The 72,089-nt window shown below is 42.9% G+C and overlaps 1 protein-coding gene across 1 annotated transcript; it reads left to right on the top strand.

Moving 5' to 3' along the window:
- Window positions 1-23,302: 23,302 nt before the first annotated feature.
- On the top strand, window positions 23,303-63,298 carry RFLNB (refilin B). The gene is made up of 3 exons (XM_077296356.1): window positions 23,303-23,709; window positions 38,226-38,332; window positions 62,269-63,298. Exons 1-3 carry the CDS (start codon window positions 23,524-23,526, stop codon window positions 62,597-62,599), a joined length of 624 nt encoding a protein of 207 aa, XP_077152471.1. The 5' UTR covers window positions 23,303-23,523; the 3' UTR covers window positions 62,600-63,298.
- The last annotated feature ends 8,791 nt before the right edge of the window (window positions 63,299-72,089 follow it).

Raw genomic sequence — 72,089 nt, 5'->3', positions numbered from 1 at the left:
CCCTCCCCACATGCTACATCTGTACCATAAGACGCACCCACACTTTCCTCCCAAATTTGGAGGAAAAAAAGTGCGTCTTATGGTCGGAAAAATACGATATATATATATATATATATATATATATATATATATATATATACAACTCTGGCAAAAATTAAGAGACCACTGCAAAATGTTCAGTTTGTCAGATTTTTCTCTTTATAGGTATATTTTTGAGTAAAATGTAAATTGTTCATTTATTCTATAAACTTCTGACAACATGTCTCTGAATTTCCAAGCAATTAGTTTTGTATTTTTTTTCTGAAAAGGAGAAAGGGTCAATATTTAAAAACAAAACAAAACAGTGCTTTCAGACACAAAATAATGCAAAGAAAACAAGTTCATAATCATGTTTTAACTCAAGAAAAGTTCAGAAATCAATATTTTGTGGAATAACCATTATTTTTAATCACAGCTTTCATATGTCTTGGCATGCTTCCCACCAGTCTTTCACACTGCTTTTGGCGCAAAAATGTAAGCAGTTATTCCTTGTTTGATGGCTTGTGAGTGACTATCCATCATCCTCTTGATTACATTCCAGAGGTTTTCAATGGGGTTCAGGTCTGGAGATTGGGCTGCCCATGACAGGGTTTTGATGTGGTGCCAGAGCTGTATATATATATATATATATATATATATATATATATATATATATATATATATATATATTATATATATTTATTTTCTCTTTTTCTTTTTCAACTTTTACATTTTAAAAATTGCAAAAAGGAAAATGGGCTGATGCAAAAGTTTGGGCACTCTTGGAGATTTGTGTGCTAAGATAACTTTGACCAAGGTTTCAGACCTTAGTTAGCCTGTTAGGGTTATGACTAGTTCACTATCATCATTAGGAAAGGACAGGTGATGCAAATTTACCAGCTTATAAAAACCCAGCCTCCTCTAACATTGTGCCAAATAACAGCAGCTAATGGTTCTTCTAAGCAGCTTCCTAGCACTCTGAAAATGATGGAGGCACACAAAATAGGAGAAGGCTATAAGAAGATAGCAAAGCGTTTTCAAGCTGCCGTTTCCTCAATTCGAAAAGTAATTAAGAAATGGCAGTTAACAGGAATAGTGGAGGACAAGATAAGGTCTGAAAGACCAACCAAAATTTCAGTGAGAGCTGCTTGTAGGATTGCTAGAGAGGCAGATCAGAGCCCCACGTGACTGCAAAAGACCTTCAAAAATATTTAGCAGACTCTTGAGTTGTGGTATATTGTTCTACTGTTCAAAGACACATGCACAAATATGGCCTTCATCGAAGAGTCGTCAGAAGAAAACCTCTCCTGCATCATCACTATAAAATTCAGCTTCAGAAGTATTAATAACAAAACATCTAAACAAGGCTGATGTATTTAGGAAATTAGTCCTGTTGATCAATGTGGTTAAAATAGAACTCTTTGGCCACAATGATCAAAGGTATGTGTGGAGAAAAAAGGGCACAGAATTTCAGGAAAAGAACATCTTGCCAACCATTAAGCATGAGGGTGTATCAATCATCCATGGCATTGTGCTGCAGTCAATGGCACAAGAAACATTTAAAGGGTAGAAGGAAGAATGGATTCAATGAAATTTCAACAAATTCTTGGGGCAAACTGTTGTGAATTCCGTTCTTGGGCTCCATCCTGTGGTCATGAATGGTATTTTTGGGAGTTCTGCTCTTGGGCTCCCTCTGGTGGTTTCAAGTGGAACTTAGCAGCTGCTTTCACTAATCGGTGCCCTGGCCTTGTTATTTAACTGGGCTTTAGGCTGTAGTTGATGCCAGCTGTCAATGTTTCTTCCTGTGGATTCAGTCCTTTCCTGGAAGTTCTCTGTTGGCCAGTCCATTTCAGCTTAAGATAAGTTCCGCTAGTTTTTGGGTGTTTCCCTGCTTATGACCTTCTGTTCAGTTTAAGTTATGTCTCTTTTGTCCAGCTTGTCATTATGAATTATTCCGGCTAGTTGGAAGCTCTGGGGTCGCAGATTTGCTCCTCCACACCGTGAGTCGGTGTGGAGGTTATTTTTTGTAAACTCTGCGTGGACTTTTAGTTTTATTACTGACCGCACAGTAGCCTTTTCTATCTCTGTCTATTTAGATAGTTTTGGCCTCCTTTGCTAAATCTAGTTTCATTTCTGAGTTTGTCATTTTCCTCTCCACTCACCGTCAATATTTGTGGGGGGCTATCTTTCCTTTGGGGGTTTCTCTGAGGCGAGATAGTTTTCCGTTTCCATCTTCAGGGGTAGCTAGTTCTTAGGCTGTGAAGAGGCGTCTAGGCAGAGATAGGCACGCTCCACGGCTATTTCTAGTGTTGGTGTTAGGAGTAGGGATTGCGGTCAGTAAAGCTACCACCTCCCCAGAGCTAGTACTTTATTTGTTTTACCCACCAGGTCATTTCAGTTCTGCTCCATAATCACTAGGTCATAACAGTGATTACTGTTGGTGGAGCTGCCACCTCCGCTGAGCTTGTCCATGATTGGTCTTACCCACCAGGTCATCTCGGTACTGCTCCGTAACCACCAGGCCATAACAGTACAGCTGGCCCACAATGTGTTAAATGCAACTCAAAAGAGGGAAAAGAAAGTCTGAGGCATTGTTTTTTTTTGTTGTTGCCTGTTTTGTCTTTTTTTTTCCCTTGATTTTTGGATGGTGCAGGAGCTTGGTGCTGATATGGAGGTTCAGGGTCTGTCTGCGTGTGTTGATCATCTCGCTGCAAGGGTACAGAGTATCCAAGACTATGTTGTTCAAACTCCTGTTTCTGAGCCTAGAATTCCTATCCCTGATTTGTTTTCTGGGGATAGATCTAAGTTTTTGAGCTTTAAAAATAATTGCAGATTGTTTTTTGCTCTGAGACCCCGTTCCTCTGGTGACCCCATTCAGCAGGTGAAGATTGTTATTTCTCTGCTGCGTGGCGACCCGCAGGACTGGGCATTCTCCCTTGAGCCAGGGAATCCTGCATTGCTCAATGTAGATTCATTTTTTCAAGCATTTGGACTGCTTTATGACGAACCTAATTCTGTGGATCAGGCAGAAAAAAATTTACTGGCTCTGTGTCAGGATCAGGAAGCAGCAGAGATATATTGTCAGAAATTTAGAAAGTGGTCTGTGCTTACAAAATGGAATGAGGATGCCCTGGCAGCTATTTTCAGAAAGGGTCTTTCTGAAGCCCTTAAAGATGTTATGGTGGGGTTTCCCACGCCTGCTGGTTTGAATGAATCAATGTCTCTGGCCATTCAGATTGATCAGCGCCTACGTGAACGTAAGATGGTGCACCATATGGCGGTGTCCTCTGGGCAGAGTTCTGAGCCTATGCAATGTGATAGGATTTTGACGGGAGCAGAACGGCAGGAGTTCAGACGTCAGAATGGGCTGTGTTTTTACTGTGGTCACGCTACTCATGCTATCTCGGACTGCCCGAAGCGAACTAAGAGGGTTGCTAGGCCTATTACCATTAGTACTGTACAGCCTAAATTTCTCTTGTCTATTACCCTGATTTGCTCATTGTCGTCCTTTTCTGTAATGGCATTTGTGGATTCTGGCGCTGCCCTGAACTTAATGGACCTAGAATTTGCCAAGCGCTGTGGTTTTTCCTTGGAGCCTTTGCAGAGCCCTATTCCCTTGAGGGGGAACTGTGATTGCGCTATTAATTTGATTCCTGGCTGTAAGTTCCCTAAGGGTCGACTTTTCAATCTGTCTGTGCCAGAGCATGCCGCTATGCGGAGTTATGTAAAGGAGTCCTTGGAGAAGGGGCATATTCGCCCGTCTTCGTCACCGTTGGGAGCGGGGTTCTTTTTTGTTGCCAAGAAGGATGGCTCCTTGAGGCCCTGTATAGATTATCGCCTTCTCAATAAGATCACGGTCAAATTTCAGTACCCTTTGCCTTTGCTCTCTGATTTGTTTGCTTGGATTAAAGGGGCTAGCTGGTTTACCAAGATTGACCTTCGAGGGGCGTAAAATCTTGTTCGCATCAAACAGGGTGATGAATGGAAAACAGCATTTAATACGCCCGAAGGCCATTTTGAATATCTGGTGATGCCTTTCGGGCTCTCTAATGCTCCATCTGTGTTTCAGTCCTTCATACATGATATTTTCTGGGAGTATCTGGATAAATTCATGATTGTATATTTGGATGATATTTTGTTTTTTTCCGATGATTGGGAGTCTCATGTGAAGCAGGTCAGGATGGTATTTCAGATTCTCCGTGCTAATACACTGTTTGTGAAGGGGTCTAAGTGCCTTTTTTGGAGTTCAGAAGGTTTCTTTTCTAGGGGTTCATTTTTTCTCCCTCGGCTATTGAAATGGACCCTGTTAAGGTCCAGGCCATTCATGATTGGACTCAACCTACATCTGTGAAGAGCCTTCAGAAATTTTTGGGCTTTGCTAATTTTTATCGCCGCTTTATTGCTAATTTTTCTACTGTGGTTAAACCTCTGACCGATTTGACCAAGAAAGGTGCTGATGTGGTGAATTGGTCCTCTGCGGCTGTGGAGGCCTTTCAGGAGCTTAAGCGTCGTTTTACTTCTGCCCGTGTTGCATCAGCCAGATGTTTCTCTCCCTTTTCAGGTTGAGGTTGACGCTTCTGAGATTGGGGCAGGAGCTGTTCTGTCTCAGAGAAGTTCTGATGGCTCTGTGTTGAAACCATGTGCTTTCTTCTCCAGAAAGTTTTCGCCTGCTGAGCGTAATTATGATGTCGGCAATCGGGAGTTGTTGGCTATGAAGTGGGAATTTGAGGAGTGGCGACATTGGCTTGAGGGAGCTAAGCATCGTGTTGTGGTCTTGACCGATCATAAGAATCTGATTTACCTTGAGTCTGCCAAGTGGTTGAATCCTAGACAGGCTCGGTGGTCTTTGTTTTTCTCCCATTTTGATTTTGTGGTCTCGTATCTTCCGGGATCTAAGAATGTGAAGGCTGATGCCCTGTCTAGGAGTTTTTTGCCTGATTCTCCGGGAGTCCATGAGCCGGCTGGTATTCTCAAGGAGGGGGTGATTCTTTCTGCTATCTCCCCTGATTTGCGGCGGGTGCTTCAGGAGTTTCAGGCTGATAGACCCGACCGCTGTCCTGTGGGGAAATTGTTTGTTCCTGATAGATGGACTAGTAAGGTGATTTCTGAGATTCATTGTTCGGTGTTGGCCGGTCATCCTGGGATCTTTGGTACCAGAGATTTGGTTGCCAGGTCCTTTTGGTGGCCTTCTTTGTCACGGGATGTGCGTTCCTTCGTGCAGTCCTGTGGGACCTGTGCCCGGGCTAAGCCCTGCTGTTCTCGTGCTAGTGGGTTGCTTTTGCCTTTGCCTATCCCTGAGAGGCCCTGGACGCATATTTCCATGGATTTTATTTCTGATCTTCCTGTTTCTCAGAAGATGTCTGTCATCTGGGTGGTTTGTGACCGGTTTTCTAAAATGGTCCACTTGGTACCTTTGCCTAAGTTGCCTTCCTCCTCTGATTTGGTTCCTTTGTTTTTCCAGCATGTGGTTCGTTTGCATGGTATTCCGGAGAATATTGTGTCTGACAGAGGTACCCAGTTTGTTTCTAGGTTTTGGCGGTCCTTTTGTGCTAGAATGGGCATTAATTTGTCTTTTTCTTCGGCATTTCACCCTCAGACAAATGGACAGACGGAGCGAACCAATCAGACCTTGGAAACCTATTTGAGATGCTTTGTGTCTGCTGATCAGGATGATTGGGTTACCTTCTTGCCGTTGGCCAAGTTTGCCCTTAATAATCGGGCTAGTTCGGCTACTTTGGTTTCGCCTTTTTTTTGTAACTTTGGTTTTCATCCTCGTTTTTCTTCAGGGCAGGTTGAGCCTTTGGACTGTCCTGGGGTAGATTCTGTGGTGGACAGGTTGCAGCGGATTTGGACTCATGTGGTGGACAATTTAACATTGTCTCAGGAAAAGGCTCAACGTTTTGCTAACCGCCGTCGGTGTGTTGGTCCCCGGCTTCGGGTTGGGGATTTGGTCTGGTTGTCTTCTCGTCATGTTCCTATGAAGGTCTCTTCCCCTAAGTTCAAGCCTCGTTTTATCGGTCCTTATAGGATTTCGGAAATTATCAATCCGGTGTCTTTTCGTTTGGCCCTTCCAGCTTCTTTTTCCATTCATAATGTGTTCCATAGATCTTTGTTGCGGAGATATGTGGTGCCCATGGTTCCCTCTGTTGACCCTACTGCTCCGGTGTTGGTTGAGGGGGAGCTGGAATATGTGGTGGAGAAGATTTTGGATTCTCGTCTTTCAAGGCGGAAACTTCAGTATCTGGTCAAGTGGAAGGGTTATGGCCAGGAGGATAACTCTTGGGTTTTTGCCTCCGATGTCCATGCTGCCGATTTGGTACGTGCTTTTCATTTGGCTCGTCCCGATCGGCCTGGGGGCTCTGGTGAGGGTTCGGTGACCCCTCTTCAAGGGGGGGTTACTGTTGTGAATTCCGTTCTTGGGCTCCATCCTGTGGTCATGTATGGTATTTTTGGGAGTTCTGCTCTTGGGCTCCCTCTGGTGGTTTCAAGTGGAACTTAGCAGCTGCTTTCACTAATCGGTGCCCTGGCCTTGTTATTTAACTGGGCTTTAGGCTGTAGTTGATGCCAGCTGTCAATGTTTCTTCCTGTGGATTCAGTCCTTTCCTGGAAGTTCTCTGTTGGCCAGTCCATTTCAGCTTAAGATAAGTTCTGCTAGTTTTTGGGTGTTTCCCTGCTTATGACCTTCTGTTCAGTTTAAGTTATGTCTCCTTTGTCCAGCTTGTCATTATGAATTATTCCAGCTAGTTGGAAGCTCTGGGGTCACAGATTTGCTCCTCCACACCGTGAGTCGGTGTGGAGGTTATTTTTTGTAAACTCTGCGTGGACTTTTAGTTTTATTACTGACCGCACAGTAGCCTTTTCTATCTCTGTCTATTTAGATAGTTTTGGCCTCCTTTGCTAAATCTAGTTTCATTTCTGAGTTTGTCATTTTCCTCTCCACTCACCGTCAATATTTGTGGGGGCTATCTTTCCTTTGGGGGTTTCTCTGAGGCAAGATAGTTTTCCGTTTCCATCTTCAGGGGTAGCTAGTTCTTAGGCTGTGAAGAGGCGTCTAGGCAGAGATAGGCACGCTCCACGGCTATTTCTAGTGTTGGTGTTAGGAGTAGGGATTGCGGTCAGTAAAGCTACCACCTCCCCAGAGCTAGTACTTTATTTGTTTTACCCACCAGGTCATTTCAGTTCTGCTCCGTAATCACTAGGTCATAACAGTGATTACTGTCGGTGGAGCTGCCACCTCCGCTGAGCTTGTCCATGATTGGTCTTACCCACCAGGTCATCTCGGTACTGCTCCGTAACCACCAGGCCATAACAGCAAACATACCACCATCTGTAAAAAAGCTGAACTTGAAAAGAGGATGGCTTCTATAAATGGATAATGATTCTAAACACACGTCAAAATAGACTATATCAAAAGGCGCAAGTTGAAGGTATTTCAAGGTCCCGCACGGTCACCTGATCTGAACAACATTGGAAATCTGTGGCTAGACCTCAAAATAGCAATGCATACAAGACGACCCAGGACTCTCACAGAACTGGAAGAATTTTCCAAGCAAGAATGGATGAAACAAGAATTGAAGGACTCTTGTCTGGCTACAAAAAGTGTTTACAAGCTGTGATACTTTCAAAAAGGGGTGCAACTAGGTAATAACCATGTAGGGTACCCAAACTTTTGCATCAGCCAATTTTCCTTTTTGTAATTTTTAAAATGTAAAAGTTGAAAGATATATATTTATTTATTTATTTTTTTGCCTAAAAGAGAAAGGAAATGTGTCATCTTTAAGTTTTGGCCTTTTAGAAATCATTTCATCTTCAACTGGTTTAACTGTTCACAATAACAGTAATAGTGACCAAGGGTGCCCAAACGTTCACATGCAATTGAACTTATTGTATTTGTATTTTATTGAAGATTTGCTTGCTGTGATTTATAATAATAATAATAATAATAATTTTTATTTATATAGCGCCAACATATTCCGGAGCGCTTTACAACTTAAAGAGGGGACTTGTACAGACAATAGACATTACAGCATAACAGAAATCACAGTTCAAAACAGATACCAGTAGGAATGAGGGCCCTGCTCGCAAGCTTACAACCTATGAGGAAAAGGGGAGACACGAGAGGTGGATGGTAACAATTGCTTTAGTTATTTGGACCAGCCATAGTGTAAGGCTCGGGTGTTCATGTAAAGCTGCATGAACCAGTTAACAGCCTAAGTATGTAGCAGTACAGACACAGAGTGCTATTAACTGCATAAAGTGTATGAGAACATGATGCGAGGAACCTGATTGTTTGTTTTTGTTTTTTTTAATAGGCCATACAGGGATAGTTAGGTTAATGCGTTGAGGCGGTAGGCCAGTCTGAACAAATGCGTTTTTAGGATACGCTTAAAACTGTGGGGATTGGGGATTAATCGTATTAACCTAGGTAGTGCATTCCAAAGAATCGGCGCAGCACGTGTAAAGTCTTGGAGACGGGAGTGGGAGGTTCTGATTATTGAGGATGCTAACCTGAGGTCATTAGCGGAGCGGAGGGCACGGGTAGGGTGGTAGACTGAGACCAGAGAGGAGCTGTAGGGTGGTGCTGAGCCAGCACAGACATCTGTATAGGGACATACACTGGCCTTCAACATTAGTTTTTTCACTGTGTGTGTGGGTTTTTCTTTGGTGTAGCCACAGGTTGGTGGCATTTTAGTCAATTCTAATAAATATTGGGTTTTTTATGATTCATTTAGTAGATTCACCCTAATTCTCCATTATACTTCATTATTTAGTAGAGAGTTACAATAGTCCAGACGAGAATGAATAAGTGAGACAGTAAGAGTTTTTGCAGAGTCGAAAGTAAGAAAAGGGCGAATTCTAGAAATGTTTTTGAGATGCAGATAAGAAGAGCGAGCCAATGATCGGATGTGGGGGGTGAATGAAAGCTCGGAATCAAGGATGACCCCAAGGCAGCGGGCATGTTGCTTTGGAGTAACGATGGAACCTCACACGGAGATGGCAATGTCAGGCAAAGGTAGGTTAGTAGAGGGAGAGAACACGAGGAGTTCAGTTTTTGACAGGTTCAATTTCAGATAGAGGGAGGACATGATGTTAGAGACAGCGGTAAGACAATCACTGGTGTTTTCTAAGAAGGTCGGCATGAAAGCAGGAGAAGAGGTGTATAATTGGGTGTCGTCAGCATAGAGATGGTACTGGAAACCAAATCTACTGATTGTTTGTCCAATAGGGGCAGTATACAAAGAGAAGAGGAGGGGGCCTAGGACTGATCCTTGAGGAACCCCAACAGTAAGGGGAAGGGGAGAGGAGGAGGAACCAGCAAAACATACAGTGAAGGATCGGTCAGAGAGATAGGAGGAGAATCAAGAGAGAATGGTGTCCTTGAGGCCGATGGAGCCGAGCATAGTGAGGAGGAGCTGATGATCCACAGTGTCGAATGCTGCGGAGAGATCCAAGAGAATTAGCATGGAGTAGTGACCATTAGACTGACTGCTGGTCAGTTTAAGTGAACTAATTTCACCTGGAAAGTGTTCAGCCTCTGGAATCAATGTTTCCATTCAGTGACAGTAAGCCGATGAAGACGTACCCGCTGGATCTTATGTACACATAAGATAAAGGCAAAGATAAAAGCAATCATTCCACTACTCTTGATAGAGTTTCGGAGGCCTCATTTGAGCCATTGTTTCATATGAGACTGTTCGTTGACTCTTATATGATAATTTGTGAATGCATGATGATTAAGTATTGCATCAGCCCACTGCAGTTTACTAACCTACACAATTTAGGATGAATATGCAGATTATTTGAAAAATCGAACAATGAAGGATCATCGCCTGCCACCTTCCTCCAATCCTGTGGAAGAATGTCCTAAATAGGAGCTGTGCATATATAAAGCTCTCGCTGCAAAAAGACCCTCTTCAAGAACAGCCCAAGGAACCATGGCTCCATCAGGTTGAATACAGGTCTGCTCCTCTGGCCATCACTGAACAAACAAAGCCATTTGGAGAACCCTGGTTGGGACTGTATCATATGTGGTTGCCGGCTGGAGCTTGATACATGTGCTGCGGCTGTGATATCCATTGTCTGGATGTGAGGAACTATCTTAATGACTGTTGTTGCAAGGTGGAGTGGGAGACATGTTCTACGATTGTGGTATGGAGCATGGACTGTGAATATTGATTATACTGGCAGGAGATACAAAAGCTGTGGGCCAACCAAAACTTGGAAGACAGTGGGTATCAAAAATACCCTCCCAGTGCAAAACAAGATAATGTAGATCTAGCAATAACCTAACAATTCCCTAATCTTACCTGCTATCCCTTCCTATCAGTGGAGGTTGGCACCCTATAAGATAGGCTTTTTTGGCCCTCCCTCTCTGCGTCGGCTGTCCCCTACTAGCCCTAATAATTTCCTATTGTATTAAAGGTGGGAAAACAATAAGCAAAGAAAAGAAATGAAGGGATAGTGCCAATTAATTTAAGGACAGTAGGTTATTGTAAAAATTGGTACCCTCATGTACCAATAATGAACATGTCTTGTGGGACCCATATATGTTAAATATACATCATGGGTCCTTCACAAATAATTGAGACCTGTACACAAAGATAAAGGGGCCATAACACTAGCTTTTCAGCATGATTTGGACAAAACCAATTAACCACATTGTTTTGCAATAGATACACATAAATGTACAATTTGTGGTTATTGAAAAAAAGATGAAAAAAAAAAAGTCTGTCTTTCCACCATGACACCTCACATCTATTGATTAGCTGGCTCTGCATCGTGTGCCTCCTGATGAACCGTATGGATGGGGAAACACGTCGAGGCGGGAAGCTAAGTTTGGGATAAATCCCATCTTTTTTTTTTTTTCTTCATCTTTTTTTCAATAACCACAAATTGTACATTTACGTGTATCTATTGCAAAACAATGTGGTTTATTGGTTTTGTCCAAATCATGCTACAAAAAGCTGGTCTTATGGCCCCTTTATCTTTATGTACAGGTCTCAATTATTTGTTAAGGACCCATGATGTATATTTAACATATATGGGTCCCACAAGACATGTTCATTAACTGTCTAGGTAGAATAGTACTATGTTTTCGGTACATGAGGGTGCCAATTTTTACAATGACCTACTGTCCTTAAATTAATAGGCACTATCCCTTCATTTCTTTTGTTTGCTTATTGTTTTCCCACCTTTAATACAGTAGGAAATTATCAGGGCTAGTCGCGGACAGCCGCCACGGAGTGGGGGCGCCAAAAAAACTTATCTAATAGGGTGCCAACCTCCACTGATAGGAAGGGATAGCAGGTAAGATTAGGGAATTGTTAGGTTATTGCTACATCTACATTATCTTGTTTTGCACTGGGAGGGTATTTTTAATACTTTTTTCAATAAAGAATATATTGTTTTTAAAGGGATTACACGATACACACTTTTTGATTATTTTCTGTGGCTCTATATTATATATTTCTACTAAGACAGTGGGTATCGCCTGGTACGGGGGCACTGTCACTATCGGACCCAGGATGGGATCTTGTGGGCTGGGGACATTACATTTTGACCATCTACCCTGAATTGCTGTAAGAACTTGGATGTAAGGAATAAAAATCGTTGCACTTTTAACCTGCCTGGTTGACTATTACAAAGCCACTACCTCAGATCTTCACAGAGACATATACACTAGGAAGGGGCCCAGCATGGGGGACATGCATACCACTATGGGAACATATATACCAGGAATGGGCTCACTATGGGGCTGACTGACATACATACCAGGAAGGGGCCCAGGACAGGGGATATTACTACGTAATGAAGGGGAAAGGGGCGAACACATATGTCTTTATAGGATTTAGAAATTTACATCTGACCAACATGCAAGTTGGGGAGGCAGGTCCAAATTTTGCAGAGGAACCAATTGGATTCTAGTTACGTCACTATTTCACTAGTAAAATTCAGGACTCCAAGAGTCTGGCAGCAGCTGTGTCACAGAGAACACAGGTGCATTCGGCCAAGTCAAACATTCTTTGTGTGTGGGGTGGGAGACAGTTGTTTATCGAATGATCATTTGCTCGGCAGCGATATAATATGTTGCTAGCCTTTATACTCTTTTCTCACTCCTTTAGAGGATATCAGCATGCATAGTCTTTATAAAGTATGCTCAGAACATGTGGTTTGCATAGAAATGAACACAAATGCAAATGTGAGTTCTGGTATTTATTGTTTAACCATTAGATATTGTGAAGGGTGTTGAGAAGACAAACATGGATATGTAAGTGCAGCGCCCCAGAGTTCTGGTCGTTGCAGTACTGTGGCTTCGCCGCTAAGGGGAGCCATGGTACGTTCGATGGCACCGAAGGAGTTCCTCCAATCAGGTATCACAGACACCAATATGTTTCACAGCTGGGCCTCCGGGGGGAGCTAAGGGTGCTATTCATTAGGCCACTCCCCACCATAGTGGGTAAACTGGGGGTCAGGCAGGAAGTTAGAAGAGAACGCTGACGGGATTGAACGGAGCAACACCCTGTGGCAGGGGGTGTTGTGAAGGGAGAGACTGTAGGGTCTCTGCCAGGGGTGGGATCCTGGCAGAGGCTTGGCATTGAAAGAACGTAACGGGTCCGCGCAGGCTCCTGGAAGCGGCGGGACTCAAGAAAGGACTAGAAGCGAGATAGATTGTGCTGAGTGAGAAACGAGATCAAGCAGAAGGAGAATACCAGCAGGGGTTTTGTTGAAAGAGGCAGCACCCTGCTGAGGCGCAATACCGGTGGCCGGAACGCCGAGGGAGTGGATTAGAATACAGCTTCAAGCCATACTCCAAACAGCGGCAGGACAGTCGGTCTTAGGCGGGCTGTCTACCACATATCACCTATGAAGTCTTGGGGGGCAATTGCGGGAGAGGGGCGACTCTAGGGTCCCGGAAGAACTCCAGGCCTACCTGACAAACGGGTGCCATTCCAACCTGAATACAGGGAAGGGGTGGATTACAGAGGAACATCAAATCGAGTTGTGAGGGAACTTAAGAAACAGACACAACCGTTGTGGGGTTACTTTCCGTAAGCACAGCAGGGAAGGACTACAACACATAGCGCTAGAAGGAAGGCACAGATTTCCACCTGAGAGGAGAACTCTGGAGGTGCCATTGGACCGGCCGGACTTGCGTAGCCTGGTGAACCGTGTTCCGGACTGAGGACTCAGAGATCTCCAGTAAAGAGGTAAAGAGACTGCAACCTGGTGTCCTCGTTATTTGCTGCGACTTACACCCCACAACCGCTACACTACCCCACCGCTACCATTACTACCACCTATTTCACCGGACGTCCCCCACTGACGGACAGGGCCACGGACCGGGTCTAGCCACCGTGACAACCCCGAGACTGAGACCCAGAGGCCCGGCTCCGGGTATCCCCTCGGCCCTGCGGCGGTGTGGGGGCGCTCCAAAACTTGGCGTCACGAACAGGATCTACTTAAGCCTGAAGAATCAGGTCATGTGTGCCTAGAGACTGTGATTTACTGTGCTTGGACTGTACTTTATTGTAAGACTGTGCTGCGCCATTAGCCGCCAAAAGTTCCCGCCAAAAGGCGCCGCCATTGCTACACCCAAGGGGAAGGAGGGCGTGTTATGGGCGGAGACTCCCAGTGTGGCGCGAGAAATGGCTACCGCCCCCTGCACTTCTGGCTGCAGAGGAATGACCTGCCCCAAAGCAGAAGAGAAACACCCCTTGATATGCAACGGCGGGAAGCGGGTGACGGAGAAGCCCGACCTCGGAGAAATGGCGGGGCTAGGTGCATGCACTGCAACCGACTATCAGGCAGCAATGATGAACGGCGAATGCCTGAGCGAGGAAGAAGCGGTTCAGGCCTGCCTTTCTTCACCGGAGATGGACCGGAGGCCTGCGGATCCGACAGCGGAGTTACGTCCACCAATCCCGACCTCGAAGTTAGAGGAGGAGGAACCACAGCCAGCGGAGCCGAATCCGAGCATCCCATTGGAGGAGCCCCGGTCCGGGCTGCAGCAGACTCCAGCGTCCTCGTTAACGGACCAGAGCGACACCGATGGAACCACATTAGGCGCAGGTATGGCCGACGTCCCTGCTCCCCTCCGCGAGCCCGCTTCCATGACCCACCTCTATCGCAGTAGGGAGCGACTTATCACGGCAGGGCTAATGGTGCTATCCCCCGATGACCTGGGGAGGATGGTGCCACCGCTGTCGACTGGAGTGGGGGAGCCTGTGGATGTGAGCTTAGATGGAGTAGTTCTTCGGTGGGACACCCCCTGGTTTAGAGCAGATGGATCCCGGGAGAACGGGTCCACTCTTGCGGTGCTTACATGGGAACAATATAGACAGTGCTTGATTCTGCAGTGGAAAGGACGGAAAGGAGCTGAGTCGATGGGCTCATCGAAAGTACAACAACCCCCCCCGGCATGGGATGACAGAGACGCGACAAGGCGGGGCACTGTGTTGGCCTACCATGCAAGAAGAGGGTGGGGCCTCATACACGAGCCAGGATTGGATACTGACGTTTTTGTTGCGCACTGTAACGTGAGGGCTCCCTGCTGTGGCCGAAGTGGAGAACCATTGCAAAAGGGGGATTCGGTGACCTACAGCCGCCACCAGAACCCGCTCGGGTGGTATGCACGGAATGTTCGGCGGTGTATGTCTGGAGCCGCGACTCTTACCGCCTCGGACCTGGTCCCAGGAGCACCCGAACTTGTCACCATCGCAACGGTACGCCTAGTAGCAGCCCCGGAATTGGCCAGTCGGGTTCATCTGCCTGTTCGAACCGCGGACGCTGGCACCACGGTGGCTGGGGGGCAGGAGCCCGAGCCGCCTGAAGAAGAATAAACCTCGATACCATGAAAATGTAAATAGTTACTATTTGTTCTTTTGAGTTGCTGCTAAACCCGCCCAGGGTTAATGGATCCCTCTGTTAACCTGGGATCCTCTTTGTTTGTTTTCCTTTTCTGAAGTTGTTGCACAAAAGTTACACAAACTGCAGAAATCATGGACTGTGCATGATTCGAACTTCCTTTGTAAATAGTTTGCACCTTCTTAAAGGTGCACTCTACTGGTTTTAGCCAAAGACACTTTGCGAAGATATTTGCCCTATTGGTTTGAGCCAAAGACACTTTGTGAAGATACCTTTCCTACCGGTTCTAGTTAAAGACACTTTGCGAAGATACCATGCCGGAACCTTTGCATGGGCTGGTAGGCTGAGAAGACGAGCTACCTTAGAAAGACTTGGTCTCCTCTTAAAGGGGATGTGAGAAACTGAGCTTGAGAGAGATACTGTTGTAGAACAGTAATGCCATAATGATGCTTTGAAAAGAAATGTAACTGTTTTACATGCTAAGTTATATGTGTTGAATTTGTTGAAATGTGAAATCTAAATAATGTTTTGCAGAAAGAAAAGATGCAGAGAGCCCGTAGGGGTAGAGTAGAGGTCTGCATAGTTGAAAGTAAGCGAAGTAATAATGAAGGTGAGGATAGAAGGTAAACCCCGCATCCCCATTGAAAGTTACTTTGTTACTAAGGACAGAGAGTGAACCCGTAGGGGTTAGAGAGTGAGTCCTTAAAGGAGCCGAGTAGAGCTGGCTCAGAGTTCTTTAAACGAAAGGAATGTTATGTCTATACCATGTATAGTAGAGAAAGGCAGTAGGCCCTGGCTGAACGGGGCGGTCCTGTAAAAGAAAGGAGAGGCAGTAGGTCTGGTGCCATAGGGACAGGCGGTCCTGCAGGTTCAAAGTAGGAGAATGTGAAGTTACCTTGCCCTGTAATGTGATTATAGGAAGGCCTTTGGTAAACTAAGAGTGTATGTTTCTTAAAGGCAATGTTAATTTATTGTTCCAGAATTTGCACTAAGTAGAATACCCGGTTGGGTAACAGGAGTTATGCATAGCCTGTAATTTATAATGTTGACCATGTTTGTAACGTTAAAAGTGTCCTCACCTCCCATAAAGGGAAGCCTGTTCAAGTATACTTATTGTTTTGCACTCAACAAAATTGTATGTCTGTTTGCTAATCTGTATTGTTGTTTTTCTTCCCAGTCCCGGAGTACTGTGTTTAACCAGGGGGGAGTGCAGCGCCCCAGAGTTCTGGTCGTTGCAGTACTGTGGCTTCGCCGCTAAGGGGAGCCATGGTACGTTCGATGGCACCGAAGGAGTTCCTCCAATCAGGTATCACAGACACCAATATGTTTCACAGCTGGGCCTCCGGGGGGAGCTAAGGGTGCTATTCATTAGGCCACTCCCCACCATAGTGGGTAAACTGGGGGTCAGGCAGGACGTTAGAAGAGAACGCTGACGGGATTGAACGGAGCAACACCCTGTGGCAGGGGGTGTTGTGAAGGGAGAGACTGTAGGGTCTCTGCCAGGGGTGGGATCCTGGCAGAGGCTTGGCATTGAAAGAACGTAACGGGTCCGCGCAGGCTCCTGGAAGCGGCGGGACTCAAGAAAGGACTAGAAGCGAGATAGATTGTGCTGAGTGAGAAACGAGATCAAGCAGAAGGAGAATACCAGCAGGGGTTTTGTTGAAAGAGGCAGCACCCTGCTGAGGCGCAATACCGGTGGCCGGAACGCCGAGGGAGTGGATTAGAATACAGCTTCAAGCCATACTCCAAACAGCGGCAGGACAGTCGGTCTTAGGCGGGCTGTCTACCACATATCACCTATGAAGTCTTGGGGGGCAATTGCGGGAGAGGGGCGACTCTAGGGTCCCGGAAGAACTCCAGGCCTACCTGACAAACGGGTGCCATTCCAACCTGAATACAGGGAAGGGGTGGATTACAGAGGAACATCAAATCGAGTTGTGAGGGAACTTAAGAAACAGACACAACCGTTGTGGGGTTACTTTCCGTAAGCACAGCAGGGAAGGACTACAACACATAGCGCTAGAAGGAAGGCACAGATTTCCACCTGAGAGGAGAACTCTGGAGGTGCCATTGGACCGGCCGGACTTGCGTAGCCTGGTGAACCGTGTTCCGGACTGAGGACTCAGAGATCTCCAGTAAAGAGGTAAAGAGACTGCAACCTGGTGTCCTCGTTATTTGCTGCGACTTACACCCCACAACCGCTACACTACCCCACCGCTACCATTACTACCACCTATTTCACCGGACGTCCCCCACTGACGGACAGGGCCACGGACCGGGTCTAGCCACCGTGACAACCCCGAGACTGAGACCCAGAGGCCCGGCTCCGGGTATCCCCTCGGCCCTGCGGCGGTGTGGGGGCGCTCCATAAGCACCACAGGCAAGCTAGGAAGAGACTTGGTGATAGCACAATTTAAGAAGTATTACAAAAAAAATAAAGTCTTGCTAAAAATCAAGAAGTATTATTATGAAGCTGAGACTTTGGTACCTTTACAGAGCAACTAAGTTCATTGCCAAAATAGCTATTCCAACCCCCTCAATCTTTTTCTAATGAAAACAAAACTGTAAAAAAAAAACAAAACAGAAAAATAGGTAAAAATTCTAATTCTGTATTATGAATTGTTAGATTATGTTGAAATATTTCAGAAAATTTCCACTGCAATAATATCTGTATGTGATATCTACGTACCCAATTACAGATTTCACAGATTTCCTTGCAATGCTTTGTCATATAGGGCAGACTGAAAGGGAATTTGTCAACAGGATTTTGCTACCATATCTGAGAACAGCATGATGTAGGGGCAAATACTCTGATTCCAGTGATGTGTCACTAACTTTGCTGCTTGCTGGCATTTTAATAAAATCACTGCTTTATCTGCAGCAGTCCACACCACTGATTGACAGTTTTCTGCCTATGCACAGTGTACACAGAAAGCTGTCAATCAGTGATGGGGCAGGGTTATACAGAGCACATGAATATGCTTGACTAGCTGGCAGCAGATTTACTAGCCTGTTATGATGACCTGGTGGTTAGGAGCACTAGGAATGACCTGATGAGCAAACTAGTAATACAGGACAAGCTCTGGGAAGTGGGAGCTTTGCTGACCGCAACCCCTAAATCTATCACAACAACTAGAAATAGCCGTGGAGCGTACCTGACTCTGCCTAGACGCCTCTTCACAGCCTAAGCGCTAACTACCCCTAAAGATAGAAAATAAGGCCTAACTTGCCTCAGAGAAATTCCCCAAAGAAATAGGCAGCCCCCCACACATATTGACTGTGAGTTAAGATGGAAGTCACAAACACAGGAATGAAATAGGTTTCAGCAAAGGAGGCCAGACTTAACTAAACAGACTTGAGGATAGAAAAGGTATCTTTGCGGTCAGCATAAAAAACTACCAAAAAAACACGCAGAGTGTGCAAAAGAGACCCCACACCGACTCACGGCGTGGAGGTGCCACTCTGTATCCCAGAGCTTCCAGCTAGCCAGGCAGAATCATGATAGCAAGCTGGACAAAAAAACAGTGGTAAACAAATAAGCTAGCAGGGACTTAGCTTTTGTTGGAGTAGACAGGTCATCTGAAAGATCCAAGAGCAAACGGAACCAGTACTAGGACATTGACAGCTGGCATCAGGTAACGATCTAAGTGGAGTTAAATAGAGCAGCCAGCCTAGGACTAAACGAGGTCAGCTGAGGACAAAAGCTCAGAACCAGCAGCTCCACTCACAGCCACCAGAGGGAGTCCATGGACAGAACTCGCCGAAGTACCATTCATAACCACCGGAGGGAGTTCGAGAACAGAATTCACAACACTAGCCCTCTAGTAATAATCTCCTACTGATAGTGATTTTATCAAAACTATACTATGCAACCCACTAAGTGACACGTCACTGGAATCAGGGTCTCTGTCTCAACATTATTCTGCTCTCAGATTAGGTGGCAAAAACCTTTTTCTATTTCTACTTTTTAACTTGGACTTTCCTCATTTTCTTATATATTGTAAAGCATGTATAAAGACTGGTGTGGGGCATGTTGGCAAATATGCAACAGGTACAGACTTGTGTGCAGGAAGAGTTAACACTTTTCTGACAGTAGATGGCGATGCTAATACTGTTATATGCATAGTTGAATGTAATGCATATACTTGTTGTACTTTGGTTTCAATTTCTCTCTGGTAAAAGGTCCTTCAGACTTCCTGTTGTGCTGTATTAAGAAGCTGATGCATGTACCTCATGTTCTGTGAAGATAGAAATTGAATTACCCAAACATAATCTACTCTCACAGTTTCTTCTGTGACAAAACTATGCAAAAGGTTATGAGCCCAGCATTGAAGACAAAAAGGACTTGGTGAATGCAAAAGAATACTTAAGAGCAATTCTCTCCAAACAAGTAAGACAAATAAGTTAAAGATGAGCAGCAGTTCAGAGCTGAGACTCACAGTAGCTAAGCTGAACAATGAGAACTATCAGTTATGGAAGTTCAAAGTGGAGATGTTATTGTCTAAAGATGATTTATGGGAGGTAATCACTACAGACCCAATGACGGTCGATATGTGTCCCCAGGATGTGCATAGAAGCATATTGAACCCGCTGGAGAGCATTGTAATTGCAGTCACAGCTGTGGTTTCAATGCAAAATAAAGTGTGGATTTTGGCAAACTATATGACCAAGTGGTCAAACTATTTGACGAAGTCAGATTTGTCAGTGGTTAATGAAGTCAGTGAAGTGGTCAAACTATTTGATCAAATCAAGTTTAAGAAAATCTGACATGGGTTTTTATTTTTAGAGAGATTTGTAGGATTGGTAGTGGGATGGATCTCTCCCTCCCATGTCCACAATTCCCATTTAAACTTTCAGTTAAGCTTTGGGTGTGTCAGTTATTTGGTTTGCAAGCAGCAAGGCAAGAGCTCAGTGTAGGACAGATCTGTGTGAGACTGATCACAGGCCAAAGCCAGAGCCAGCAAAGCCATTGATGCAACCACGAGTGATATGGACTGTTAGGCCAGGGTCACACTTGCGAGTGCAATGCGAGAAACTCGCGCGAGACTTTCACATCAATACCCTCGGGACCGGAGCGTGCGGAGAGTGCGGGCGGCAGTGCCGGGTATTGAGGCAAGAGACTCCTGCGAGTTTCTCGCATTGCACTCGTAAGTGTGACCCCAGCCTTACGGACGATCCGGCAGCAGAAAAAAGGATAACATTTGAGTTTCTTTTGTAAGTTGGAAAAAATAAAGACCTTTAAGTGAACTAACGAGGGTCACTGCGTGATTACTGTATTGCCATGGAAGAACAGAACAGCTGGTTAGGCCGGGTTCACATTGGCGTTTGAGTCCGCAGCGTGGTGCTGCGGACTTCTTTCCTTACCTCCGCCTACTTCCCCATGCGTCCTGCATTCCTATCTTTAACATTGGGTATGCAGGGAAATGCGATGCAACATGTTGCATTTTCTTGAGTTCAGCAGGCACGTCAAAACGATGCACGCGGACACATCCGCATACAACGCATGTACCTGCGTACCCAATGTTAAAGATAGGTACGCAGGACACATGCGGAAGTAGTCGGAGGTAAGTAAAGAAGTCTGCAGCACCAAGCTGCGGACTGAAACGCTAATGTCAACTTAGCCTTACTCTGCATCGGGTGCACCCCTGGTGAGGATTCCAGCACAATGTATCTAGAGTTCTTCACTATACACTAGTTCTTAATAAATGTAGAAAATGTTTCATAAGTTCATAACTCATTTGTTTTCCATAAAAAGTATAATGTTTCTGTCAGGACCTTTATACATTGATGATTTTTATGCTGGAGGCCAGTTGACAGCTGACAATGTTGTACTGGATATAAGAATAGGAACGTTGTCTTATTCAGTCAAGAGCTACAGCAGTGTCACATCTAAAGCTGGTTCTAGAATAGAAATGCTAATATTTCAGTCAGTTGAAGTTCTATTGTTGTTATTATCAATACTATTGCAATGTTCAAAACCAAACCCATTTAGGGCTGAAAATCTTTGATGTTGAATATCCTTCTATGGCATTTTAATGATAGCAAAATGTTTGTGACTCTATAATCTTTATAGAGGCACTCCTATTATATATTTTGTTATTCTCTTAGCCTGTGTAAATGTTAGTGGAGTATGGTGTGTGTTAATATAATCACTGATTGATGTTTTACAGTATACAGCTCTGCTGCTGTTCTTAGTTACGTGATCGCAATTCACTCTCCGGATTACGCTGCATTCTATGTGACCCAAAAGTGGCTTTGACGATGTAGGGTATGGAGCATCAGAATGAAGATCAATAGGTTTACATTTTAAAAGACAATTCCCGATCACACATAGACACCAGTGTGATCCAAAGAGTTAGAATCAGTCACGTGACTCAGAAGAGAAACTAAGCGGCTCGGGATACTGGAGAATACTGCGATTGATGGGTATATTAACACACTGACACTAACTACACAAACATTTACCCAGGTTTAGGGAATAAGAAATGGGACTACTTTTTTAAATGAAGTCTTTAACTCAAACTGTCAGCACTTTTCTCATGTATATGCCTTTAAATCTGAAAGAGAAAAGCTGTAAAACAGCATGCTGTTACACAGCACATAGAACTAAAGAAAATTCACTGTGCTATAACACCCTCAAATGTTTGAACTACCTATCTCTTTATCTAGTCAACCACCTTAAATGTCTATGTACCTGTCTGTCCATCCATCTTTCTTCCTCATGACTGTCTCTATATCTAATCTAAGTACAGTCGTGGCCAAAAGTATTGAAACTGACACAAGTTTTGGTTTTCACAAATCTTGCTGTGACAGTTTTTATAGTGACAATTTGCATTAACTCTAAATTGTGATGAAGAGTGATCAAATGAATTGTAAAAAATTGCAAAGTCATTCCTTGCCATTAAAATTAACTTAATTACAAAAACCCTCCAAGGACAACTTCTGCAAGGAGTTTGTATGTTCTCCTGTGTTTGCGTGGATTTCCTTCGGGTTCTCCAGTTTCCTCCCACACTCCAAAGACATACTCATAGGGAATTTAGATTGTGAGCCCCAAGTGCCGGGACCATATGCCGAAGAGGATTCAGCTAGGGGATTAGTTCAACACAAGTGGGGAGATTGCTCAGGAATGGCAGCAAGCAGGTGTTAGCGAATCTGCACGCACAGTGAGGATGGAGGATTTTGAAGGATGTCCTGATGTCAAAAACATCAAGGATAGAATAGCATTCTGCAGGAAGTAGAGGAATTGGATTGCAAGCCCCTTTCATACTGTTTGGGACATGTGGAACAATAATTGTCCATAGAAGAAAAGGTCAGTGCTACCATGAGTCCTATATCCTTCAAACAGTAAAGCATCATCAGGCCATTCATGTGTGGGGTGGCTTTTCACCCATGGAGAGGGCTCCCTCATAAGTTTGCCTAAGAACACTGCCATGAATAAAGAACTGTATCTAAACATCCTCCAAGAACTATTTCCCCCAACTATTCAGAACAAATTTGGTGATGAACAATGTTGTTTCAAATATAATGGAGACCATGTCACAAGTCAAGAATGATAACTAAGTAGCTTGATGAACAAAACATTGACATATTGGGTACATGGCCGGGAAACTCTCCAGATCTCAATCCCATTGAGAATCCATGATCAATCCTCAAAAAGTGGATGGACAAACTCAAATGGAGAAATTGAATTGAATGGAGAAATTGATGAACTACAAACACTGATCAGACAAGAATGGGCTGTTATCAGTCACAATTTGGCCCAGAAGCTGATATTCTGCTGCCAGGGTGAAAGGCAGAAGTCTTGAAAAATGAGGATCAGCATTAAATATTGGGTCTTTGCATAAACTTGATATATTTTTGAATAAAAAAAATGTATGGAATCCTTATAATTGTACTTCGGTATCCATAGAAACATCTGGCTAAAAGATCTAAAAACACTGAAGTCACAAACTTTGTGAAAACAAAAATTTGTGTCAGTGTTAATTTTAGCCACAACTTTATCCACCTCATATCTCTCTATCCAACCAACAATCTGTCCGTCTCAGGTGTGTCTATCTGTACATCCCTCTATCTACCCTATGTCTGTCTTTTTAATCTATTTATCTATCACATGTCTCTCTCTCATCCAGCCATCCAGTTCTATTGAATCTATCTATCCTATCCATCATCTATCATCTACCTTTTCACTGTGATATTGAAATATATTTGAGAGAGTCCCTTGGAACAAGGCAGCAGCTGATTTTCTGCACAGACCTAAAGTAAATCCAGTAGAAATATGGGGATATATAGTGTCAGTGGCCTGAGGCGTGAGAACGCTCATGCCTGCACATTAACAATTAACTAAGGCTTAATAATAAACCCTGGGATCCAGCTGTAGAGGAGGGGGAGGCAGCCGAAGGCAGCCCATCCCATCCCACACTGTGCTGCTACTGCTGCCACACAAGTTCCTTCTCACATAACTCCAGCCCTGGCTGCTCCTCAGAAGGTGACTGGTGTCTAGAGCTGCTCCTACACAGCACAAGCCAGACATATTCTGTCACTGATTCATTACTGCTGAGAGGAATTGTCCATTGAACATTTGGACCCTTTTTTTCTCATCAGTACATCCAGCCTGCAGTCCCAGCCCAGCAGTGAGCAGCTATGGTTGGGAGGCTAAACCTGCAGGATGTCCCAGATCTGCTGGACATGAAGAAGAAGAGTGAGAGGGTCCTGGACAGTCCAGACTCAGGACTTCCTCCAAGTCCTTGTCCCAGCAATTGGCTCCTGAACTCAGTGTCAACCGAGAAGTCATCTGATCAAGATACCTCCAGCCATACAGTGCAGGTGGTGAGTAGACAGCTGACATTACAGGGTCAATGGTCAGGGTTCAGAATGCATCACTTAACATGAGTTATCATACATAGGCTGCTGGTATCAGCAACACATCCCTTTGATACTGAATTGACATCATCCACAATCACATGATTGAGTGAAAGTATGTCGCGTCTACGTGTTGGGTCTATTATGAGTAAATAATATACTGTACATATTAAATGGCACATGTACTGTATATATTATGCAGAATGTGTATATTATATAGTATGTGCACGTTATATATGGTAATGTGTGTACAGCACTGAATATAGAACATTTCATCTTAAATATGGAGAATATCATATGATATATGTTTATAGCATGTGTACAGTCTTTGCTATATAGGTCACATACTCTTTGCATATATCTTATCTATCTAGATTTATTATATATACAATTGTGCACATGTATTGTTAATTTACTACCTTTAAATGTATTCTTCGTATGTTTTATTTTACTTGCTGATATAGCACCAACATATTCCGCAGCGCTTTATAGTCATAATCAGCACTGTGCCCATTGGGGCTCACAATCTAAATTCGCTATCAGTATGTCTTTGGAGTGTGGGAGAAAGCCCATGCAAACACGGGGAGAACATACAAACTCCTTGCCGATGTTGTGTGAATCTGTGTATGTTGCATGATACATGTACACAAGGTGTATATAATATTAGTGTTTCTATACCATACATTGAATAATATGATGAATTGCCAGATTTTACATTATGTGTATTCTCTGTATTGCAGTGGATGCATATTATGTGATGCAGTTCTATAATGGCCTTAGACCAAGAGGAAGAGTTTCTGTGCTACACCAGCTGACCCTAAATGTCCTTCTACCCCCATAACTCCGAGCTGTAGACAGGAAGGAGCATAGCTGCTCGTTAGTGCGGCGCACACTGTAGCACTCCTGCGCTCTGCAGCTGCAGGTTTATAATGGTTCCCTGTGTAATCCATCTGTCTCATCTTCTGAATCTTAATGTCATAATTTGTCAGTGTCTTACGGACACATCACATCTGGCTCTCCTTGTTTGGGTTTTCTTTCACATTGTAGTCTACGTTGTTTTCAGTATTCTTGTATCCTAATCTCCTATATGTACCGACAAGAGAGGACATGTGTATATAGCCGGAGAGAAGCCATATTTACGATCATATTTTGATAACCGCTTTTGTGCATCATTGTAGACTTAATGCTAGAAAAAGAACAATTTAATTGTCAGTTTCCTATAACTCAATCCAAGCAATTACTTAAGGATAATGCTTATCCTATAGTTACTCTTGTTTTATTAACATGTCTTGTAAAACTGTTATGGAGCAGATCCTGCATTTGCAAGTAGCTTGTACCTCCTGTAACTGGAATGACGAAGGTAGTAAATGACAGAGCAGTCAGTGTATAAGAATGGATGTCTGTGGAGAAATAGCCATGTTGTCTACACACACTGTCTTATTTTGTATAAATGAAGGTATTTGATAAGAGTCCTTCCTGAGTGTCCGCCATTCTATTGTCCTATCATAGACCTAGGTGGGTAGATTGTGTCATTTCTGTAAAATTAAGTGTAAAATCATAACTTCCCAATGATCTCCTGGTGATGCAGGGGCTAAAGGTATCATGATCCAGGGTAAGGGAGAGAGCTCCTTATGTCTCAATATTTCCAGAAACACTTTTTGAGGATAGGATTGATTTGTAAAGGCGGTTGTCAGATTGAAGAACACCTGTGTCATCGAAACTTATCTATAGTTGTGGCTGGTGTGGATCTATAAACTCATACCCACTGACCACTAGAATTAAAGGATTGCAGCGCTCTGCTGAGTACCATGCCACTTGAAGCTCTAAGTACAAGCCATTGATAGTATATTGCTAGCTAAAACATTTCCAAGAAATGCTGGCTTTCTTCATGATCAATAAAGGGTCTCAATGCTTAGACTCAAAATGATGGAAAAAATGAAAAAATGGTTGTCTTAACACAGATAAGATCTTTAGTATGGGAACAGACATGGTTATCCACTAACACAAGCAGATCCCATCAGAGAGAACGAGCTTAGTTCTGAGAGGTGTACCCTTCCTCTACAATGTTTACTTCCCCTTGGCAGGTTATATGGTTTTGACTATGCCTGATCACCCACCTTTCCAATATCTCTAAGAAACCACCTAATAAGTTCTTACTTTCTCTACAGTGTTACATATTCGTAATTGAAATCAATGGACGGCTTTATGTTATCGATATATTGGAGATATCCATCGTTATGTGGCTCAGAGTTTTAGCTAATAGTGGGGAAAAGGGTTATTAAGGTATGACACTGTTTTATACATTGGCTTTTCTCAATCAACAGCCAAAATTATAAGTGCAGCCACCAACGAGCAGTTCTATCTACGGTATATATTTTACGGTATAAATTGTGCAAATTGGAAGGTTGCTCTACAATAAATGTATTAGACAAAAATGGTGAAACTCCCTTTCAAATATATCCAAGCATAAACTTACAAAATAAAAAAAGGATATGAAGTGTTAAACAAATTATTAATATAAATGTGCTCACAATACCCACAATAGGGCAGCACAGTGGCTCAGTGGTTAGCACTGCAGCGCTGTAGTCCTGGGTTCAAATCCTACCAAGGACAACATCTGCAAGGAGTTTGTATGTTCTCCCCGTGTTTATGTGGGTTTCATCCGGGTTCTCCGGTTTCCTCCCACATTTCAAAGACATACTGATAGGGAATTTAGATTGTCAGCCCCAATGGGGACAGTTATGATAATGTGTTCAAAACTAAAGCGCTGCGGAATATGTTAGCGCTATATAAAAATAAAGATTATTATTAATACCCACAGGAGAGATTGTGAACAGCCTCAAGTGTATCGCCACTTCCTCAGGGGTTCAGTGTATCTCTGCCTAATATATGCTTAACATACCTGCCGAATAACATTTACATGCTTATGTAAATATTAGATTAGAAAAAAATTGGTACCATACAGAATGTACCTGGTATTTTCCTGGTCACTATGGGGATAAAAACCAATATTACATGTAGAGAAATAAAAATAATTGCTTTCCCGAACTCTAAGGACTTCAGGTTTAGACCAGTATCATGTTAAGGATGGTCTGCTGGGGTAGCAATCGAATCTCTATACTGTACCATGCTCTGACAGACGGTTTCCCAGAGGTTGTCCCACCGGTTCCATACTGATGATCGGATGACATTCTGCCAATTGATTCATCGTACTCTTCTGTGGAACCCAAGCTACATACTAATGCAGCTGATGGAATTTATCATCAATTTTTAGCAAATTTAAATGGGTAGAAATGGATAGTTTTCTGTATAAAAATTGGAGAAATGCAAAGATACGGTAAGGTCCACTCTCAAGCCTATAGCTGCTGTATCATTGCTCCTAAAGGTTGCAGGTTGCATTGAGTTATAAGACACATGTAGTGAAGTAAAAGGTATTTTTTTAAAATATTTTATTTTACATAGTAACATAGTTAGCAAGGCCGAAAAATGACATTTGTCCATCCAGTTCAGCCTATATTCCGTCAGAATAAATCCCCAGATCTACGTCCTTCTAAAGAACCTAATAACTGTAAGATACAATATTGTTACCCTCCAGGAAGACATCCAGGCCTCTTGAACCCCTCGACTGAGTTCGCCATCACCACCTCCTCAGGCAAGGAATTCCAGATTCTCACTGCCCTAACAGTAAAGAATCCTCTTCTATGTTGGTGGAAAAACCTTCTCTCCTCCAGACGCAAAGAATGCCCCCTTGTAACTGTCACCTTTCTTGGTATAAACAGATCCTCGGAGAGATATTTGTATTGTTCCCTTATATACTTATACATGGTTATTAGATCGCCTCTCAGTCGCCTTTTTTCTTGACTAAATAATACTAATTTTGCTAATCTCTCTGGGCATTGTAGTTCCCCCATCCCCTTTATTAATTTTGTTGCCCTCTTTTGTACTCGCTTTAACTACTGTTGTGTCAACCTTTTAAAGGGGTTGTTGGGTCATAATATATTGATGACTAGCCCTGACCTTGTAACAGGTAATCAGTGCGCATGCTGGATGTTGGACCCCAACCTGTCTGATATTGACCTAGATCATTAGTATATTCTGATCAGACAACCCCTTTAGTTTTTCATGAATTGTGTCTCGATATCACAGTTTGTCATACCAACTGAATACAATCTCGCAAAATCATGTAAAAAAAAAAATATACATTGAACGTTTTATAAAGTAGTAGTTAGAAGAATACATTTTTGATTAAATGTTTATCAGCTCACATTATACATCTTGAGGTATGTCAAATTTGAGAATTAGTTAGTTTGTCCTATCATAGGTATTGATGCCCTACCTACAGGTTGATGGGTGTCTGACACTCCCATTGATGAACCAGCAGGATGTAAACCCTTCGAATGGAGCTGCTGAGCACATGTCCATTCACAGGGTGGCTGAGCTGTCGACAGTTGCCAGCTACTACAGCACAGATTTTATCCAAAAGAACAGGAGCTATGGTGTAATACCTGGCAGCGACAGCTACACTTTGAATGGAGCTGCTCTCATTGATCATTTCCAGTCTTTTGTGCTGATGATGTATTTAGCTGACATAGGGATGTCTAGATGGGATGAAATATTAGTAAACCATTAACTGTCAGAGATCATAGTTTACGGTGGGATTTCAGCCTCCTGATGTAAACAAGACTGGTCACATTGACTGATCTCAGGTGGAGGTCTTAACAGCAGTGCTAAGCCAAGACTCGAATAAAGATACGGACAATTGAATTGTTTACATGGGTTCTGTCAGCAGAATTTCATCACCCAAACTATTTAAATGAGCATGTCGCTTTTTCAAAAACAAGTATAGAAATACCTTTACATGTCCATTCTGTTCCTCTACTAGGCTAGGTTCACAGTAGCGCTTCTGTGCACAGCGTATCATCTGCATGCGCAAACGCATGTTTAAACAGCGTTTTTTATCCACATCATCTTACGCATGACGCCAAAAAAGATGCTCTGAACTGATGAAATCATCGTCTTTTGCAGCTTCTCATTCTGAAGTACGCATGCATATCGAACACATGCATACGCATGTCCTTGCATACCAATGCGTTCCCATAGACAGTAATGCGTTGTTTTGACGCACTCATCCGCAATCATCTGCATGCGCATGATTGCGTAATACTTGACGTCTCAAAAAATGCAACATGTTGTGTTCGCCGGATACCACCGCGAAACGATGCATGCGTACGCATCCGCATGCGAATGCATATCCCTGCGTACACTATGTTAAAGATATGTATGCATGACGTATGAAGATCGATGAGATCATACACTGCGCACAGATATGCTAATGTGAAACCGGCCTTACTGAGAAATCAGCATTTGAATTGATATGCAAATGAGGCTGAAAGACTATGGTAGATCTAAAGCCTCTTTCACTCCAGTTCCATTTCCCACTCAGCTTAGCCTTCTAATGCCCTATTGACAACCTCTATGCTCTGGGCCTTCAGTTAAAGGAGTAGTCAGCCAAGCAGGAGGAGGCGGCGCTGGGTGAGGAATAGAGCTGGAGTGACAAAGGCTTAAGATCTTAAGTCTCATTTACATATCAGATCAAACGCTGAATTCCCAGTAATAGAGGAACGGATTGGCCAGGTAAAGGTATTGCTGGGCCCAGCTTTGAAAGAGCTGCATGAGCATATAAATAGTTGGGAGGGGAGGGGAAATCCTGCTGAGCGATTTCCTTGAAAAAAAAATCCCTGACAACCGCTTAAACGTTACCAACCACAAACTGACATTTATGATAGATTATTTTATCACGGTTGATAAAAATCTGAACAAATCCAAGCTCATGTTGCCATTGGCAGGAGATATGACTCAGCCTCCGCAATATGACTACATTTGTATACTGCACGTAGCATAGGCCATAAAATGCTTTGATACCATCTTAAAGCAGGCATTGCCGGATTTGTTGTATTCTTGTTGAAGCCTTGGATTCCACATTATGTTCTATCATTTACTTCCTACAATATGCAGGAAAAAGCTCTTGAATCCTCTTGCAAGCTAAGTCATAAGCTCAACGCATTTTCCGGACATGAGTTTAGCTCATGAATACACTTGGGCTTGAGTTCTAGGATTCTGAACACTACAATTGTAACATTTGAATCCACTATGGATTCCTCATTCATCACTAACAATCAGAAATGGCTTATTTTTCAAATAATTGTACGAGAGCTTCCATCACCTTTGATAGTTGTATAGTTGACAGGATCGAATGGTTCATTGTTTCCCCGGAATTGGCAGTATTTCACGCAGTGCTTAGTAAACAGTATTTTATTTCCAGGCATAAAACAATTAAATGTTCTCTACTATGTGGTAATAAAGTAAGAACATATTTTTTTTAATAAGAGGAAAATTCAGATGTAGTCTCATATTTGTGCCACTTGGTGTTGTGTCTATGATCTCATAACCAGGGCTTCATTTTATATTGAGCCATAAGAGGGATTCCATGAGGCTACTATGGTACATCCGCATATTTCCAATTTCACTTATCTTTTTCTTTTGGATTCTGGACAACTATGGCAGGAAAAAAAATATGACATGAATTCCATATATATGAAAGCATAGGCAAACATTGTTTTCATACTTGTTCATAATATGTTTGCACATTTAGCACCCAATAGATCCTTTATGGCTCCATGCACTGCCATGAACACTTAGGCTACATTCACATTGTCATATTTTCGGTCCTAGTGCTGAACATCGAATAAAACTGACAGTACTTATATTAATGTGATTCAATTCGGCTGCTCAAAAACATGGACCAAATTGTAGTCTTTCCTATATTTTGGATCCCATATGGATCATCTGCAAAGCTTTCCATTTTTATGGATACATTGACATTATTAACATAATAAACCGTTTGGGCTTGTAAATTTTATTCACCGCTGATATACAGCTCTGGCAAAAATTAAGAGACCACTGCAAAATATTCAGATTGTCTGATTTTTCTCTTCATAGGTATATTTTTGTGTAAAATGTAAATTGTTCTTTTAGTCTATAAACTTCTGACAACATGTCTCCGAATTTCCAAATAATAAATTTTGTATTTTTTTTCTGAAAAGGAGAAATGGTCAAAATTAAAAAAACAAAACAGTGCTTTCATACCTCAAATAATGCAAAGAAAACAAGTTCATAATCATTTAGAAACAACAATACTAATGTTTTAACTCAGGAAGAGTTCAGAAATCAATATTTTGTGGAATAACCACGATTTTTAATCACAGCTTTCATGCGTCTTGGCATGCTTTCCACCAGTCTTTCACACTGCTTCTGGCACAAAAATGTAGGCAGTTCTTCTTTGTGTGATGGCTTGTGACTATTCATCATCCTCTTGATTACATTCCAGAGGTTTTCAATGGGGTTCAGGTCTGGAGATTGGGCGGCCCATGACAGGGTTTTGATGTGGTGGTCTCATAATTTTTGCCAGGGCTGTATATAAATGAATGAAATGTGAATGCTGAATAGATTGCATACAAATGACAATTCAGATGAAAATCACCCATTTTTCTGGATGAAAATCAGATTTTTTTTATTCACCTGTATGAACGCTAGAAGAATGATAGATCTTATTAACATCACATTTATGTAAAATTGCAACACAACAATAGAGACCTTTTTTGTGTTGCAAGTAAACCTGCGTATATTCAGGGCCGTATTTGCCACTAGGCACTTGAGGGCACGTGCCTAGAGCGGGACAATGCGGGGGGTGGCACCTGAGCAAGGTTTTTTTTTTAATTTAAGTCCTGGGTCACTTCCCGACCGACTGGCCCCCCCGCACCACCCCTCGTGCCACCCCCGGCCACCCGCCCACCTGCCTCCCTCCCACACTCCTTGAAGACGTCATACTCACCCTGCTCCAGCGATGCCTGGTCTCAGCTTCTGCAGCTCGTCCTGAATGAGCGGTCACGTGGTACCGCTCATTAAGGTCATGAATATGGGCATATTCATGACCTTAATGAGTGGTACCACATGACCGCTCATGCAGGAAGAAGGTGCTGCGCCGGGAGTCGGGACAGAGCTAGAGGGATGCGCGCGGTGTGGGAAAGGTGAGTATGAGGGACGGGGGACAGGGGGGATGAAGGTGGATGGTAAGCCGCGCCATGCAAGATGGGAGCGGGAGGGGGTGGAGAGATGAGCCATGCATACAGGGGGGGAATACAAGCCATGCATACAGGAGGGGGTGGAATATGAGCCATGCATACAAGAGGTGGGGGGGAATTATGAGCCATGCGTACAGGGGGGATTATGAGCCATGCATACAAGAGGGGGGATATGAGCCATGCATATGGGATGGGAGGGAGATGAGCCATGCATACAGGAGGGGGGAGGAATATGAGCCATGCATACAGGAGGGGGGGAGGAATATGAGCCATGCATACAGGAGGGGGGAATGTGAGCCATGCATACAGGAGGAGGGGGGAATATGAGCCATGCATATGGGATGGGAGGGAGATGAGCAATGCATACAGGAGGGGGGATATGAGCCATGCATACAGTATGGGGGGAGATGAGCCATGCGTACAAGATGGGAGGGGTGCATTATACAGTATTGAGCATCATGTGGGGTCATTATACAGTATGGAGCATCATGTGTGGCCATTGTACAGTATGGAGCATCATGTGTGGCCATTATACAGTACTGAGCATCATGTGTGGCCATTATACAGTATTGAGCATCATGTGGGGCCATTATACAGTATTGAACATCATGTGGGGTCATTATACAGTATGGAGCATCATGTGTGGCCATTATACAGTATGGAGCATCATGTGTGGCCAATGGCCATTATACAGTATTCATGTGTGGCCATTATACAGTATAGAGCATCATGTGTGGCCATTATACAGTATGGAGCATCATGTGTGGCCATTATACAGTATGGAGTATCATGTGTGGCCAATGGCCATTATACAGTATTGAGCATCATGTGTGGCCATTATACAGTACAGAGCATCATGTGTGGCCATTATATAGTATGGAGCATCATGTGTGGCCATTATACAGTATGGAGCACCATGTGTGGCCATTATACAGTATGGAGCATCATGTGTGGCCATTATACAGTATGGAGCACTGTGTGGCCATATTTTTTTGTTTATAATTATTGTACATGAAACAGTGTGATCAGCAGTGCTAAATGGGTGTGGTTGGGACATGGATATGGGTGTGACTAGTTGTGAAATGGGTGTGGTCAGAGGCGTGGCCTAAAAATTTGCCGCAGCGCCCCACGCGCGCCGCAAACTTTATACCTCTTTCCCATCTTCAAAACTTGGGAGGTATGGTACCGCATTTGCCAGATCACGGCAAGTGCCGCAAATCCCATAGGGAATGAATGAGACCAAACGCATCCGTTAGACGGCAGATGCAGAAAAACTGCCCGATCTGCTGCAAAAGGCTAATTTCACATCAGCGATTCTTGCCAAAGTCACTGCCAATAGTGTCATACTCACCAAAGGGGGAGGCAGCACTAAAAGTGCCTAGGGCAGCAGAAACTCTAAATACGGCCCTGCGTATATTTTCTGGGCTTGTTTTTCTGTGTGCACTTTTATTGTTGGCTTACAGTGGGGTAACTATTAATTCTGAGCTGTTTGTACTAGTCTATAAATTGTTGGTGAGAAGTGACGTTATTTCTAGCTTGTGGATACTTTCAGTCTACGTTATCTGAGGTGTAGCACTGCTTCGCTTTACATAACTTGCAGGTGTAGTCCTAGGTCTAACTTCCGGGGTTAGCGCTTATCTAATCTCTATCCAGCTTGGAAGTATAAAGCACAGAGTGTGCGAGTCAGTGTTCTGTGAGTCTCTGGAGCGGTCAGGGGTCTGGACGAATTTAGGGCGACCATGAAGGTTATTTCTGATGAATCTGATGTTCACAGCTGCTTCTCTGATAGCGGGGTATGTTTTATGGGGAATATTTGGACACAAAGAAACTTTATAATACAATGGCAGTAACTTAGTACTGTTCAGTGGATTCACGTGCTTGGACAGTCTGAGTCTCAGTGTTGTATTGAAGGGATGGCATTTTCTGTAATAGTAATAATCCTGACAGTGCCTTTGGAGCCACTTTAAAGGTTGTATCTATCCATGCAATTTTTTTTCGGAAACCATCTTGAATGTTCTAACCTAGTACAGTAAGGTATACCAACTTTACTGATCCTCTGTCACTAGTTTTCCATGGCTGCCAGGGTCCCCCAGTGGTCTCTGTACTTTCTATTCGGAATGATTAGGTATATGATCATTGCGGACAGTGATTGGCCTTAAGACTGGAAGAGTATATATAGAGACAGACATTCTCCCTACTTAATGCTCAGTCCAGATAAACTTGTGACCACTGGCCAATCCAAATGAACAAGCAGAAAGGAGATCTGCGGGATCCAAGGCAGTATTGGAAGAAGATCAGCAAGAGATCAGTAAGGGATGTATACTTTATTTTAGTTCATTATGTTACTGCATTGTGGATTATTTCCATAAATACTTTTATGCCCAGAAAAAAGACCAAAGGTATCCATATCTTTTTTGCATGATTTTCAAAAGTATTTCAGGTTTGGACAACCCCTTTAGTGAAGTTTTTATCATGTACTTCCTTCAGCGTTTAAAATCAAGATTGCTATCAATGAATAGAAGGAACATTCTTAAATCTTCCCCCAATAGAGAAGAGTAGACTAAAGTCGGATGAACCTGCTAATATCAGTAGGATCGACGTACAGTCTAATGTGTGCGAGGGCCTCCTGACTTTCCCCCAATAGATGATGGTCCGGGTGATCCTTGTTTTCTCCCTGTAGACAATCTGCTGCCAGAGGAGTCAATATGAGCATTCCTATTCACGGGGGATTCGGGAGAGATAGCCGTCTGCCAAATGATCTTCACCTCACATCTATCTAATGTGTATGGGAGCATTTATTGATTTTTAGCAGCAATATACATATCAGCTTTATTCACAATAGAATTGTTCTGTTTCATGATGAATTTTAAGGAAAAACGTTCACAAAGAAAAGCACAGTGCCTTTTTTTTTTTTTTAAAGCAATGCATGAGTCCCTAGTGGTTGGTCTGATTAGACATGCTTTAGCACATTCTATTGATGTACCATAATAATATACGGTCGGAAAATTCTTAACCAAAATAATGTTGCTATCAGATATTGATTTACCCTAAAGAACTCTCTGAACAGAGTGTTTTAAAATAACCTGTACAGGGAATTTCAAGCAGCGACAGCTGAGAAGAGCATCCCTCAAATAATATTTAAAAATGTAGAAGTTTTCATGAAAATCTTTAATTACTGTGGTTCAAACATATCCCATTTGCTAACTTGAAAGGCTTCAATAAAGAGAAGTTTCCGCCCTCCAAACTTCACACCCATGAGCATGGAACATGTCAATAGGGAATACCTTTTAATACAATGTTTAATTAGCTATTCGTTAACTTTCAGCAAATATAATTTGTACAGATAACATTGTAAGCCTGATCAGGCATGCGTGGAGTTCTCTTTGCCCTCAGGACATTCTGTATTTCTGTTTTTACTACTCCTTTGAAAAATGTGCATTTATACTACAAGTTCCCAGTTTGTCAAAATCTTCGGAATAAAAGTAAGCTTCCCTTTCCCTGATACTGTAAGTTGGCATTAGTGGGTGTTACATTCTAGGAAACATTTGTAAATGTTTAAAGGATATCTTCACCGATCTTACGCTAGTTAATGCTCATTACTGAAACAGAAGGGATATCCTTCAATTGTGTCCATTATGAATTACTTAGATTACTGCCAATACTTGCTGTTTAGAAGCTTTGTACAATCTATAGAGGGGAAAACTCTCCCCATTTTTCTTCTGAAGAAAAATATCTGTTTTTATGATTTTAGAAATTAATATTGATAATAATTATAATATGATGTAAAAAAGTTAAATGTTTTCAACCGGATTTAGGAAATATACATTATAGCGCCACTTTTATTATGAAGCTATTTTGTCACTTTGATAATGACTCAATAACTTTTGCTGGATTAGAAAAACATGCCTGCTTTCTCCCAGAAACCATGACAAAACTGTCCGCGCCATATTTATTTCTGTGTCTACTTTCTTTGCTGTTCATATCCAGAGTTTTTTGATCATTTTAGCTACTTATGGTTTTGAATAATGCCTGGTGAAAACAAGAAAATATGCTACTTCTTGGATGAGGATCCGATGGATCCTTCTCCAAACTAACACGTTGAAATCAATAGGATGTAAAAAAACACTTCAGGAAACAAAAACTCTTCCAAAAAACTCAAAAAGGCTTTAGGAAATAAAAACTCTTCTAAAGCCTCCCGAAAAAAAAAAAGAAGCATCTCTTGAAGCGGCTTCTGCTTCAAAAACTCATCATTTTTTTACTCTTCAAAAAACTCCATCAGCACATAGCCTTAAAGTAGATGAGCTGAGCTGCAACTCAGACTCAACATATAGTCTGATCTGGTGCCATTTGTGGAAAAAAGCAAAACTTGTTTTTCTCATCCTGTACAACCCATGTATTATTTCTAGGAAATGGCTATGTGCCCACAATGTCTTTTTCAGGTTGATTCCACCATAGAAACCACCTGAAAAAATATAAAAAAACATTCAAAGCAATGGCATAAACACAAAGAATTCTTTGTAGAAGCGACTTGCTGTGCATATGTTTTGGATGTCTTTTCACCCATTTCGGTGTCCATTACTCTGCCATTTTCTGCTTGGAAGATGCTTTATGGTTTACAATACAAGTCAAACGGAAAGCTGAAAGGACTCCCGCAAATGTTTTGGTGCATTTTGCTATTGTTTTTGCTTAAAACACCACTCCAGCGTTTTCATTTTATTGCAGCACTGGAATGGTGCTTCTAATATAAGGTCCCAGTCCCTATTTTTGCCCTTTGAAGCCTGTTGTGACCTATTTATGGGGGCTTAGAAACACTTTTAATCCATAAAAATTTCCATGACTCTGCTTAGCTTTGCAGCTCTAGGCTTAAATAAACCAATGACGACATCTGTATCATAGTTACATAGTTAATATGGTTGCAAAAAGACAAATGTCCATCAAGTTCAACCGAGGGACACAAAGAGGGGGTTTATGCACAACCACGATGCATAATCTGGATCACTCCTGAACCCAAATGTCAATTCCCTTGGGTAAACATTCAGAAAATAACTTTGCATATAGTTTGTATGTCCTCTCCTTGTTTGCATGTGTAACCTTCGGGCTTCCACGCTCCAAAGACATACTGATAGGGAATATAGATTGAGACTGGAGACGATGACAGTCTCTATAACGTATAGTGGCAACATACTGTATATGCAACAGAAATAAAGAAATGACAGTTAACACCTGCTGGTTTATAGACCTCACATAATTCATGTTAAAGAAACACTCATATCAAATTTTTATCCTCTTAATACATTGCAGTCATCATATTACATGGCACTGTCTACTTACAATTGCTCATTTTTCTATGACTTCACATGAATCCTTATAAGCTCTATGTAGGCACAGGAGGTCAATTTTCTCTGCACAAGTCATGAGTCACTGCAATAGTCTTTGGCAGGGGGAGGAGCTGAGCAGCTGGGCCAGAAGTTGAGAAGGATGATAACTGAAGGGACAAGTGACTTCCTGTTTCCACATAGAGCAGAGAAAAGAGAAAAAGTTGCTGGGTAGAAAGACGAAATGAGCAATTGTAAGTACACAGTGCGATATAATATGACGACTGCAACATATTATGAGGATAAAAACTTTGATGGGAGTGCTTCTTTTTAGTGAGACCTGAAAGTTTCCCACTGGAGGATAATGTACATTTAATTCAGCATTAATACATTATGTTATAGATAATTACTACAGTATTATATCTGTGTTATATTTATTATATTCCTTCTATATTTTGTTAAAGAGAACCTGACAGCTGATACATGCTGCCAGATCGGGGCACATGTATCAGACGTTGGCTGTATGATCTCAGCCAGGCATGTTTCACTCTGAAACATTGCAATATTTCAGAGAAAAACATGCATTAAAAAATGCCGGTGACTGAGCTACATGGGAGGATAGTTGGACTGGCGGATCCCTGGTAGCTTCTCTCCATCCACTGCCCTGAATTGATAGGTCACTCCCTATACACGCATGCGCGGAGAGACCTGTCACTCCAGGGTATCGGACAGCGAGAAACCACAAGGGACCCGCCTGGTAAACTACTCTAATGTGTGGTGCATGGAGGCTTTTAAAGTTAGTTTTTCTCTGGAATGTCGCAAAGTTTCATAATCAAACATACCTGGTTGAAATCGTGTAGCAAGAACCTGATACTCGTGGATAGAGCAGCTTTTAACAGCTGTAAGGTTCCCTTAAACATCCAGTAACTTAAGTGAGAAAAAATAAATAATTTATGATTTCATGTTTTACATTTATTGTATTTTTTTTATGATGCCTGGTATAATACTATGTACTTATTTTTTATAGAGTACGTCACCATCGCTAAGCTTGTCAAGCAGCTACACCCCACGTTTGTGTCCTCTATCATTTGGAGAAGGTGTGGAGTTGGATCCATTGCCACCCAAGGAGATAAGGTAGCGTGTGAAAGTTGTAATTTATAGCCAGTTATTCCAACACAAAAAAAACATGAAAATATTAGTCATAGCTTACAGCTGAATGTAACGAGTAAGGATTTTGCAAACTTTACAAATCTTAGTAAATTACAGTAGTTAGATGAGTGGCTCTCTCAGATGCATGAGAAATAGCAAGCATCCCAAGGTACTTCCCTAAACACTACCTCAAAACTTGCAAGACAAGTTGACTTTTAATTTGGGCCAATAGTACTTATAACTGGTCTGGTCACGAAGGGGTTAAAAATGTTTTAACCCATGGTGCATGATATTTATACTTGTACTACCTGGGAGAACAAGCTCAATGTATTCAAAAAACAAGCTTCAATGTATTAAAAAAAAAGTGGCAGCCATTATATATTTACGATGACCTTAGAAAACACTAGTGTGAATATTATGGAAGTAGGAGTGTGAATTCATATGATTAATGTAAAGAATACAAAGTGACAGGTCTGCTTAAATATATTACAGAGTTAGTAGTGTTTGGCAGCTGATCAGTTCCCCTATACTCTGTAGACCTAATATTTCTACTCTCGCCGTGGACACGCACACGTACACCCTTGTGCCCTATAACAACATGGAGGCGAGTTAAGGATTGTACTGTGGTATTTGCAGAATGAATATCTCAGGTGAATAAATATTTTAGATGCAGATGTAGGAGTTAGACAAACAAGTCATGTAGTTAATATTTAACCATAAAGCACACTTCCTCGCACATGAAAATGAGCGTTTTTTAATTGGTGTCTGGTACGGTATTTGCTTCATTGACATGACATTTTCTGACATTTGCGTATGTTGTTCCTCTTCTGTTAAGCAATTCTTTGTACCAGGAGAAAAGTTGGAGCAGAAATGAATTTATGAATCTTTACTGTATACGTAGCATGTGCACATATTTTTATATGAGTAGATGATGGATAACCTTTGCTGATCTGTCATGGTCTGCCAGATATACCATATTCTATACGCTTTATGCATGATGACCTTGTACAAGAAAGAGTGGCTAAGTATGCGTTTTAATATCATAGAAAAAGACACTGGTTCCATGTATACCAAAAGGACACTAATATACACTCACCGGCCACTTTATTAGGTACACCTGTCCAACTTCTTGTTAACACTTAATTTCTAATCAGCCAATCACATGGCGGCAACTCAGTGCATTTAGGCATGTAGACATGGTCAAGACAATCTCCTGCAGTTCAAACCGAGCATCAGTATGGGGAAGAAAGGTGATTTGAGTGCCTTTGAACGTGGCATGGTTGTTGGTGCCAGAAGGGCTGGTCTGAGTATTTCAGAAACTGCTGATCTACTGGGATTTTCACGCACAACCATCTCTAGGGTTTACCGAGAATGGTCCGAAAAAGAAAAAAAATCCAGTGAGCGGCAGTTCTGTGGGCGGAAATGCCTTGTTGATGCCAGAGGTCAGAGGAGAATGGGCAGACTGGTTCGAACTGATAGAAAGGCAACAGTGACTCAAATCGCCACCCGTTACAACCAAGGTAGGCCTAAGAGCATCTCTGAACGCACAGTGCGTCGAACTTTGAGGCAGATGGGCTACAGCAGCAGAAGACCACACCGGGTACCACTCCTTTCAGCTAAGAACAGGAAACTGAGGCTACAATTTGTACAAGCTCATCGAAATTGGACAGTAGAAGATTGGAAAAACGTTGCTTGGTCTGATGAGTCTCGATTTCTGCTGCGACATTCGGATGGTAGGGTCAGAATTTGGCGTAAACAACATGAAAGCATGGATCCATCCTGCCTTGTATGGAGCATCTTTGGGATGTGCAGCCGACAAATCTGCGGCAACTGTGTGATGCCATCATGTCAATATGGACCAAAATCTCTGAGGAATGCTTCCAGCACCTTGTTGAATCTATGCCACGAAGAATTGAGGCAGTTCTGAAGGCAAAAGGGGGTCCAACCCGTTACTAGCATGGTGTACCTAATAAAGTGGCCGGTGAGTGTATGTCTGGCCCATATATCCATGTCTAGACCGGTTGCTAATCTTCTGACCCAAACACAACAGGCACTAGGCATATATAAGATTGGGTAGGAAGATTTGTGGCTGGTCTCAACATCAAGGTTCATACTTGGGCTGTGAATGTCGGAAGTGTGAAATCAGCTCTACGCTATAGATTTACTGATCATCTTTTCACTAAGACATAACAGTCCAAGAACAAGAAACAGTGGCCGCATCGGATGTGAAATAAGGCTTTACTGGTATCTTGTTTCTAGTAAACTTTTCTTCCGCTGCTACAAGCAGCTCCAATTGTTCTTGGCAGTCATCTGGATGTACGGTAATAATTTTGCAACTCTTCCTCCTTGGATTGATCATAGCCATTTTATAGCCCACTCGGACCTGTGATGTCTCCTACTATCAATCATGTGTTCTTATTTTGCCCATGATGAAGTGTTAGTTGCAAATAAAAAGATTATTTTTAGCCTTGTCACAAATCACTTTTCAATCAAATCTGTGTTTCACAAAACTGTTCTTTAAACATATAAATGCAAAGCTAATAGATGGGAAAATGAAGAGTTTAAATGTTAAAATAATAGTGTCTTTTCCACCAGACAAAAGTGTCAGCAAAGGCTAAGGGACATTTAACACTTCAGACATAAAAAAACTGCCTTCCTCATGATTGGAAAACCGGATGGTAAAATAAGCACTGGATGTTCAGAGCACATTTCTGGCACAACTTATCCTCATGAATATCAAACCAAAGTGTTATGGGAATTGTGTGCACTCGCATGTTTTCTCTACTCTGTAACTTATTCAAATAGCTAATTAATGTACTCTACCTGTCTTTCTATTATGATTAAGGACAGGATTTCTCTATTTTTTTTCTACTATGGTATTACCAGCCAGAACAAGGTAGTACTTGGACCTCACTAGTGGTCAAAGTTCATGTAAAAATGAAAAATAGTAATTGCTTTATCTATTGAACACTGTCTATAATGTAACCTTTTACTAACATATTAGGTGCCATTTTGTGGAACAGGTTCAGGAGCTGAGCCCGCACCATACCTGGCAGATGCCAGCTGTGTTACACATTCAACATCTGCCTGTAACAGCATTGACTGTAGCTAAGCTCTAATTGCTGCTGTTAAACCTTTAAGTACCACTGTCTGGTTTTGACAGCTGCATGTACCACATGGGGACCTGAGGGCACACCATGCCATGCACTCACTGGTTAACCTGTGACACAGTTATGGGGTGCTTATGGATTGCGATGGCTGTCGAATACCTGCTGCCTTGTCAGTAATCTTATTAAGTCCAGACATGACCTGTGCTTCATAACAGACCATGATATTAGCTATATTCTCCAATATTGTGGTTTTGTAGCATATCAGGAACAAGTGATAAGATGATCATAGGTTTAAGGTTTAAAAAATATAAAAATTTGAATCACACTTCCAACTCCTATTGAAATTTTTTTTTAAATTAATATTTGTTTTCAAGCATCTCAGAAAGTCTGATCTATCAAAATATCAAATGAATTAATATGTAGAGTAAGAATTATGAAGAGAAAAAAAAATTTAGACACCAGAATTGCCAATTTTCGGTCATCACAACTTCACCAAAAATGGAATAAGAAGCATCAAAATGTCATAGCACTTGGAAATTGTTGCTTTCCTGCACATCATATAGTAAAAAGAATGGCAACATTTTTTAAATTAATTTTAGTGTTCTTAAGTTTGAAAATGATCTCCTATAAGTTTGCTGTCATTGTGAGTCTATCCATCATGGACCCCACTGATCCTTAGAACCAGGGCTTTGAGGAGTAAGGTCATTCATGCACACTACCGCTCCATTCATTCTAATAAGAGTGCCGAACATCAGCCAAGGTCTGCACTTGGTAATCTTCGGCACTTCCATTAAGAATGAATGGAGCAGTAGTGTGCATGAACTCCATTGATTGTAAAGTTATCCCCTATCCAAAGGTTAACTTTTAAACTCGAGAACATCCCTTTAAAGGGACACTGTCACCCCCTCCAGCCGTTAGAAACTAAAAGAGCCACCTTGTGCAGCAGTAATGCTGCATTCTGACAAGGTGGCTCTTTTAGTTATTGGTGCAGTCAAAGCAGAAATAAAGCGTTTTATAATTTCGCAAAAATACCTGTCTTTAGCCCTGGAGGCAGGTCTTAACCCCCTTGCTGCACACGCCACACTGCCGTCACTCAAGGCTTCTTCGGCGCCGGGCGCCGCCCCCTCTGCGCTGTATTCAAATCAAATCTGGCGCCTGCGCTGTTTTGTTCTGCCTGGGGCAGGCGCAGTGAGCGCTGCCCGTCTGACCTCAGATGCAGTCTCGCAGACTGCGCCTGTGCGGCCACCCAGCTTGTGAATCCCAGCCCTGCAGTGTGTTATGCATTACTGCTGCACAAGGCGGCTCTTTTAGTTTCTAACGGCTGGAGGGGATGACAGAGTCCCTTTAATATTGAGCAGAATCTAAGTGTATTGCTAATATATGTTATGATGGGCTGCTTATTTTACCATGTATTCTTACCTTTAGCAACTAATAAAACCATATAATTTACTGCGTGTTTATTAAAAGCAATAAATCATACTGCTCCCATTATTCAGCCCTTGTATTGTGAGCAACATTTCCCACACAGTATGATGGCCGCCACATATCATATCATATAGCCCTCACTCAATACAATGCCCCACGCATACACACAATATGATGGACCCCACAGTCCCCCTCCACGCACACAGTATCATGGCCCTCACACACAGTAACAAGGCCCCTCCGCAGTCTACTTCAAAAAGTATGATGCCTCTACAGACTAATGGATCCCTCAGTACACTCACAAGCAGTATAATGGCCCCCACAGGCCCCCCACCAAATACAGCCATGTTCCCCTGATGTACTTACTGCTTTGGTCTAGGCACTGTGTAGACTGAGGCTCCAAACAGCAGTTATAATTTAGAGTAACATCATCTCCGCTGCTACAATGAGTTGCAGACAAATAGGTTGAATGGTGGAAGTGGAAGTCAATGGCTTTTGCCTCTACTGTAGAATTCACCAGTATCTGATGTAGGTACCAGTGTAATCGAGATGCTGGGCAAGGGGGTGGCCCTGGGTCAGACAGGAAAAGACAAAGGGCTGGATATTGCGCTCGGACCGAACTTTGCCAGGTCTGAACTAGACACATGTCTATTTCATACATACATACTAGTATAGACTGGAGAATTTCTAAATGTAGCTAGAACAACAGCAGATACCTATTGCCTACCAAGTGCTTTGCTCTTAGGTTTCTGTTACTTGTTAATTTTAATTGCAAGAAACTGCACAAGTATGGCCTGCTCTGTTTTTAACAGTACTAAAATTAGTATATCGTTCCAGTTACCAAACAGCTAAGAAATCCATATTTTGTTACATATTATATCTAATAGGTCATAAAACATTGAGCAACTTTGGACTATGGGTGCTAATGTCAAGGACCAAACCTACGGGAGTTGCCATTGTTTACAGATAATGCTGATAGCTTAAAGAATCTTTCCCAGGACAAATGTTATCAGCTAATCCTTTCTAAATATGTATGTGATATAGTAGTTCCCAGCATTATTCTCTTCGGGGTCATGTGAGTGCTCCGCTCCTTTGCCAGCGCACACGAAGATTGCTGAGCTGGGCAATGGTACTTCACCAATGTAAGCCTTTTGAGCCCCAGAAAGAAGCTCCATAGGCCTAAAGTTCAATATGACACATTTCGTTTGTATTTTAGGCAATATATATATATATATATATATATATATATATATATATATATATATATATATATATATATATATATATATACATATATATATATATATATATATATATATATATATATATATATATATCCACTGCTCAAAAAAATAAAGGGAACACTTAAACAACAGAATATAACTCCAAGTAAATCAAACTTCTGTGAAATCAAACTGTCCACTTAGGAAGCAACACTATTTGACAATCAATTTCACATGCTATTGTGCAAATGGAATAGACAACAGATGGAAATTATTGGCAATTATCAAGACACACTCAATAAAGGAGTGGTTCTGCAGGTGAGGACCACAGACCACATCTCAGTACCAATGCTTTCTGGCTGATGTTTTGGTCACTTTTGAATGTTGGTTGTGCTTTCACACTCGTGCTAGCATGAGACGGACTCTACAACCCACACAAGTGGCTCAGGTAGTGCAGCTCAGCCAGGATGGCACATCAATGTGAGCTGTGGCAAAAAGGTTTGCTGTGTCAGTCAGCGTAGTGTCCAGAGGTTGGAAGGGCTACCAGGAGACAGGCCAGTATACCAGGAGACGTGGAGGGAGCCGTAGGAGGGCAACAACCCAGCAGCAGGACCGCTATCTCAGCCTTTGTGCAAGGAGGAACAGGAGGAGCACTGCCAGAGCCCTGCAAAATTACCTCCGGCAGGCCACAAATGTGCATGTGTCTGCACAAACGGTTAGAAACTGACTCCATGAGGATGGTCTGAGTGCCCGATGTCCACAGATGGGGGTTGTGCTCACAGCCCAACACTGTGCCCAACGATTGGCATTTGCCCCAGAACACCAGGATTGTCAAATTCGCCACTGGCACGCTGTACTCTTCATAGATGAAAGCAGGTTCACATTGAGCACATGTGACACACGTGTCAGTCTGGAGATGCCATGGAGAGTGATCTGTGTTATGACCTGGTGGTAGGATCTCAAACTGACCTGACAAATATACCCTGAGTATATAGGACCAGTTCTGGAGATGTGGAAGCTATACTGACCGCAATCCTGATCCTATCCAAACACACTAAAGGCAGCTGTGGAACGTTACCTGAAAACCTAGACGTCTCGTCACAGCCTGAGAAACTGACTACCCCTAGAGAGAAAGCAAAGACCTCACTTGCCTCAGAGAAATGTACCCCAAAGTTTTAGATAGCCCCCCACAAATAATAACGGTGAGTCAAGGGGAAAACACAAACGTAGAGATGAAACAGATTTAGCAAATGAGGCCCGCTAATACTAGATAGGCAGAAAATAGATAGGTGTCTGTGCGGTCAGTACAAAAACTATCAAAAGTAAACCATGCAGAGAATACAAGAACCCCCACACCGACTCACGATGTGAGGGGCGCACTCTGCACCCCAGAACTAACCAGCAAGCAAAAAATCACATAAAAGCAAGCTGGGTTGAACTCATTAAATAATGAGAAATGTTTTCAAGGAAATAATGAGAAACTGAACAAGCAAACTTAGCTTCTCATAGCAGGAGACTGGTCACAAGGAATATTCAGGAGAGCACAGGATCAGGACTGAATACACCGACAGCAGGCGACATCTAAAGGTCCAGGTGAGTTAAATAGGCCCAGCCTAGCAGGAAATGAAACAGCTGAGCCCAGCCAAGACCAGCCATATCGCTAAAGGCCACCAGAGGGAGCCCAAGAACAAACTCACACAGTACCACTCATGACCACAGGAGGGAGCCCGAGAACGGAATTCACAACAGTACCCCCCCTTGAGGAGGGGTCACCGAACCCTCAACAGAGCTCCCAGGCCGATCAGGACGAGCCAAATGAAAGGCACAAACCAAATCGGCCGCATGGACATCGGAGGCGACAACCCAGGAATTATCCTCCTGACCATAACCCTTCCATTTCACTAAGTACTGAAGCCTCCGTCTCGAAATACGAGAATCCAAGATCTTCTCCACCACATATTCCAACTCCCCCTCGACCAAGACCGGAGCAGGAGGATCAACAGAAGGGATCTGTTGTGGATTCTGTTTGTGGGCTCCCTCTGGTGGTTATTGCTGGTACTGGGTGACTTTGGTGGGTTGCGGCCTTTGGTTTCCACCTGTCCATCAGTGGCTGGGTGTTTCCTATTTTACCTGGCCTTTCTGTCATTTCCCTTGCCGGCTATCAATGTATTCAGATGTGCTCTGTTTGGTTCCTGCTTACCTGCTCCCAGATCTTTCAGGATAAGCTAAGTGCTGATTTTCAGTTGTTTGGTTTTTTGTCCAGCTTGCTTATTATGTCTCTATGCTAGCTGGTAGCTCTAGTGGACTGAGGTTCTCCCCATGTGCCATGAGTTGGCACATGGGTTCTTGTAATCTCAGGATGGTTTTTTTGATTAGGGTTTTTTGCTGACCGCTCAGTCCCCTTTTGTATCGTTCTGCTTTCTAGTTTACAGCGGGCCTCAATTTGCTAAAACTATATATATCATCTCTATGTGTGTGCCTTCCTCTCATTTCACCGTCAATACATGTGGGGGGCAACTATATCTTTTGGGGTTCATTCCGCTGGAGGCAAGTGAGGTCTTTATTTTCTCTGCAGTGCTAGTTAGCTCTTAGGCTGGTGCGTGGCGTCTAGAACCAACGTAGGCACGCTCCCTGGCTATCTCTAGTTGCGTTTGTCAGGCGTAGGGCAGCGGTCAGCCCAGGTTCCATCACCCTAGAGCTCGTCCGTAATATATTTGTACTTTGCTTGTCCTGTGCTATCCCTAGCCATTGGGATTCATGACAGGGATCACAGGCACCACATATCTCCGCAACAATGACCTATGGAACACATTATGAATGGCAAACGATGTTGGGAGGTCCAAACGAAAAGACACAGGGTTGAGGATTTCCAAAATCTTATAAGGACCGATGAAACGAGGCTTGAACTTAGGAGAGGAAACCTTCATTGGGACATAACGAGAAGACAACCATACCAAATCCCCCACACGAAGTCGGGGACCCACACAGCGACGGCGGTTAGCAAAGCGCTGAGCCTTCTCTTGGGACAAAGTCAAATTGTCCACCACATGGTTCCAAATCTGCTGCAACCTATCCACCACAGAATCCACCCCAGGACAGTCAGAAGACTCAACCTGACCCGAGGAGAAACGAGGATGAAAACCAGAATTGCAAAAGAAAGGTGAAACCAAAGTAGCAGAACTAGCCCGATTATTGAGGGCGAACTCAGCCAATGGCAAAAAGGTCACCCAATCATCCTGGTCAGCAGAAACAAAACATCTCAAATAAGTTTCCAAGGTCTGATTAGTTCGTTCGGTTTGACCATTCGTCTGAGGATGGAAGGCTGACAAAAAAGACAATTCAATGCCCATCTTAGCACAAAAAGATCGCCAAAATCTGGACACGAACTGGGATCCTCTGTCGGACACAATGTTCTCCGGAATACCATGTAAACGAACCACATTCTGAAAAAACAATGGCACCAAATCGGAGGAGGAAGGCAACTTAGGCAAGGGTACCAAATGGACCATTTTGGAAAAACGATCACAAACCACCCAGATGACAGACATCTTCTGAGAGACAGGAAGATCCGAAATAAAATCCATGGAAATATGCGTCCAAGGCCTCTTCGGGACAGGCAAAGGCAAAAGCAATCCACTGGCACGAGAACACGAAGGCTTGGCCCCAGCACAAATCCCACAGGACTGCACAAAGGAACGCACATTCCGCGTCAAGGAAGGCCACCAAAAGGATCTCGCCACCAAATCCCTGGTACCAAAAATCCCAGGATGACCCGCCAACACCGAAGAATGAACCTCGGAAATAACTCTACTGGTCCATCTGTCTGGGACAAACAGTCTCTCCGGTGGACAACGGTCAGGTCTATTGGCCTGAAACTCCTGCAGCACCCGTCACAGATCAGGAGAGATAGCAGACAAAATCACCCCCTCTTTGAGAACACCAGTCGGTTCAGAAACTTCCGGGGAGTCAGGTACAAAACTCCTAGAAAGGGCATCAGCCTTCACATTTTTCGAACCCGGAAGATATGAAACCACAAAATTGAAATGAGAGAAAAACAGCGACCATCGAGCCTGTCTCGGATTCTACCGTTTGGCAGACTCGAGATAAGTCAAATTCTTGTGATCCGTCAAGACCACCACGCGATGCTTGGCTCCTTCAAGCCAATGTCGCCACTCCTCAAATGCCCACTTCATTGCCAACAACTCTCGATTACCAACATCATAATTCCGCTCGGCAGGCGAAAACTTTCTTGAAAAGAAAGCACATGGTCTCATCACAGAGCCATCAGAGCTTCTCTGCGACAAAACAGCCCCTGCTCCAATCTCTGAAGCATCAAGCTCGACCTGAAAGGGAAGAGAGACATCGGGCTGGCGCAAGACAGGAGCCGAAGAAAACCGACGTTTCAACTCCTGAAAGGCCTCCAAGGCCGCAGGAGACCAATTCGTCACATCAGAACCCTTCTTGGTCAAATCCGTCAAAGGCTTAACCACACTAGAAAAATTAGTGATGATTCTGAAGCGACGGTAAAAATTTTCAAAACCCAAGAACTTCTGAAGACTCTTCACAGATGTAGGTTGAGTCCAGTCATGAATAGCCTGAACCTTGACTGGATCCATCTCGATAGTAGAAGGAGAAAAAATAAAGCCCAAAAAGGAAACCTTCTGGACTCCGAAGAGACATTTAGAGCCCTTCACAAACAAGGCATTGGCACGCAGGACCTGAAATACCATCCTGACCTGCTTCACATGAGACTCCCAATCATCAGAAAAGACCAAAATATCATCCAGGTACACAATCATAAATCTATCCAGGTACTCTCGGAAGATATCGTGCATGAAGGACTGAAACACAGAGGGGGCATTAGAAAGCCCAAAAGGCATCACCAAGTACTCAAAATGGCCTTCGGGCGTATTAAATGCTGTTTTCCATTCATCGCCCTGCTTTATGCGCACAAGATTATACGCTCCACGAAGATCTATCTTGGTGAACCAACTGGCCCCCCTAATCCGGGCAAACAGATCGGATAACAGTGGCAAGGGATACTGAAATTTGACCGTGATGTTATTTAGAAGGCGATAATCTATACAGGGTCTCAGAGAACCATCCTTCTTGGCCACAAAAAAGAACCCCGCACCCAAAGGGGACGAGGACGGGCGAATATGTCCCTTCTCCAAGGACTCCTTTATATAACTCCGCATAGCGGTATGTTCTGGTACAGACAAATTAAAAAGTCATCCCTTAGGGAACTTACTACTAGGAATCAGATTTATGGCACAATCACAATCCCTATGAGGAGGTAGGGCACTGGATTTGGGCTCATCAAATACATCCTGGTAGTCCGACAAAAATTCAGGGACTTCAGAAGGAGTAGAAGAAGCAATTGACACCAAAGGAGCATCGCCATGAATCCCCTGGCACCCCCAACTTGACACAGACATTGCTTTCCAATCCAGGACTGGATTATGAGCCTGCAGCCATGGCAGACCCAACACGACAACATCATGCAAATTATGTAGCACCAGAAAGCGAATTACCTCCTGATGTACAGGAGCCATGCACATGGTCAATTGAGTCCAGTACTGAGGTTTATTCTTGGCCAATGGTGTAGCATCAATTCCCTTTAGCGGAATAGGGAATTGTAAAGGCTCCAAGATAAAACCACAGCGCCTGGCAAATGACAAATCCATCAAATTCAGGGCAGCACCTGAATCCACAAAAGCCATAACTGGGTAGGATGACAGAGAACAAATCAAAGTAACAGACAAAATGAATTTAGGTTGTACAGTACCAATGGTGACAAACTTGGCAACCCTTTTTGTGCGCTTAGAGCATGCTGAGATAACATGAGCAGAATCACCACAGTAAAAGCACAACCCATTCTGACGTCTGTGGTTTTGCCGTTCAACTCTGGTCAGAATCCTGTCACATTGCATAGGCTCAGGTTTCTGCTCAGAAAATACCGCCAGAGGGTGCACAGGTTTGCGCTCCCGCAAACGCCGATCAATCTGAATGGTCAAAGACATTGACTCATTCAGACCCGCCGGCGTGGGGAACCCCACCATAACATCTTTAAGGGCTTCAGAAAGACCCTTTCTGAAAATCGCCGCCAGGGCGCACTCATTCCACTGAGTGAGCACTGACCACTTCCTAAACTTCTGACAATAAACCTCTGCTTCATCCCGACCCTGAGAGAGAGCCAGCAAAACCTTCTCTGTTTGATCTACCAGATTTGGTTCCTCATAAAGCACTCCAAGTGCCAGAAAAAACGCATAAACATTTAGCAGTGCGGGATCTCCTGGCGCCAAAGAGAATGCCCAATCTTGAGGGTCACCCCGCAACCAAGAAATAACAATTTTGACTTGCTGAACAGAGTCGCCAGATGAGCGGGGTCTCAGAGAAAGAAATAACTTACAATTATTCTTAAAGTTCAAAAACCTAGATCTATCTCCGGAAAACAGCTCAGGAATAGGTATTTTAGGCTCTGACATAGGACTGCGGACTACATAATCCTGAATGCCCTGTACCCTTGCAGTGAGATGATCCACACTAGAAGACAGACTCTGAATGTCCATATTAGTAGCTGCATACAGAACCACCCAGAGATTAAGGGGAGGAGAGAGGCAAAACACAGTGCAGAGGGAAAAAAAAAAAAATGACCTTAAGATTTCTCTTCTCCCTCTTTAGCTGCATTAACACTTTCGGGCCTGCTGTACTGTTATGATCCTGGTGGTAGGATCTCAAACTGACCTGACAAATATACCCTGAGTATATAGGACCAGTTCTGGGGATGTGGAAGCTATACTGACCGCAATCCTGATCCTATCCAAACACACTAAAGGCAGCTGTGGAACGTTACCTGAAAACCTAGACGTCTCGTCACAGCCTGAGAAACTGACTACCCCTAGAGAGAAAGCAAAGACCTCACTTGCCTCAGAGAAATGTACCCCAAAGTTTTAGATAGCCCCCCCACAAATAATAACGGTGAGTCAAGGGGAAAACACAAACGTAGAGATGAAACAGATTTAGCAAATGAGGCCCGCTAATACTAGATAGGCAGAAAATAGATAGGTGTCTGTGCGGTCAGTACAAAAACTATCAAAAGTAAACCACGCAGAGAATACAAGAACCCCCACACCGACTCACGATGTGAGGGGCGCACTCTGCACCCCAGAACTAACCAGCAAGCAAAAAATCACATAAAAGCAAGCTGGGCTGAACTCATTAAATAATGAGAAACGTTTTCAAGGAAATAATGAGAAACTGAACAAGCAAACTTGGCTTCTCATAGCAGGAGACTGGTCACAAGGAATATTCAGGAGAGCACAGGATCAGGACTGAATACACCGACAGCAGGCGACATCTAAAGGTCCAGGTGAGTTAAATAGGCCCAGCCTAGCAGGAAATGAAACAGCTGAGCCCAGCCAAGACCAGCCATATCTCTAAAGGCCACCAGAGGGAGCCCAAGAACAAACTCACACAGTACCACTCATGGCCACAGGAGGGAGTCCGAGAATGGAATTCACAACAGATCCCCCCTGCAGCATCCTTCAACATGACCGGTTTGGCAGTGGGTCAGTAATGGTGTGGGGTGGCATTTCTTTGGAGGGCCGCACAGCCCTCCATGTGCTCGCCAGAGGTAGCCTGACTGCCATTAGGTACTGAGATGAGATCCTCAGACCCCTTGTGAGACCATATGCTGGTGCGTTTGGCCCTGGGCTCCTCCTAATACAGGACAATGCCAGACCTCTGTAATAATTATAGGGGATAACTCAGGAGACTATTGACGTGGAACAAGACAACTACAGGACACAGTTTTATAAATGGTAAAGTCTATATTATCACACGGTGATTCAAACAGGTGCAGAGAGAAACTCAAGTCCACAACACTTGGTGTAAATATTAAATGCAGCTTAGCAGTCTATAGGAAACTTCAGAGGAAAATGCAATCACGCAGAAAAGTATATGAAGCACAATTATTCTTGAGGATACTTGACACGAATAACTCCTTGCTTAGTCCAAAACACAGATAGATATGCTTATAAGGCAGTTCAAATAATAGCTCAACCAGGGAGGCCTGGGTAATAGTCTCAAGTTCTTGCTGAGCAGCAACAGCTTACATGTCCAGCAAATGCCGATGGAAGTAAACACGAGCAGCAGATGAAGGAGGATTACTGGAACTGGTGTATGCAGCAGGAACTCAGCGCAGAGTAGCAGGATAACCCCACAGGTTCACAGGAGCAGGTATATAGCCAGGGTGTCACCAGAGGTCAGGAGCTGGATGCAAGGCAGAATACTCTAGCACAGACTGAAGGCTGGGGTGGAGTTTTATAGCAGAAAGACACAGTGTACATGAGACCAAAGACGCCATCTTGGAAAACGGCAGTAATGCACAAAAGGTAATAAAATTGTTCAGAGTCCTGACAACCTCATGTGGCTGGAGTGTGTCAGCAGTTCCTGCAAGGTGAAGGCATTGAAGCTATGGACAGGCCCTCCCGTTCCCCAGACCTGAATCCCGTCTCGCACCATCCACCAATGTCACGTTGCACCACAGACTGTCCAGGAGTTGGCGAATGCTTTATTCCAGGTCTGGGAGGAGATCCCTCAGTAGACCATCCGCCGCCTCACCAGTACCATGCCCAGGCATTGTAGGGAGGTCATACAGGCTCGTGGAGGCCACACACGCTACTGAGCATCATTTCCTTGTCTTGAGGCATTTCCAATGACGTTGGATCAGCCTGTAATTTGATTTTCCACTTTGATTTTGAGCATTATTCCAACTCAACTCCAAACCTCCATGGGATATTATTTGTGATTTACATTGATCATTTTTAGGTTTTATTGTTCTCAACACATTCCACTATATACTGAATAAATGAATAAAGATTTGCAACTGAAATATTTCATTCAGTGAGTGATATCTAGGATGTGGTATTATAATGCTCCCTATATATATAGTCATATTTTCCATTTAAAAATTACAAAAATGAAAATGGCCCAATGCAAAAGTTTTGGCACCCTTGGAGATCTGTGTGTGTCAGGACTCTGAACATTTTTTACCTTTTGTGCATTACTGCCCTTTTCCAAGATGGCGTCTTTGGTCTCATATGCACTGTGTCTTCCTGCTATAAAACTCCACCCCAGCCTTCAGTGTGTGCTAGAGTATTCTGCCTTGCATCCAGCTCCTGACCTCTGATTACTCCCTGGCTATATACCTGCTCCTGTGAACCTGTGTGGTGATCCTGCTACTCTGCTCTGAGTTCCTGCTGCACACACCAGTTTCCAGTAATCCTCCTTCATCTGCTGCTCGTGTTTACTTCCATCTGCATTCGCTGAACATGTAAGCTGTTTCTGCTCTGTAAAAACCTGAGACTATTAACCAGGCCTCTCTGGTTGAGCTAAGTTATGATTTGAACTGCCTTATAAGCTTATCTATCTGTGTTTGGACTAAGACAAGGATTTATTCATGTCAAGTATCCATAAGAATAACTGTGGTTCATAGACTTTCTGCGTGATTGCATTTTCCTCTGAAGTTTCCTATAGACTGCTAAGCTGCGTTTAATATTTACACCAAGTGTTGTGGACTTGAGTTTCTCTCTGCACCTGTTTGAATCACCGTGTGATAATATAGACTTTACCACTTATAAAACTGTGTCCTGTAGTTGTCTTGTTCCACGCAAAGAGTCTCCTGATTTATCCCCTATAATTATTACAGTGTGCTTAGATAACTTTGACCAAGGTTTAAAACCTTAATTAGCCTGTTAGAATTATGGCTCTTTCACTATCACCATTAGGAAAGGCAAGGTGATACAAATTTCCCAGCTTTATAAAAATCCAATGTCCTCTAACTTTGTGCCAAAAAAACAGCAGCCATGGATTCCTCTAAGCAGCTGACTAGCACTCTGAAAATGAAAATTGTGGATGCCCACAAAGCAGGAGAAGGCTACAAGAAGATAGCAAAGCATTTACAAGTTGCCCTTTTCTCAGTTTGAAATGTAATTAAGAAATGGCATTTAACAGGAATAGTGGAGGTCAAGATAAGGTCTGGAAGACAAAGCCAAATATTAGTGAGATCTGCTTGTAGGATTGCCAGAGAGGCAAATCAGAACCCCCGCTTGACTGCAAAAGGCCTTCAGAAAGATTTAGCAGACCCTGGAGTTGTGTATATTGTTCTGCTGTTCAGAGACACCTGCACAAATATGGTCTTCATAGAAGAGTCATCAGAAGAAAACCTTTCCTTTGCTGTCACCATAAAATTCAGCTTAAAAAGTATGCAAAATAACATCTAAACAAGCCTGATGAATTTTGGAAACAAGTCCTATGGATGAAAGGTGTGCATGGAGATAAAAGGTACAGAATTTCAGTAAAAGACCATCTCGCAAGCCATTAAGCATGGGGGATCAATCATGCTTTGGGGTTGTTTGCAGCGAATGATATGGGGAACATTTAATGGGTAGAGGGAAGAATGGATTCAATGAAATTTCAACAAATTCTTGAAACATAACACCGTCTGTTAGAAAGCTGAAGTCGAAAAGAAGATGGCTTCTACAAATAGATAATGATCTTAAACACACGTTAAAACCCACAGTAGACTACCTCAAAAGGCACAAGCCAAAGGTTTTACAATGTGTCTCACAGTCCCTTGATTTGATCATCATTGAAAATCCGTGCTAGATTTCAAAATAGCAGTGCATGCAAGACGACCCAGGAATCTCACAGAAATGGAAGAATTTTCCAAGGAAGGATGGATGAAAATTGACTCTTGGCTGTTAACAAAAATTGTTTACAAGCTGTGATACCTTCAAAAGTGGGTGCTGCTAGGTACTAACCATGCAGGGTGCCCAAAGTTTTGCATTGACTTATTTTCTTTTCTGTAATTTTTAAAATGTAGAAGGTGAAAATATATACTCGAGTATAAGCCGACCAGAGTATAAGCCGAGGCACCTACTTTTGCCACGGAAAACTGGGTTAGCTTATTGGCTCGAGTATAAGCCGGGTATTCATTGTCCCATCATCCCTGTCCTGCTATGTATGGCTCCCCCTTCCCTGTCCTGGTATGAATGCCTCCCCATCTCTGTCCCTGTCTGCATGCCTCCCCTGTCCCTGTCATTGTCTGCATGTCTCCCTCTTCCCTGTCCTGCTATGTATGCCTCCCCTTCCCTGCCCCTGTCTGCATGCCTCCCCCGTTCCTTCCCTGTATGCATGCCTCCCTGTCATGAATCCCAATGGCTAGGGATAGCAAGGGACAAGCAAAGTAATACAAAATATCGGACGAGCTCTAGGGTGATGGAACCTGGGCTGACCGCTGCCCTACGCCTGACAAACGCAACTAGAGATAGCCAGGGAGCGTGCCTACGTTGGTTCTAGACGCCACACACCAGCCTAAGAGCTAACTAGTACTGCAGAGAAAATAAAGACCTCACTTGCCTCCAGAGGAATGAACCCCAAAAGGTATAGTTGCCCCCCACATGTATTGACGGTGAAATGAGAGGAAGGCACACACATAGAGATGATATATATAGGTTCAGCAAATTGAGGCCCGCTGTAAACTAGAAAGCAGAACGATACAAAAGGGGTCTGAGCGGTCAGCAAAAAATCCTAATCAAAAAACCATCCTGAGATTACAAGAACCCATGTGCCAACTCATGGCACATGGGGAGAACCTCAGTCCACTAGAGCTACCAGCTAGCATAGAGACATAATAAGCAAGCTGGACAAAAAAAACCAACAACTGAAAATCAGCACTTAGCTTATCCTGAAAGATCTGGGAGCAGGTAGGCAGGAACCAAACAGAGCACATCTGAATACATTGATAGCCGGCAAGGGAATGACAGAAACGCCAGGTAAAATAGGAAACACCCAGCCTCTGATGGACAGGTGGAAACCAAAGGCCGCAACCCACCAAAGTCACCCAGTACCAGCAGTAACCACCAGAGGGAGCCCACAAACAGAATCCACAACAGTACCCCCCCCTTGAGGAGGGGTCACCGAACCCTCACGAGAACCCCCAGGGCGATCAGGGTGAGCTCTATGGAAGGCGCGGACCAAATCAGTCGCATGAACATCGGAGGCGACCACCCAGGAATTATCCTCCTGACCATAACCCTTCCACTTAACCAAATACTGGAGTTTGCGTCTGGAAACACGAGAATCCAAGATCTTCTCAACAACATACTCCAATTCTCCCTCCACCAGCACCGGAGCAGGAGGCTCAACCGAAGGAACAACGGGCACCTCATACCTCCGCAACAACGACCGATGGAACACATTATGAATAGCAAACGATGCTGGGAGATCCAAACGAAAAGATACAGGGTTAAGAATCTCCGAGATCCTATAAGGACCGATGAACCGAGGCTTGAACTTAGGAGAAGAGACCTTCATAGGGACAAAACGAGAAGACAACCACACCAAATCCCCAACAAGAAGTCGGGGACCCACGCGGCGACGGCGATTAGCAAACTGCTGAGTCTTCTCCTGAGATAACTTCAAATTGTCCACCACCTGGTTCCAAATCTGATGCAGCCTGTCCACCACCACGTCCACTCCAGGACAATCCGAACACTCCACCTGACCAGAGGAAAAACGAGGATGAAACCCCGAATTACAAAAAAAAGGAGAGACCAACGTGGCAGAACTAGCCCGATTATTAAGAGCAAATTCGGCCAGTGGCAAAAAAGCAACCCAGTCATCTTGATCAGCAGAAACAAAACACCTCAAATAAGTTTCCAAGGTCTGATTAGTTCGCTCCATCTGGCCATTCGTCTGAGGATGGAATGCAGACGAGAAAGACAAATCAATGCCCATCTTGGCACAAAACGTCCGCCAAAATCTAGACACAAACTGGGATCCCCTGTCAGAAACGATATTCTCCGGAATCCCATGCAAACGAACCACGTTCTGAAAAAATAAAGGGACCAACTCAGAGGAGGAAGGCAACTTAGGCAAGGGCACCAAATGAACCATCTTAGAAAAGCGGTCACACACAACCCAGATAACGGACATTTTCTGTGAAACCGGGAGATCAGAAATAAAATCCATGGAAATGTGCGTCCAAGGCCTCTTCGGGATGGGCAAGGATAACAACAACCCACTGGCCCGAGAACAGCAAGGCTTAGCTCGAGCACACACTTCACAAGACTGCACAAAGGTACGCACATCCCTAGACAAGGAAGGCCACCAAAAAGACCTGGCCACCAAGTCTCTAGTACCAAATATTCCAGGATGACCAGCCAACACAGAAGAATGGACCTCGGAGATGACTCTACTGGTCCAATCATCCGGAACAAACAGTCTTTCTGGTGGACAACGATCCGGTTTATCCACCTGAAACTCCTGCAATGCACGTCGCAAGTCTGGGGATACGGCGGACAATATTACCCCATCCCTAAGGATACCAGTAGGCCCAGAGTCTCCAGGAGAGTCAGGCACAAAACTCCTGGAAAGAGCATCTGCCTTCACATTCTTTGAACCTGGCAGGTATGAAACCACGAAATTGAAACGAGAAAAAAACAACGACCAACGAGCCTGTCTAGGATTCAAACGCCTGGCAGACTCAAGGTAAATGAGATTCTTGTGATCAGTCAAGACCACCACACGATGTTTAGCACCCTCAAGCCAATGACGCCACTCCTCAAATGCCCACTTCATGGCCAAAAGCTCCCAATTACCCACATCATAATTGCGCTCGGCGGGCGAGAATTTTCTAGAGAAGAATGCACATGGCTTCATCACCGAGCCATTAGAACTTCTCTGTGACAAAACCGCCCCCGCTCCAATCTCGGAAGCATCAACCTCAACCTGAAAAGGAAGTGAAACATCTGGTTGACACAACACAGGAGCAGAAGAAAACCGGCGCTTAAGTTCCTGAAAGGCCTCCACGGCCGCAGGAGACCAATCAGCAACATCAGCACCCTTTTTAGTCAAATCAGTCAAAGGTTTAACAATACTGGAAAAATTAGCAATGAACCGACGATAAAAATTAGCAAACCCCAAGAACTTCTGAAGGCTCTTTTACAGATGTAGGTTGTGTCCAGTCACAGATCGCCTGAACCTTGACGGGATCCATCTCAATAGTAGAAGGAGAAAAAATGTACCCCAAAAAAGAAATCTTCTGGACTCCGAAGAGACACTTTGAGCCCTTCACAAACAGAGAATTGGCCCGCAGAACCTGAAACACCTTCCTGACCTGTAGAACATGAGACTCCCAGTCATCAGAAAACACCAAAATATCATCCAAATACACAATCATAAACTTATCCAGATATTCACGGAAAATATTGTGCATAAAGGACTGAAAGACTGACGGAGCATTGGAGAGTCCAAAAGGCATTACCAAATACTCAAAATGGCCCTCAGGCGTATTAAATGCGGTTTTCCACTCATCACCCTGTTTTATCCGCACCAGATTATACGCACCGCGAAGATCTATCTTAGTGAACCACCTAGCCCCCTTAATGCGAGCAAACAAATCAGTCAATAATGGCAATGGATACTGATACTTGACTGTAATCTTATTCAGAAGGCGATAATCTATACAAGGCCTCAGGGAACCATCTTTTTTTGCCACGAAAAAAAACCTGCTCCCAGAGGGGACGAAGATGGACGAATATGTCCCTTTTCCAAGGACTCCTTAATATAATTCCGCATAGCAGTATGCTCTGGCAGTGACAGATTAAATAAACGACCCTTAGGGAACTTACTGCCAGGAATCAATTCTATAGCACAGTCACAATCTCTATGCGGAGGGAGCGAATTGAGCTTAGGCTCCTCAAAAACATCCCTATAGTCAGACAAAAACGCAGGGATCTCAGAAGAAGTAGATGAAGCGATTGAAATCGGAGGTGCATAATCATGAACCCCCTGACATCCCCAGCTTAACACAGACATTGTTTTCCAGTCCAGGACAGGATTATGAGTTTGTAACCATGGCAGACCAAGCACTAGTACATCATGTAAATTATACAGTACAAGGAAGCGAATCACCTCCTGATGAACGGGAGTCATGCGCATGGTCACTTGTGTCCAATACTGCGGTTTATTCATAGCCAATGGTGTAGAGTCAATTCCCTTCAGAGGAATAGGAACTTCCAGAGGTTCCAGACTAAAACCGCAGCGTTTAGCAAATGACCAATCCATAAGACTCAGGGCAGCGCCCGAATCCACATAGGCATCGACGGAAATGGAAGACAGTGAAAAAATCAGAGTCACAGACAAAATGAACTTAGGCTGCAGAGTACCAATGGCAAAAGATTTATCAACCCTTTTTGTGCGTTTAGAGCATGCTGATATAACATGAGCTGAATCACCACAATAAAAACACAATCCATTTTTCCGCCTATAATTTTGCCATTCACTTCTGGACTGAATTCTATCACATTGCATAGTCTCAGGTGCCTGTTCAAAAGACACCGCCAACTGGTGCACGGGTTTGCGCTCCCGTAAACGCCGATCAATCTGAATGGCCATAGCCATCGACTCATTCAGACCTGTAGGCGTAGGGAACCCCACCATAATATCCTTAATGGCCTCGGAAAGACCATTTCTAAAGTTTGCAGCCAGGGCGCACTCATTCCACTGAGTAAGCACCGACCATTTCCGAAATTTTTGACAATATATTTCCGCTTCATCATACCCCTGAGAGAGGGCTAATAAAGCCTTTTCAGCCTGAATCTCCAGGTTGGGTTCCTCATAGAGCAATCCCAATGCCAGAAAAAACGCATCCACATTGAGCAATGCAGGATCCCCTGGTGCCAATGCAAATGCCCAATTCTGAGGGTCGCCTCGCAGGAAAGATATTACAATCTTGACCTGTTGAGCAGGGTCTCCAGAGGAGCGAGATTTTAAAGAAAGAAACAATTTACAATTGTTCCTGAAATTCAGGAAGGTAGATCTATCTCCAGAAAAGAACTCTGGAATAGGAATTCTAGGTTCAGACATGGAAGTGTGAACAACAAAATCCTGTATGTTTTGAACTTTTGCCGCGAGATTACTCAGGCTGGAAGCCAAACTCTGGACATCCATGTTAAACAGCTAATATCAGAGCCATTCAAGGGTTAAGAGGAGGTAAGAAGCAGCTAGACAGCAATTAAGGGCTAGGCAGCAAAACTCTGAAGGAAAAAAAATAAATAAAAATAAATAAATAAATAAATTTCCCTTAAACACTTCTTTTTCTCCTGCTTCAGCCCAAACAATTAACACTTTGTGGGCCGGCTATACTGTCATGAATCCCAATGGCTAGGGATAGCAAGGGACAAGCAAAGTAATACAAAATATCGGACGAGCTCTAGGGTGATGGAACCTGGGCTGACCGCTGCCCTACGCCTGACAAACGCAACTAGAGATAGCCAGGGAGCGTGCCTACGTTGGTTCTAGACGCCACGCACCAGCCTAAGAGCTAACTAGTACTGCAGAGAAAATAAAGACCTCACTTGCCTCCAGAGGAATGAACCCCAAAAGGTATAGTTGCCCCCCACATGTATTGACGGTGAAATGAGAGGAAGGCACACACATAGAGATGATATATATAGGTTCAGCAAATTGAGGCCCGCTGTAAACTAGAAAGCAGAACGATACAAAAGGGGTCTGAGCGGTCAGCAAAAAACCCTAATCAAAAAACCATCCTGAGATTACAAGAACCCATGTGCCAACTCATGGCACATGGGGAGAACCTCAGTCCACTAGAGCTACCAGCTAGCATAGAGACATAATAAGCAAGCTGGACAAAAAAAACCAACAACTGAAAATCAGCACTTAGCTTATCCTGAAAGATCTGGGAGCAGGTAGGCAGGAACCAAACAGAGCACATCTGAATACATTGATAGCCGGCAAGGGAATGACAGAAAGGCCAGGTAAAATAGGAAACACCCAGCCTCTGATGGACAGGTGGAAACCAAAGGCCGCAACCCACCAAAGTCACCCAGTACCAGCAGTAACCACCAGAGGGAGCCCACAAACAGAATCCACAACACCTCCCCCATTCAGTCCCTGTATGCATGCCTCCTTATTCCCTATCCCTGTATGCATGTTTCCTATTGAAAAAACAAACAAAAACATCATACTCACCTACCTGTGCGCTGGCACTGCATCTCGTTCCAGCCAAAAGCGCCTGCCTGCAGCTCATCCTATGCTCCGCGGTCATGTGATACCGCTCAGTAAGGGGATGAATATGCGTTCCACCCCTATGGGAGTGGAGACATGTCCATATTCATCACCTTAATGAGCGGTACCACATGACTGCTGAGCATAGGATGAGCTGCAGGCAGGTGCCGGAGGCTGGAACGAGATGCAGTGCCAGCACCGAGGGTGCACAGGTAGGTGAGTATGATGTGTGCACCGGCTCCTGGCACCCGCTGCTCTGTCGACCCCTCCCCCACTGGCTTTCTGTACCTTGACTCGTGTGTAAGCCGAGGGGGACGTTTTCAGCACAAAAAGATGTGCTTAAAAACTCGTCTTATACATGAGCATATATGGTATTTATATTTTGCCAGAAATACAAAGGAAATGTGTCATCTTTAACTTTACGCCTTTTAGAGATCATTTAATCTTTAACTTGCTTAACTGCTCACAATAACAGTAATTTTGACCAGGGGAGCCCAAACTTTAACATACCACTGTGCATTGCGAAAGTGGCTCCCGGTCCACACAAACCCATGTGCATCTGGCTGGTTTCATTAAAGTTGTGTGACTCAGAAAGAGACCTGAGCAATGCAGATACAGGGGAAGATGGCAATCGGTAAGTATTTTAGAGCACCTACACTACATCACATGCATATTTAAAAATAGTTAGCTGAAAATTTTAGATTAGAGTGCTTTTTTAAGATAGACGTGGAATATAGGATGCTTTGGATGATCCCTCTCTATTGGAAGAGTACCTAGATGATAAACTGATAAGATGGTGGTACGTTGTTCAGAACCCCAGTGATCTATTGTACTATATGGAGGAATTCAACAGCAAGTGCTCAATTATATAGTTTTCAATTAGATCAATAAGGTGTATGTTTGTCTCCAAAGCTAGCTAATGTTTCATGATGTGATTCGATCAAATATGGAGTAAAATATATAAATATTACAGATGATCCAGCATATGCCTTTATTATGAACTCTGCTTTCTATGAGGCTGTATTTTATTGGTGTAGTACTAACGTTCAGCTTCCTCTCTTTTCAGGTATACGTCCTCCGTTAAATATGACTCTGATAGGCATTTCATTGACAATATATATATGCCGGTAGGACTGGGAGTCTCTTCATGTAGTCAGACTGTAATCTGCATTCCTAACTGTACATGGCGCAACTACAGAGCTGAAGTTCACTTTGAACCAAAGAACAAGCCCCAGAGATTCATGAGCACCACAATTGTCTATCCAAAGCACACAAAAACTGTGTATACTACTACTCTGGATTACAACTGCAAGAAGTGTATGAGGCGCTTTCTCTCTAGTGTAGAACTCGAGTCAGCTGAACATGTGGGCAATGAATGCTTTCTGGATGAATACTGATCGTTTGCGTGTCCAGTGCCAACCTCTCTGCCTTAGAGACCTACAATGAACCTTTGAACAACTTCAAACTGGCAGAACCTACAGAAGTACTTTTTAAGATGATGAAAGTATATATGAAAGTCTTTCACTCAGAAAATACATACTTAGTACGAAATCTGAAACCTTACTTGGGTAACTTTATTCCGCAGAATAACTGGCGATACTTTTTGTAGAACTTTTTCAAAGCATTGTCTAAAGCCTTGGGACATCTATAGGACTAGGAACTGAAATACCTTACTATGAAAACTAAAAGAATTGAGCAAGACACAAACAATATACGTCACTCCAACTGCATCACAGAAATGTACTGGACGCTGCTGTAAAATACCGTAATTTTGTCTGCTCAATGCCACATTTTACTTTTTTCAAGTGGACAATAATACAAATAATAGGCATCCAGGGTTTGACATATGAAAAACATCATATTATCAACATAGAAGATGATATAATTATATGACAGGCTACATGGTTCGTGGTTCATACATGCAATAAAATCTGAACTGTTTAGTATAAATACACACGGTATATGGATTACCCCTAGGGGAAACTTGTATGGACATTTATTGCTGTGAGAACTGCTATTTGGTTATTGGATATCATTTTTAATTTTACATCTCTATCCTTTGTTTAAATAAAGCACTTAACTGGTCAAACATGAAATTATATTTATTCATATACGTTTCATTTACATAAATGTTATTGCAAAACAGTAATAATGCCAGGTGTACAAATATGTGATGGGTCAAAGAATCGAAGCACAAGGACACAATGTGTTGCACAGATTTTAAAGTGAAATTTGATCTTCTGCTAAGTTATTACTATTATTATGGTCTCCAGACCCCAGAGCATAATAAATGTATGGATTTAAAAACTATCTCCCCAGCCCGTGATCTGGCCATCCTCACTAATTCTTCTCACCTTTTCTAGTCTAGCGTATCCGTATTGTCTACTTTAATCTACGATGTGACTTCTAGCTCGACTAGGCCTCTGCCAACACTATGTGTCGTGTCATCACTTTGTCACTTTGGCGACACTTGCCAATGGCAAAGGTCCACAGTATTGTCAGAGGCCTAAACAAGCCAGAAGACATGGCCTGGACTGAAGAAGATGTGTGCAGAACCAGACAGTGGGCTGATGGGACAGATGGGCTGTGAGGTGAGTATTTTTTTAGCCATTTTGCCTGACCTACAACAGTTCAGCAAAATATTAGCTGCAGCTGGCCGTCAATTTGCTGAATTAATTTGTGCAGAATGAATTGGAAATCTCTATATTCCGAGGAATGGGAATTTTAGTAAAATTCAAGGAAAATTCAGTTCCTAGACAACAGTTTACATTAATTATAATTTAACAATGTTGATGGGGGCATGCATTTATGATTTTTAAAAACAAAATCTAAATCTTGTACTGAATTCATTAAAGAATCACTCACATTAGGTTTTTTATTTACTAACCCCTTCACGGCTTCCGCCGAACATGTATGGCGCAGCGGAAGGTGCGCTTCCGCAAATCGCTGTACATGTATGGTGCGATAATTATGTTGGCTCACTCGCAGAGCCGGTGCGATCATCAGTGGGCGTCATCTATATATTATCGCTGACACCCTGCAGAAACGCCCACAAATAATGGTAGCACAGATCATGGGCTTTTAACCCCTCTGATGGCGCTGTCAATAGCGACAGCGACATCAATTAGCTTAGACAGAGAGGGAGCTCCCTCTCTTCTCTGCTTTGTGCCAATGGTCTACATGTTGATCCCGAGCTGAAAGATGGCCGCAGGGTCACCCATGTACGGTGGCTTGTAAGTTCCTGCTCAGAGAAGGAGCTGACACGCTTCCTGCATGTCTGGGTAGGGAAAGTTGATGTCCCATCCTAAGACAAGAGACTACAAAAAAAATCACAAAATAGAGAACAAGAATAGAAAAAAAATGTCATGTGCCCAAAAATGATACCAATAAAAACTCAGATTCATCCTGCAAAAAACAAGACCTCACATGACTCTGTTGAAAAAAATAGAGAAAAATTATAGCTCTCAAAATTTGGCAATGCAAAAACTTGTTTTTGCATAAAAAAATTGTTTTTTAGTGTGTGATAGTAGCCAAACATAAAAAATCCAAGATAAATTTGGTATCGCTGTAATTGCACCAACCTGAATAATAAAGTAATCCAATCAATTACTGCATGAGGAATGGCATAAAAAAAAATTCTTGACCTGCTGTTGATTTTTTCATTCTGCCTCCCAAAGATCGCAGTAAGATTCAGCTCACATTTATCCTGCACTTTACGCTGAGAGCTTACACTGGGGTTTCTGTGTAAATCTCTAAGATATATGATTCAAACGGAACCCTATAATTAGGCAGATGGAGGCACTGTAGATGCTGTCTGGCTTAAGAACCAGCAGTGTCTGTCTTTTTAGGCGTGCAAAAAAGCACTGTCAACCACAGTTTTGTGCACTTCTGAAAAGAAGGACACTGCAGAACAGAGGCCAGAGTAACTCTGCTGCCTCATTATAGTGATTGGATCTGTCGGAGGTGTCATCTGAAGCATGTGATTCAGAGATTTAGATGGAAACCCTGAAGTAAGTGCTCAGCATAGACAACAGGATTAATATGATCCCAAATGTTATGTAAAATGTTCCCAATAAAGGCTTTAACTCAATCCATGAAAAAGCAAGTCTCCACTCAGGTCTGTCATCTTTTAACAGAAATATAGGGGCCTTTCACGTTACTGGTAACACAAAGGCTCTGAAAAAGTGAAATGGCTCCCCCAAAAGAAATCCAGTGAATTCTGTGTTCCCGAAATCCAAATGCTCCCCTCCCTTCTGAGCCCCTGTGTGCCTAAACCATGTTTATCATCCACATGTTTATCAGTACTGTAGCGATGAGAGCCCGCTTAATTTATGGGGTGTTTGTATAAACACATGCTGGGCACAATGTATGGGAGCTACAATACACGTGCACTCCAACGCATATATTTCTGTACAAAGAAAGGAAAAGTGAGTGGAATACTGTGGATAGATGATAAACTGGTGATGAAGGTCTATGTTTTTGGAGTCAAATGAAAAAGGAATGTGAAGACGTGTAAAAACCTGCTTGACATTAATCTGATTAGATCTGCTACTTTCATGGCACCTTTACCACTAATAAACTTAGTAAAGGTAATAAAAGCTGTGGAAAAGGTTAGATACTATCAGGCTTTTCAAGTTGAAAATAGAAAACCAAAGTTGTCTCACAGAACCATAGTATTAACCCCTTAACCCCTGGTGCCATTTTCCACTTTTGCATTTTCGTTTTTTGCTCCCCTTCTTCCCAGTGCAATAACTTTTTTTAATTTTTCAGTCAATATGGCCATGTGAGGGCTTATTTTTTGTGGGATAAGTTGTATTTTTGAACAACACCATTGGTTTTAACATATCGAGTACTGGAAAATGGGCAAAAAATTCCAAGTGCGGTGAAATAGAAAAATAAAAGTGCAATTCCATTTTTTTTTACTATGCTCACTAAATGCTTTAAACTGACCTGCCATTATGATTCTCCGGGTGATTACGAGTTCACGCCAAACATGTATAGGTTCTTTTTTTATTTAAGTGGTGAAAAAAAATTCCCACATTTGTAAAAAAAAAAAAAAAAAATGGCACCGTTTTCTGAGACCTGTAACGTCTCCATTTCTCGTGATCTGGAGCTGGGTGCAGGCTTATTTTTTGTGCGCCAAGCTGATGTTTTTATTGATACAATTTTGGTGTAGATACAATGTTTTGATCTCCCATAATTACATTTTATTGCAATGTAGAGGCAACCAAAAAAGCAGAATTCTGGTATTTTTAATTTTTTTCGCATTACGCTGTTTAGCGATGAGGTTAATTCTTTCTTATATTGATACATTGGGGGTTTCTGAATGCAACAATATCAAATATGGGGCGGTGCTCATGGCAAACTGGCAATGACAACCACAGAGGTCTGCTGCAGACCTCTGGTTGTCATGCCGATCTATCGGTGGCCCGCGATCATGTGATGAGATCACCGATGGACTGAGCCAGTGGTGCACTTCCTGTAAGCGCGCATTAAATGCCGCTGTCAGAGATCCAGCATTGAGCCCGCACCAAACAGAGGGAATACGACATGTCCGTACTATTGCTAAGGAGTGAAAGAGATCACAGTGATCCTCACTCTCCTCTGAAGAGAAGATAAACCTGTAAGGTTAACTGTATTAGGACGGTTTCACACGTCAGTTTATTTCCAGTACCACAAAAAAATGGTACCAGAGATATCCGTGTCCGTGTGTGTACTACATGTGGCACACGTGTGGCACCCATGTGTCGCATTAGTACCACATGGATGGCTGCCGGGGAAGAAGCGCTACAGTAAGCGCTGGTGCTGAAGACGGCTCTCATCATTCTCCCCTGCTCTGCTGGCAATCGGTGCGAGCAGAATAGAATGATGAGAGCCGGCTTCAGCACCAGCCGCTGGGGAACAGCGCTTACTGTAATGCTTCTTCCTCGGCGGCCATCCGTGTGAACTGATGGGGTGCACAGATGACATCCGTGTGCGGTATGTGTTTACACGGACCCATTGACTTGAATGAGTTCTTGTGATCTGTGTAGCTGCACAAAAATGGACATGTCGACATGTGGGTCACTCGGACACGCTCTGTGACAAAACACAGATATGTGCACAAACTCATTCATTTGAATAGGTCCACGTGTCAGTGTGTGTCAGTAAAAACTGTCACCACACATACTGGAGACACTGAAGTGTGAAAGAGGCCTAAGGGGCAGAAGTCTCTGTCTGCTCAATGGTCCAAAGACATATGCTGACAGCTTTCATAGTGTTCTAGGAAACTGTCAATTCAGGTCCGGTCTCACAGTCGGGCTGCGAATTGAATGTGGTTGTTTCATTTCTCCCATACTATGCTCATCTGAAACTTGTCTAAAATATTAGACGTAGCTATTGTATGTAACATACCACACTTCATAGAGATCTTAATAGGATTCCACAATGATTTATAAGATGGAGTGTGTGTTTAGTGCATTGAAATGCCGATAGTGTGAGGGTAAACGTTTTTGGAGATGACTGCAAGCTTTGAATGTTTTTGCATACTTTAGATTCCAATCTCTCATTTAAATAGTTATAGAATATAAAGATTTTACCTTTCATCAGTTTGAACATGTTAAACTGGCCACATCATTGAATATTTCGGCAGAGAAAAAACATATATAAGGGTGTTAGCACAGATTGTTCTCTGGGGGATGGGGGTGTAATTTTTCCACTGCATAATATAAACCAATCATAAGCAGGAGGCAGAATGCAGGGGACAATAAGAACAGAGGAGATGTGTGTCATTACAAGGACCTCTTGATGCTCACATCTCATTACAGTCAGTGTGGGAACTGGGAAGTACAGCAAAGTTGACAGTGCCCCTGAGATGTAAACTGCAAGAGGTGTTTGTAAGTACACAGTTCTTCTCTACTCTCCCTCCCCCCACACTGACTACTGTGAGATGAAAGCTGATAGAGGTGTTTGTAATGATACAGGACTCTGCTGTACTCTTCACACCAACTGCAGAGATCACAGAGGACAACAGAACTATGTATCATTACATATAACACATAAAAATCATGTTCTAAGCTTTTCTGGGGGCATGCTCTTTTTTTTCCTGCATGACATCTTCTGCTTATGATTGGTCAATATTATGCAGTAACCGCCCCCAATTGAAGAATTTCCACTAATGTCCACTTGGCTTAAGTTAGAGTCTAAACTTTACAAGGTAATACCTCTGCAACGGAGATGAGAAATAAAAAAACAAACTTCATTTTATTCCGCTCTTCAGCCATGTATTCCATGATGTGACTAGTTTAACATGATAAAACAGGTGAAAGGTTTTCTTTAAGTAAAGGCACATATCAGATGATAGGGAGAATGAAAATGAGTTCTAAAAACAAAAGAGGGAGGTACTGTATGTAAAAAACATACAGGTCTGACAATTCCATTAAGCAGGATACACAATCTCTCTGACACAAGCAGGGGCGGACTAAAAGTAGCCAATGCCCTAGGCAGGTTATAGGGTGTGGGCCCCCCAGGTCCAATGTATGTTACATGTCCCATTATATTTTTGAGAGGTCATATGGTTAGGTCAAACAAACACGCAGATGCTCTGATGCACATCTGCAGATGTAAAAATGCAGAAAGCAATATTTTTCCATCACAGCATGTACAGCACTATAGATAACATAGCGCTATACATAATAGAGTATACTAAATAATAAGAGGGGACAGTGTATATAGCGATAAGATGCTATATAGTATGGGACGGTGCTGTGCATAACAAAAATGATTGCTATGTAATAAGGGATAGCACTATATAAAACCAAGAGGGAATACTATGTAATAAGGCGCAGCACTATCTACAACATGAGAGGATGATATGTAATAAGGGACAGCATTATATTTGACAAGTGGGTCTGCTATGTAATAAGGCACAGTAGTATATCTATAACATGAGGGGATGCTATGTGATACGGGACAGCACTGTATATAACAAGAGTGCATGGTATAGAATTAGAAAGAAGAGATATAAATATTAAAGGGATATTTGGGAATAAAAACAAAAAAATGTGCCTGGGCACTAACAGGCAGGTAGTTGCTACCTAGGTGTCTGTTGTGCCTGGCACCGTTCATCACCGGCACAGAATGGTAACAGAATGCTGCTGCCGGCGATTCAACTGCCTGTGCTGATGTCACATCCACAGAGCGTCAGCTTCTTTTCTGCCTCACTCTGATGACAGGGTGAAACCTATATGTCATTCTGATTGACAGTCAGCTCCCCAAGTTAGGCAGGGGGAATCCGGCTGTCAATCACAATGACATTGAAAGCCACACCTCCTTGACAGAGTGGGTCGGAAAAGAAGGCACTGCTGTGTCAATGTGATTTCAGCAGATGCAGTTGAATCTCCTGTAGGAGCGGTCTGTGACCGCTTGGTGATGGCGATGAACGGTATCGGGCACAATAGGCAAGTAGTTAGCAAATAACTGGCTGTCAGTGCTTAGGCCCTTTTTTTGTTTTTCACAAAGTCCAGGATATCTCAACCCTGCTGTTTTGTTCCCATGTACTATACACTTGTATTGCTCCTGGGTAACTATGACCCGGTTTATTAAACCTTGATTTTAGATACTCTAACTCAATTATTTGTATACCTTTTGCTTACTAGATTGTATGGGAACATGTTTGGAAATATGAAATTGAAATCTTTATTTTTTTTTATTAAAAAAAAACTTAGCAATAAGCAAAACGAAAAATAGCAAACTACACATACTGTATGTGGTAAAAAAAACCAAACCAAAACAAGCAAATCAAACATTTTGTGATAAAAAATTAAAGATAATAAACACTTCAATTTGAACCTATTTACATAGTAATATAAATGTATGTATTCCTGCATGAAGAACAATAAACATGGGCTTTGCATAAGAATTTTTTGCATCCAGAAAAAGTAATACTTGTTTTATTATCACAAGAATAAGGGCAATAGCTGCACCTTTTTCTTTTTATTCTGGAAGCACCGCTGGTAGAGGCCATGGGGGTAGAAGTGCTTGTGGAGGCCATGGTTTCACTTTCCTAAACATTTTGCTGGATGCTCTGTACAAGGCCTGCTGCTCCTTCCGTTCTGAAAACAAGAAGATAAGCCAGGAATACAGACTTACTTATCAAACAAAAATCATTTGCAGGCCTTTAGAGCTCAGCTTTACAAAATAAGGCCCTCTTACACAGCGCGTTCTGCGCAGTCCGTTCTGCGCAGAATATGCACGTGTAGTGCACACCTAGTAATTTCTCTGGATGCGCTCTACATTTTAGTATAGACTGTGCACCAAAAATAATCAATATAAAGCCATTTTTATGGTGCGCAGATCTCAATGCATACACCCGGCAGAGCGTGTGTACGACCCCATTGAAATAATTTAGGAAATAAATAAATTGATATACAATAGTAGATGCAATAAATAGACCCAAGTGAGGTTATAACTCCTTTACTTCACTGAAAATATTGCCTCACAGCTGTAAAAAATGATGCCAGGTCACAATGACCCGAACACGACAAGTGTACAAATCGGCGTGTAGCAAAAAGTAAACACAACCCCCCCCCCCAAAAAAAAAAAAACATACTCATAGATAGGTCAACCCAAATGAGGAAAAGTCAAGTAACCTCAAGTTTTAGAAAGTTATAGAAAAATATCTACAGGGCCTCACAAATTCTCTACGGGTCACTATGACCCGAACACAACAGCAGGGTTTTAGGTTGTGAATTAACCCTTATGCTCCTATAATAATAACAGTATCTGTAATTATATGTGCCAGTTTTTTTCCATCAGTACATTACTCCATGTTCAATACTATAATGTAAAAATAAGTCATGGCTATCAACAATACTATATTTATGGAAGACTCTAGTTCAGTGTTATCAAATTAAGTGACACCAAATATTCTAAGATTTGTTATCACCATAATTAAAACTTGCCAGAATAGCAATCTTTGGGTCATTATATTTTAAACAAACACACATAAAAGAAAAATTGTGATAAATGCAGCACTGTGAAGAAGCATTTGCCTCTTTCAAGATGATCACCTTAAATTACAGGATTGTCATATTGAATGACTTCTGACCTTCAAGTAAAATGTAATATCAAAGATAACCTGTGCCAACATTGTTTTCAAAGTATTTTTGCATGCAAGTAATTATGCAAATTGTCTCTTCAGAGAGGAAGAGAACTAGAACTGATATCAGTCGGACGCCCCTCACACAGTTAAACCAGATCTCCACTTTGCACTGACGAGGGGCAGTACCCCGAAATAAAGTGTCTGCAAATTGAGATACTGGTTTGGCTATTATCCTAGGTCATGTGACAAGGCTCGTTAAAGGGTTGACATTGACTTGTAGGATTGCTACCTTCCAATAGGTGGCACTAGAGTTCTAGTTCTCTTCCTCTCTGAAGAGACAATTTGCATAATTAGCATATTTCCCAGAGGAGCATTGCGGCTTTAAGTCTCCTCATCTCGGCATGCTTAGTATGTCAATCTCCACAAGGAGAAATGATGCTTCTTGGATATCGGTCAAATGCAACTCACACAGCCAAACCAGATCTCCACTTTGCACTGACGAGGGGCAGTACCCCAAAACACAATGTCTGCAAATTGAGATTCTGGCTTCTCTATTATCCTAGGTCATTTGACATGGCTCATTAAAGGATTGACATTGACTTGTAGGATTGCTACTTTCCAATAGGTGGCACTAGGGTTCTAGTTCTCTTCCTCTCTGAAGAGACAGTTTGCATAATTATCATATTTCCCAGAGGAGCATTGCGGCTTTAAGTCTCCTCATCTCGGCATGCTTAGTATGTCAATCTCCGCAAGGAGAAATTATACTTCTTTGATATTGCATGCAAGTAAGAAACTTAATTATCCAA

Source organism: Ranitomeya variabilis, chromosome 3 (genome assembly GCF_051348905.1).
Source record: "Ranitomeya variabilis isolate aRanVar5 chromosome 3, aRanVar5.hap1, whole genome shotgun sequence".
Classification (NCBI taxonomy): Eukaryota; Metazoa; Chordata; class Amphibia; order Anura; family Dendrobatidae; genus Ranitomeya; species Ranitomeya variabilis.
Note: the sequence above shows the minus strand (reverse complement) of the source record. Positions and strands in the feature narration are given on the sequence as shown.

What these genes read in the sequence shown, in the direction of transcription:
- RFLNB (XM_077296356.1), top strand. Translation starts at nt 23,524, where the DNA reads ATGGTTGGGAGGCTAAACCTGCAGGATGTCCCAGATCTGCTGGACATG. An exon ending in CCAGCCATACAGTGCAGGTG is followed by an intron (nt 23,710 to 38,225) that starts GTGAGTAGACAG and finishes TATTTTTTATAG; the next exon opens with AGTACGTCACCATCGCTAAG. An exon ending in TTGCCACCCAAGGAGATAAG is followed by an intron (nt 38,333 to 62,268) that starts GTAGCGTGTGAA and finishes CTCTCTTTTCAG; the next exon opens with GTATACGTCCTCCGTTAAAT.